The following is a 72,089-nucleotide window of genomic DNA, read 5'->3' on the forward strand; positions in this document are numbered from 1 at the left end:
ATTATCTTACTAATTATACATTGATCCTAATAATATAACTTATCTTATTTTTATATTCTTATTTATCCAGATTAACTCTTAATCATATAGAACCAGGAAATGCGAGTATGTTCTTACTTTGCAAGCTGTTTGCAATGCAGATACGGTATTTACAGATTGTTTTGTGGGATTTGCTGGTTCAGTGAATGATTGTAGAATATTTAGAAACTCAGATTTGTGGATGTCTGTGCAAGAAAATCGTGCAAAGTTCTTTCCAGGAAATGAGTATATTATTGGTGATAAAGCTTATCCAGTTCTCTCTTGGTGTATCCCACCCTATATAAATAAAGGAAATTTGACAGCTGTTAGTGATCCTTGTTGCTTTCTTAATTTCTTTCACATTTTCATAAACTACGTCTGATGTTTTCTTTTTTGTCTACAGACTCAAGTCAACTTCAACACAGAATTATCAAGAATGAGACAAGTAGTGGAAAGAGCATTTACTTTATTAAAGGGGAGATTCCGAAGACTGAAATATCTGCACATGAGTGTAGCAGATCTCATTCCTTCTGTGATATTGGTTTGTTGTGTGTTACACAATCTGTGTTTGGAAGGATGTGATGACATAATAGATGATTTTATTGAAGAGTAAATAATAATTGATGAAAGAATTAGTGCTGAACGATATCAGATTCGAGGACCAATTAATGAACCTGTGGAAGAAATTGTATATAATGATGTTCAGGGTCCAGCGAAACGTAATTATATAGCATCATTAATTACTTGAATTGTGAAACAAAAATACAGTCTAATAGCATATCTAAGAAATTATATTTTATTTTATTATTCTGTCCACCATTTAGTATAATCTATTAATTTGACCACTAAATTTATATTTATAAAACCACTAAATCTATATTAACATTATATTTATGGAAATTCTGAGTCATTTTATCTAATAATAAAGGAAATAATAACTTTTTATAGAAGATATATATTATAATAATTTGGCATATAATCTTATTTCACAAAATAACAACTAAAATAATAAAATGAAGACTCAAAACAATAACTGAACAATAAATAATGCACCTCATATAAAAAATAATAAATTTTCTTATCTATATATACTTATAGGGTATAATATTGATTAAATCACGTACAAATCTTTTTTTTCTCTTAAATGTAAAATAATTAAAACAAATAGGCATTCTTAACTTTTGACTTTAGAGATATCAAACTTTGCACTATAAAAATAAAACATAAAAACAAAAAAATGTTCATTAAAAACAGTCTTTAGTTGTACAAATAACAGAAAAATATGAAATCTGAAGATAGGATTCTATACATAACTTTTTCTCAATAATAACAATACTTAATATCCTATCAGCAGATTCAGAATGCAACTCTAGATAAAATATATGAAACTCTAGCTTAAAAAAATATGAAATATATATTCTATTATATGTATTTGTAATCACTTATTAGAGAATGTCATTATCACAGACTTTTAAAATACTTGCAATAGAATATTTCATGCCTATTCTAATTTTTATAATTTCTCAATGAGCTTTGCCATCATTTCTTTATATGCAGCAACTGCTCGATCAGATACTGCTATTAACTCCTTGTGACGGTGCTCTCTTGCCTCTTCTCTTTGCTTAGAATCTTCACGTAAACTAGCAGACCATTCGCCCAGTTCCTTCTGAACTCTAGTCTTCCTCACTTTTTTCTTTTTATCACATTCATTGCTGGATTCATTTTCTATGTCACTATGTTGAGAACTACTATCTTGAGAAGTGGATATTGCTCGCTTTCTCAAATTGGAGGCTAAAGCTACAGGTTAGATACATGGTTTATCTTCTAATACCTCTTCAAGCTCATCAAAGAATTTACAGGTCATTGAACCATTGCCTGATTGTTTGTTATGATCTTTTACTTTAACATATTTCTTGCGTAGTTCTTTAAATTTATTTTCACATTGTATGCCTGTGTATAACCACTGACTATTTTCATTTTGAAGAACAATGGCAATCTTTTTCCATACATCTGAGGACTTGCATTGTCCACTTTTAAAATCATTCTCATGTTTTTTCCATGCATAAATTAATCGCTTTGTAGCATTAGGATTTTTCCAAGATGCTAAAAATAAATGCTATATTAGAGTTATTGTCAACATTTAATAGTCATGTCAGTAAAAGGATATTATTTATAATTATATATATTAAAAATATTAAAGAAATATGATGTGATAAAAATTCATACCACATTGAGTTGACTGAGTACTCGTAAATGTACTGCTAGATTCAAATAAGTTCTCGGGTTTATTACTGTTTATAATTGTTGGGTCTAAATTAAAGAACGCCAAAGATTCTTTGGAAACGGGTATTGATGTTGAATTTTTATCTAAAAAGAAAAATACTTCTAAATATTTCTAACCTAAGATATGCGTGTCTTAAGAAGCGTAAATAAATAAAAAAATTTATCGCTTACTTATCATATCATATATTACTAAATATCCTTGAGGATCGTACAACGGTTGATTATGTTCATCAGTTATCAATTTATGTCTATCTTTTAATAAATTTATACACTCCATAGTTAGGCTGTGTTCGAAAAACATCACTCGTGTACATATTAACATATATCTGTCCTTGTTCCATTTTTAATAAATCACAAAGATAAAATGACACTCTGAACCACAGACTATATATATATAGAAGTCTTTGCTCTGAACGCACGAAAGTAGTGTTCTCGAACGCAGCCTTAGATTTAGAAATCCCGCCACATATAATAAATTACCCACATTCACCCTGAAATTTTAGGGTGGAAAATTTTCCTCCTAAAGTGCACCCAATAGTATTTCCGAACGACTCTACCTTGGTACACCTGGAATGTTTCCGAACGGCACAAGCTTTCACGGATGCACCCGGGTGAAGTTTCCGAACGCAGCCCTACCGAGTGTTCCCGGTGACCGACGACGGCGCGCGCCCGATCGCCGGCCAGCTAGTAAATACCCGCTCGCAACCCGCGTCGCCTAGCTTGTAGATAACCAGATGTACCGCTCGCAACCCACCTAGCTTGTAACAATCCATGCAACCCGCATGTAATACGCACCGCTATAACCCGCGCCGCTAACCGCTTGCACCCGTACCGCTTGCATACCACGCTTGCGCTCCCACTCACACCTCCACATACTCACATACATCATTACACATGTAAATAGCACACGATCACAACCACATGTAAATATTCCCGCTGAATAAACATTTGTCACTAAAAAACCCGTTCTCGTCAATTGGAGTCTTCCCCCTTCTCCCGAATCCTGGCACCGACGAGCTTGTTCGAGACGTCGGGAAAGGTGCACCGTTACAAACTTATTAACGTTAAGTTGGCTCTCTTAATCGTGATTATTTTACGAACATATGGAACAACGAAATTAGCATATAACATTCAATTTTATAACAGAAACTTTGTCAATAATAGGACAAATTTAATATGATAAAGTTAATATGATAAAATGGTATTTTGTTTACTATTAATAAAAAAAATTTAATATATTGAAATCAAACCTGTCTTTAAAATATTGATTATAATTTAAATAATGGAACAGATGATGCTTTCTCTTGTATAAATGTTCGAATATCTGTAATATCGTAACATGCAATCAAAAGACTTTGACATAAACTATCGAATGCACATGTATTCGTTACTTTTATTGATTTGCCCTCCAATGTTATTTTTTGTAGATTGAGGCAATTACCATTTCTTAAAAGGGGTATTTTTTTGTTTGATTTCGATTTTAAAATATCCGTTATTTCATCCATCCGTTGACGTAAATATTTACCTACTTTCCGTTTCTTGGATTGATCAGTGATTTTTCCTCTCCAATTTTCTATCTCTCGTAAAGCAGTAATTTCCGGATTTGTTAAACTATTTTCTAAGTCAGAAACGGAATGCTTTTTAATCTTTGTTTTCTTTGGTTGATTATTTCCTATTTCTGTCTTATCAATATTTTCTTTGTCAGACATATATAAATTTACACATTCGTCGATTTTACTGATTTCCATTGATTGCTTTTTAAATCGTGGTCACTTGTCGGTAATTCTGTATTATTAGAATCGAAAGTTGCTTCATTCAAAGTTTCGGTCAAAATTTGAGGCATATATAGTTTACAATCGACTAGATCCGAATTTGTTGATATATCAATTTGTGTATCAGGAAGTATATTAGTATCTGCTATAATGATGCGTCCAATCAAATATTTAATATGTTCTTCCACAAATTTGTCTACTCTTAAAGGATTATTAATAATTAAATTTTTTAATTTGTTGAATTCACTTTCAATTGCAGCACTCGATGCTGGTATACGTCCATAACCAAATTTGTCCGTGTATATATTACTCCATAAAGGAATTGTACCAATATCACGCAATAATTTCACAATATGAGGTGCATAATGTGCATTAGCCTGTGTGCCATTCTGAGAAATACTGTCTTGAATTTCACAATTTATTTCTTCTCCCCATTTTGACCACCAATTCGAAGTTATTTCTGTTTGTTGTTCGTCTTTTTCAGGTACTGTGTGTGGGTTGGATTTTTCATTAAACTTTTCCTGAACAATTATCATTTCTTTTCTGGTGATTGATGTTCCAAAAATTGTTTTTAAATCTCACAATCGGCTTTTTCGCATGTTCCTTGCAAATTGCCTTCTAATTCACATTGTGATACAATCAAAACCGCTCTCAAAATTTTTCTTGCTTTTTCTATTCGACGACACAATACAATTTGCCCAATAACCGCAAGAAAAAAAGTACGAACTGGCCTTAATGCAGATCTTAGGGCATTGGAATATGTTTTCATAAAATGAGCAACATCCATACGAATATAAGACTCTGGTATTGTATTTCGACAAGCATCCGCATATCGTTCAATGGTTGGATAACTGGTAAATTCTTTTATCACAGCAGTTAACAAAGCTCGTGAAGTGTCTGTTACGACTTTTTTGGGATGTGGAGCACCTATTCTGCACCATTCCATTAACCAAAATCTAATAAAAGTCGATGTATGTATTTCAGTCAAAAATTGTGAAACTGAAAATTGACCAGCAACAGAATTAATAACTGCATGATACAAAAAAATGTAATGAGATGACGTTCCATCTGGTCTATTCAATCTTGGAACTCTAACACCACTTGCATCAATATATAATGTTATATGTTCAACTTTTAATAGCTTTTTGTAAATCTGGATCTGATGTGAAGTAAAATAGATGACATAAAATGGATCTAGGCCTATATTATGTACAACATTCTTTCCAACAGCCGTAGTTTTTAAAATTTCAAAAGCTTTTATTGGATCTGCATCGAGATAATCGGAAGCAATTTTTTCATGCTTTGCTTTATGTAATACATTTGCTGTATAAAACAGGGGAGCTTCAGACCCTCCTGGAGACATTAATCGTTTCGCTTCTTCAGCTCTGAAAAGTTCTACACTTTTCTGGCATAATATTTCTCCAACTTTTTTTCGACGAGCACGCCTCAAATTTCGTTTTCCACATTGTCCAGTGCCAGGTGTTAATGTGCATTCTAGTTTTACACAGTTTCATAATTTTTTAATATTCCCCGGAATATTGCTTCACAGTGATATTTTCCTAAAAAAAATGTTTTCTATTATTTACTTGACCGGTTTTACATCTTTGTCAATTAAAAATAAGCATTTTACTCATTACTTTATGATTATGTTTTTATGTATCTAATAAGATACCTGTGCGCGCGTATACGTGTATAAATATGCGTGTGTTATGTATGCGCAAGATAATTTGAAAATTTAAGACATAATATGCATATGCAGAAAGAAAGAATCAAACTAAATAAGACAATTATGTATTATTTTGCAAACAGTCGCTTGAAACTTAAGACATTAATCAAAGAAAATTGATACGCACGTTATTTTGAAAATAAAAAAAAACAAAAAAAGATACTTTATATACTTACCATCAATATGACCGTAATCAGAATTCTATGTTAAATAGTGTCCTTTAAAATTGATTCCACATTGAATTTATGTTTCGTTCCAAATTTTTTGCGCTATTACATCTTCCCATTCTCCACTTTTAAATCGTACACAAATTCGTTTTCCATACACTTTTGTATCCAATAAAGATTGATATTCTTTTTGCGTTAATGTAATAGGAAATATTTCTTCATTACTTATATTAACAGCGTCGTTTAATGAAGTATTTATGGACTGAATACTTTCATTTTGATTTTTATTGCGCAAATCTATTTTAGAAAATTTGATACCAATAATTCACGCAAATTGTATCTATCACAAGTTACAAATGTATATAACGATATTGCTTTAATTTGTCCAGTATTTGACAACTCTTTTGAAATTTTTTGCCAAACTGAAGCACTTTTTGACTACTTTATTATTTATTATTATATCCTTTTTATATTTCAAAATTGTATTTACTATGAGGTCCTTAGAAACACTTCCTTTTCTTCCTCTATGCATTTTAAATTCTTATCATATAACTACTTTATATATCACAAAATATCACTCTATAGTATCACTACTAATACTAATGCCACTATCAATATCACAAGTAAATTATCTTTTGATTGTCTCATTGAGACTGATGAAATACCGTAAGAATACGTTCAGAACATGCGCGAAATATCAAATCTGTACAAATGTCCTGCTAGGTCGCTTAACTCGTACTGAGATATTCGTTCTCTAATCACTTTTCTTATATAACCTCGATGTTTTCTTTTTCTCAGTCGCTGTATTTTCTTTTAAGAAAAGTAATCATAAGCCGCACTGTTTCATGCGCGGCACTGTTTCATGCGCCGCACTCTTTTTGAACGGACGCCGCGATTTCTATCAGACGCCACTATTTCAATCAAACGTCGTTATTTTCATCGGACGCCGCGATTTCTTTTGAACGCCGCTACCTCATCATATAACCGATTTTTCTGGTAAATGCCGCCTTTTTTCTTACACACACACACGCTCTCTCTCTCTCTCCCTCTCCCTCTCCCTCTCTCTCTCTCTCTCTCTCTCTCTCTCTCTCTCTCTCTCTCTCTCTCTCTCTCTCGTTTAGCTATCCTACATACACCATTACATTATTATGTATTTGTTGTGATAGATATAATTTGCATGAATTATACGTTATTAAATATTCTCTGAAATAAATTTGTATAATAAAGATAAAAATTAATCCAGAAGTATTCAGTTTATCGATACTTCATTAAACGACGCTGTTAATATAAGCGTAATAAAAAACGTATTATTTAACGTATTTAAAAAAATATCAATTTTATGAGTTACAAAAGTATATGGAAAACGAATCTGTATACGATTTACAAACGGAGAATGTAAAAATATAATATAGCATAGAAAATATAAAACATGAATTCAATGTAAAGTCAATTTTAGAAGATATTATTTGATACAGAATGCTAATTACGGTTGTACTAATAGTAAGTACCTTATTATAAAATATCTTTTCTTTAAAATAACGCGCGTGTTATTGTGAAGAAAAGATACTCTATATAATAATTTTGCCAATTTGTCATTTTTTCTTATATTAATATCTTGAATTTTAAAAGGTATTTGTAAAATGGTACATAATTTCCATATTTAGTTTGATTCTTTCTCTCTGCACATGCGTATTATATTATATCTTAAATTTTAAAATTATCTTGTGTATAAACACACACATATTTATACACGTGTATGCACACGCAGGTATCTTATTAGACATATAAAAACGAGATCATAAAAAGTTATGAAAAAATGCTTATCTTTAATTCATTTACAGAGATTTAAAACTGGTCAAGTAAGTTTGGAAATGACTTTTTTAGACAAATGCTATTAAACAATTTTTCGGGAATTTTAAAAATTATGATAATTATGTAAAAATAGAGTGTACATTAATATCTAAAACTGAAAAATGTGGAAAACAAAATTTAACAGCTCCTCAGAAGAAAGTTGGAAAAATCTTATGTCAAAAAGTATCGATTTTTTCGAAGTTAAAGAAATGAAGCAATTAATATCGGAAAAGTTTGAACCTTTTCTAGTTTATACAGAGAATGTTTTGCATAAAGTAAAGCATAAAAAATCTAAGATTGAATAGATCATCGCATTATATTATTTCATCATCAATTGTATCATAAATTATTATTAATTTTATTTAGTCAGTTTTTCAATTTCCGTTTTCGACTGTATACATATTTCAACTTTTATTAGATTTTGATTAATGAAATAGTGCAAAATAGGTACTCTAAAGGAATCATAATAGACGCTTCCTGACTTATTAATTGTTATTAGGAAAAATTTACAATTTATTTAATTATCGAGTAATATGCAGCTGCTTGTCGAAATACAGTAATTATTATATACTTTTGGAATATCAAATTACTGGAAAAAATATAGTAATTAATGAGACAGATTTGATAAATCATAAAATTCAATAAAATATACATTCTAATACCTTTTTATTTTATACACATAATATTTTTTGTTTTACTCTATAAAAATATCATTAATCTTTAGTAACTTTGCACATTGAGCAAGTTTCTATCATTGCTTTTTTAAACTTATTTTGTAAACAATTCAGACAATATCTCAGCATCAGATTTAAGTGAGCAACAAATTTTGTTCTTGCAGTTTACTCTTATAACTTTGCACGCTGAGCGGTTTTCAATCATTCTTTACACTTATTTTGCAAATAAAAAATTCCAAAGTTGAATATTTTGTTACGTCCAGGCCCGTGGAAAGGATGGTCAGAGGAAGGGCGTAACAGGAACTGTTCCGATGTCAAAAGTCTTATCGACGAGTGACTCAGTCGAGCGAGCTGCAGGTTAGCAAACAGATAAACGACAGGTGTCGTTATTACTCTGTTATGCGAACGCTCTCTCGGTGGTCCCTTTTTGGTAAGAGAATCGAATCTCTTTTACGCGGGACGGGACCAAGTGTGATCTTTCGCATGGAGAGAGTGAGGGAGTTAAATAAGTTTACCGATCATTTAATTTTTAGATTAACATTTATTCAATTAATTCCTAACGTTATACATATGATCTTATTAATATCGGTCTTAAAATTATTTGTATGAATGTGTGCGTGCGTGCGTGCGTGCGTGCGTGTGTGTGTGTGTGGATCGCGGATGTTACATAAGTGCGGAGGTCATCAACCAGAAAAGAAGGGGAACGAGTGCGATTTTAAAGATTTTATTCTGGTTGGTGTTTGTCACAATAGTTTATATAAAAAAAAATAATAAAGATTTACGAAAGTGCAGTATGTGTTACGACGCGATTTCGACGTCCTCGAAAACGCTATCTATCAGGTTGAGGAGAGCGGAATGGGACATAGATGCAAGCTTCGATTCTAAAGAGGGGAGCGCGAAGGTGTCAGGATCTGCTGGAAAGTACTCTAAAGAGGAGTCGGGTAATTCTATCGTGTGGTTCGACGAATTATCCGAGAGGATCACGGACGAAGAATCAGAAAAGGTTAGGGGAGACGACGGCGGTGAGTCATCGGATATATCGATAACCGAAGGTAAAAGAGGTACGGGGGAATATGATGGGGAAGGAAAATCTATTTCAGAGTAAGAATGGGTAGATGGGAAAAGCGTCTTCAATGGGCTGGAACAGCGCGGGTACTGCGGGGAAGAAGGGGGAGAATCAAAACTGTTGGTTTCGCTCACGGTCGTGTCGTCCGATCTATGGTCTCGGTTAGCTCGCGAGAATCGGCGGGTCGACACGATTTTAGGCACTTTAAATAAAGAACAAGGTTGAATAAAGGGAAAAGAAACGACAGTAAAAGAGAGAAGGAAAATACACTTACTACTTAGGCAGGTTTCGCTGTTTTTCAGCTGCTGGTCAGGTTGTGGCCCAGTTGTGGCTCTTGCTCGGCGGGTGGTCGTTGTTGGGCACTGACTTTAATAGTTTTCAAGACTTAATCAGAACTCTCGATATGTGAAACGAATTTCTTGGGTCAGCGAACGACCGAAATAAGTATGAGCGAGAGTAACTGTGCCGAATGAATCTAACGCTGTACTATCGACTGATTTGAATCTTGTGTGTCTGTAATGCGCGAGTCTTCCCTTATTTGTATGAATGTGTGCGTGCGTGCGTGCGTGCGTGCGTTGAATATTTCAAGAGCAACAAATTCAAATAATATTCAGGCACCAAATTTAACTTAGCAATAAATTGTTTTCTTATAGTTCATTCTTATAATTTTATTCTGCTAAGAGGTTTTCCGTTGTTTTTAACTCTATTTTGCAAGCAATAAATTAGCAACAAATTTTCACATTATTTTTAAATACAGTTTTTTAGTTAATATATATTGTTCCGCTAACTTAATCTTCTTTTAGCGGAACATCGTTTTTTAAAAAAAATTACAGAGCAACAAATTTTTTTCTTTGGCAACTTTTTAGCAACAAATAAGCAACAAATAAAAATATTAATTAAAATTTGTTCTGCTCATTTTGTTCCGCTAACTTATAAGATGTGGAGCTCCCCATCCTTCGTCCAGATACTTTTTGTCTGTGTCTAGAAATTTTTCTATACATCCCCTGCATTCGATTGCAGGTTTTATCCGTACTATGAGTTTTTTACAGGTAGTACAGTTCCTTTGATTTTCTGCTGAATTTTTGTGAACCAGATTATGCGGTGATACGAGTGCATATTCGAGGTTTTGTTCCTCGGAAAGATTATTGTAGCAGGTTCGGCAGATTTTAAGACACTCTGTCATATGTTGATAAAAGAGTCCTTCGTATGTTGTAACACATCGTAACTCTACCATGTATCTGTACGTTTCAGGATGATTTTTCGGATTCACTCTGTCGATTAAATCGTAGTTTTCGTCTTGCATTCCAGGATATGAGTACTGAGGTATTAGCATTTTCTTCCTTATTTCTTCTCTTCTATCCTCTTATCTTACTCTTCTCTCTTTATTTTTACTGGAATTGATGAGTACTTAATTAAAAGGAAAATGATGCTACTTATATATATATATATATATATATATATGTAGATATATTGTTTATACTTGATTATATATACAGGGTGGACCATTTTAATCCATCCAGTCGAATATCTCGAAAATCAAGGCCGAGAGAGAAAAATGTTTCAGACAAAAGTTGTATGGTTTCGAGGGGGCCATAAGATGGTACCATTGGTTTGACCTTGAAAAGTCATTTGAAGGTCACGTGAAGGTCACTTCAAGTTTTTTAAATAAAACACTCTGTATATTTTTACATATTCTTGTAACTCATCTCGAGAGCTTTCCAAAACACTTATGACAAAGTATTTTTCATTAAGTATTTTTTGAGTTATAAGACTTCAAAGTTGCAGTATTTTGACATAAAATACAAGATATCTCATAAAATATTCATTTTTTGATTATCTTACTCTAATACTTTTATGCACAGAATAACGAGACGAACAATTGGCATAATTAAAACACATAACATAAATATATATATATATATATATATATATTTATGTGTAATTTTAATATTATTGTTTAAGTTGCAAGGTATACATAGTTGTTTCCTCTGTTGGAACCGATGGATATATGCCATCTGAATCTTGTTTGATTTCAGTATAGATAGGTTGATTTTGACAACTAACCACCGGAGGAGGTTGTCTAGTGGTTAGTAAAGTTCTTGTTTTTATGTGTAATAATAGTTGAGTAAGAGAGTCCCATAAGGCTCCCAGGAAGTATACGGACCAACTATATACCGTATGTAAGGCATAACCATGTATTATCGTATTTAATATTAATTTGAAAATTCTTATACTCAGGTATATCCTCATTATTCCAGCGCTAATGTTTCCAAAAATTAAAAAATTATTCCAGAATTTTTGCCACGTTGAGATTGCTATTTTCTCTATCGCATCTTTGTCTAGTAAATTAGAAATTGAGCCGCCTTGTAAGGTCATCGTTCTTCCCATTATTCCCCTTGCCACCGTGTTAAGCAAAGCAGGCCGCTCAGCAGGGAACATTATATGATCTCTTAGGTCCTCCAGATCGTCCTCTGAGTATATCCCGCTGACGAGTGACCCTGGGCTTACATATTTCCATGTGGGTCTAGTCAATGGTTTCATTATAGTAGGCGGCATTGTATCTATTGGTTTAGGTGTAAGTTTGTACCATGAATCGCCTAACAGATACATGGAAGGAGCGAAGGCGTTACACGCAGTTTTAACTCCTTGTCGCAATAATATGTGAGTTTGTGTTAAAAAGAATGTTTTGTTTCCTCTGATAACTGATAGTTGATCGTAGCATTCTTCTACTTAATCTGGCCAATCTTACTTCGACCGGGACACATTTTACTATGTGAATTACTTCTCCCGCCAGTAATGCTATATATCCGGGCCCTTTGATCAAATGATATGCGAAAATGTCAGGAGATTGTGTAGCGATAGCTAGTGTATTTTGTAACATCTGCTGCTCTGGTTACATTGTTGTAGTAATATATTTCTATATAATTGTAGTAATATATTTCTATATAATTGGTTTATCTGAGTACGAATATGTTTTTCCACATACACGAATTTAGAATTCATGTAAGTAAAAATATCAAGATTCATTACGCGTGATTGTTTTTGAAAGATTGCAACACCAGGTGAAGTCTCAAAAATTACCAATTTTGGGTGTTCTGTACGCGTAAATGTGTATCCACAGGTTATAAATTTTCCTTTGCTAGTTAAAGCGAATATTGTATTTTGTGTAGTTAAAGAATAAACTACTTGAGCCTGTTGATTTAAATTGTCAAGTATGTTGTCGGCGTATCCTTCATAAAGTATGCCGTAATTTGAGAATTTACATGTGTCTGCCGGCACGGGATCCTAGAAGGTATCCCCTCCTTCGATATCTGAGAAGTGAGTATTACTGAATTCGCAGCTTCCGCCATCTTACGAGATCTTAGCTATACTCTATTTGTGTTGATTCGTACGTCGGCTATGTAATCTTGTAATGTAAATTTTATGCTACCTAATACGACGGCATCCGCCCATGTTCCGTAAGAATCGGAGTATGTACTTCCGGAACATGATCCGTCGGTTTCTACATGGCCAGCTAATATTGGGGTGGGTGGCGGTTTGATTGGATTTAAATCCAGTTATAAATGTTTCGGATATTTGAAAGGTTCCGTAGGCATGCATGCGTTGACATGCTTCGCGAGATACTTCTTGTACATATGCATACTTTCCATTAAATATATCCATGCTATGCGAAAACATCCCGTATTTACGGATTAATCTATCAACCTCGACTTTACATTATATTACTTTTACGAATTAAAATTCGTTGATTTGAAGGAATTGTACATAAATTCTACTAGAATTCACATTTTGTTGAGGTATATCACATTCTTCTATATTCAATAACGAGAGAGTAGTGAGATTAGCTGACGCTGAGCCACAGTCGTATCCAATTATTCCGTATGCCGTACGTAAACCCATTATTAAGATATTATGGTAATTATTCTTCCGGTTGGGAGTCCATCTGAAATTTATTTATTGTAACATGTGTATATATATAATTTATATATTAATTGTTGGGTTCGATATGAGAAATTTGTAAACGGTTAGGATGTACGATTCTACTGTTTTTCTTTATCTTGATTTTTACATTATTCCTTTTTAATATTTCTGAAACTTTATGAGGTCCTGTATAATGGTCTCCGAATTTTTCCGGCTGAGGCCCTTTTAATAGAAATACTTGATCTCTTGATTCAGGTTTGAAGTTTTGAGGATTGATTTTTCTGTCGTAATAATCTTTTGATCTATTTTTCGCTTTAATCGCGTTCCTCTACATTGTATGTAACTGTGTTACTAAATTTATTAAGTATTCGTCGTAATTTGCCAATTTATCCTCGGAGGCCAAAATTTCATTCGAAGGTATTCTTGCTATCTTTCCGAAGACCAATTCATAGGGTGTATGTTTAGTAGCTTCATATATGCTAGTATTATAATTAAACATTGATAAACCGATCCATCTATCTCACTGCTTTTGCTCATTCGTATATTGTTTTAAATATTCGCCTAAGGCGTGATGCGATCTTTGCAAGGATCCGTTAGATTGCGGATGAAAAGCGGTTGTGCGGAATTTTAAATAATTTAGCAATTTTTCTCATCAGATCACTAATAAAATTTCTTCCTTGATCTGTTAGAATGACTTTCGGCGCTCCTAGTATGCAAATAAATCTACGAAAGCTTCTGCGATTGTTTTGGAGGTTTGATCTGGTAACGGTATACCCATGCAAAATTTTGTTAATTGATATTGTAATGTTAAGATGTACTCGTTGTCTCTTTTTGTTTTTGGTAGCAGACCTACTATGTCCATAGCTGCTTTATCGAACGAAGATCCTGGTGTGTCTGTAATTACCATAGGTTGTTTTGTTTTTACTCTAACAAGTTTTTTTAACTGACATTGCAAGCACTGTTGTATGTATTTTTGTACGTCTAATTTTAAATTTTCCCAATAATAATTATGCTTTATTCTGTTATACGTTTTTGTAACTCCTCGGCAGTGATGCCAGAAGTCCGACGAGAACAACGCACAACCACAAGCGAAAACAGCGTACGTGTGAGCTCGGCGCTTCGGCTAGCTTCGGATCGTAGAAGAAGACAGATATATCGTTTTCTATCTCCTTCTTACCAAGCCGACACGAAAGCGACGGGCGACGCGCGACGCTTTCGCTTCTCAATATCTCGATTAAATATATTACTGTTTTATTACATATACTATATTATTTATTTTTTAAATATAAAGTTTTCTTGTTATTAATAATAGTTTTTACAGTCTTTATTAATTATTTCTTTTTATTATATTAAATAATTTTTACATCCTTGTGTTATACATTTAGAGTTGTAAGAAAACGCATTGTTAAAAAGTATTTAACGCGTAACGCGTAACTGCGTTAAATGCTTTTTAACAATGCGTTTTCTTACAACTCTAAATGTATAACACAAGGATGTAAAAATTATTTAATACAATACAAGGAAATAATTAATAAAAAAAGAATTAATAAAGACTATAAAAATATTATTAATAGCAAGAAACTTTATATTTAAAAAGTAAATAATATAGTATATGCAATGTAATAACGGTAATATACTTAATTTAACTTTATCATATACATGTATTGGCAATATATAATAAAACGTATACTAACGTATACACACAAATGTGTATTGACCACATACGTTTATGTCAGTAACTTAAAATAATGAATGGTGATTTTCCTCACGACTCATGGGGTATCACCAATGACGCGTTAGGTTTTTTTACAGTGGACTTTCGCCTGGAGCAATATTGACACACGTACACTCAGTACACACGTACACTGTTTTCGCTTGTGGTTGTGCGTTGTTCTCGTCGGACTTCTGGCATCACTGCTCCTCGGTGTCCGCCTATGGGTAAACAATGCATTTCACTTATTATGGTAGATCTCAAATCCTTCGGTGGATATTTAATCTGCCCATGACAAATAATTAATTTAGTAAAGACGTCAATAAATTTTAATTGTAGTTGTGCTTTAATATTGCTCCATGGAACATTGTTAACACAAAGTCAATTTTAGCGATGCTAATTGTTTCCAATTTCAGGTCGTCGACTATGTCTCGTAAATTATTTATAGTTTCGGTAATTTGTTTGAGAGTAACCGTAGGGTTTTCTTGTAGTCCTTCACTAATGGGCATAGTCACATGGTAATGATGTTTATATTTTATGGCCTTAGTTTTACCTAAGTCGAGAATGCCCAGGCTCGGGATCTCGTTGCGCTCGAAAAGTTTTAAAAATCCGGAATCCAGAGGCCTTCCTTGAATATCGACAAAATACGCTAAATTATCTTTTCATAGGAAGAATAATTCTCGAGAGTCTATGATATTAATTTTTACTATTTTGTTTTCTATAATTTTTTATTTAAATTTTCTTTCTTTAAGATTTCCTTCCTCTTCTTTATCTTCCGTTTCGGTTTCAAGGTCTTTATTTAATAGATCGATCTTTTCTCCAACCTTTTCGATTTCTTTTTGATTGTTATGAATTTCATGTATTGCTTTAGTCTTATCAATATTCTGTTTAGTAGTTTGGCTCCTGATTTGAATTTTATTTTATTGAGGAAGATCATATAATGTAATTTATGAATTTAATTTTTCCGATGGGAAAATATCGATATCATTATTGATTGAATTATCATCCTGTAATTTTTCTTCATTTTCAGAGTCAGACAGATATAATTTAAAGTCATCGTCTTCCTCTTCGTCGTCGCTTTCCTCCAACATTTGAGAGATTATTTGTGCGTCTTCAGAATTATTCGGGTTTAAAAATTTTTTATTGCATATAATTTTACAGTCTGCTTCATCGATATCTATAGGATTCCTTGATAGCGCATCCGCGTTTACGTTAATTTTTCCTGCTTTATATACAACTTTATAGTCATATTCTGCTAATTTTAATCTCCAACGAAGAATTCTCATATTTGCATCTTGTGCATTTTTAAACCACATTAAAGGTTTGTGATCAGTAATCATAGTAAATTTTCTTCCATATAAATACGGTCGAAATTTGACACAATAGATAATAGCTAGTGCTTCTTTTTGTCATACTTTGTCATATGTGTTATACTTTAATTCGTTATCTGTCAGTGTCCTTGAGGCATATGCTATAGGTCGATCTTTATTTATTTCCCCTTGCGACAATATGCCTCCTACTGCTATTCCAGAAGCATCTGTAGTTAAAATGAATGGTTTGGAGAAATCCGGATATTGTAAAACAGGTTTTTCACACAATTTTCGTTTTAGGGCATGGATTCTTCTTGTTCTAAAGTTCATTCGAAACGAGTGTCGTTTTTTAACAAGGTTGTCAGTGGTTTAGCTAATTTAAAGAAATTTGGTCTAAACCGTCTGTAATAACCCGCAAATCTTAAAAATTGTTTAATGCTCTTTGGTGTTTTTGGTCTCGGAAATTTTTCTACTGCTTCTAATTTCTTCGGGTCCGGTTTTACCATCTTTGCTGATTACATGTCCGAAGTATGTCACTTCTGTTTTTAAAAATTCGCATTTGTCTGGTTGCAATTTTAGATTAGCTTCGCGGAGTCGTTCTGTTAAAACGTTATATTTCTTCTCATGTTCTTCTAAAGAAGTGACATAAATGACAATATCGTCCATATAAACGAATAATTCTTCACCTTGCAATCCGACTAATACTAGATCCATTAATCTTTGAAAAGTAGCAGGAGCATTTTTTAAGCCGAAAGGCATTCGGTCAAATTCATAATGTCCAAATGGAGTGGTGAAAGCTGTTTTATGACTGTCCATGGGATCCATCTTAATTTGATGGAATCCAGATGCTAAATCACACACTGAAAAATATCGGGCTTCTCCCAGTTGATCTAATATATCAATGATGTTAGGCAAAGGATATGCATCTCTGATAGTCTTATCGTTTAGTGCTCGAAAATCGAGAACCATCCTCCATCGTTTGTTTCCTTTGGAATCTTCCTTTTTTGGCACGATCCATATGGGAGTATTATATGGTGATTGTGATTGTTTTACTATTTTTCCTTCCAGAAGTTCTTCTACCTGCTTATTTATTTTCTCTTTGTGTATTTGAGGAAATTGATACTGGCGAGTGTTTATAGGTTGGTCGTCTATCGTAGATATTCGATGTTGTAAAACGTGTGTGGCAGTTAATTTTTCTCCAGGAATATGAAATCGGTCCAAACTATTTGTTATTAATTTTACTACGCTTGTACGTTCGGTTTCATTTAAGTGGTCTAAGCGTAATAATTTGAAAATCGCTGTAGGGCGATCCGTCTCTTCTTCCGCAGACATTATGAAACATTGGCGATATTTTGAATTTACTTTTTCAAGTTGTTGTTTTTTCTTTATTTTTTGATTTGCCCTCTCACGTAAATCCATCAAAAATTTCTTGAGACCTTTCTAATGATAATTTAAAAATTTTTGACGAAGGTTTACTTTTATGTTTAGAGCTTTGAAATTTTCCAATCAAATTTTCAATATTTATGTTGTATTTTTGTGCCTCTGTCAAGAGGGTTTTTAATGAAATATGAGAGATTTCTGATTCGTTATCATTTTTTCTCTCAGGTAATCCAATCTTTGGAAATTTAATATAGGAAGAGTAAAAGACTTTTCCCTTTTTTGGAAATAAGAGTCGAATCACGTAGTGAGGTTTGGCAATTTCCCTCCTCGTAATCGACGGAATTAGGATTTTCTATTGAGGTTTGGAAACTTCCTTCAGAAATCCCAGAATTTTTCTTTTCTTGAGGGCTTTGACAGTTTTTCCTTTAAGGATTTTTAAATCTTCAGGAGAGGTTAGGTTAGGTTAGGTAATTTTCCTCTCCAAGAATGATTGGATTATTTAAATTTTCAGGAGAGGATGGAAAATTTACCTCTTCAAGGACAATTTGATTGTTTAAATTTTTAGGAGAGGATGGAAAATTTACCTCTCCAAGAATGATTGGATTATCCACAAATCTGTCATTTAAATTATCTTGGGTCCCCTTTTTGTCTTGGTTCGTTTTTATTTTATTTTCATTTTCTTTCCCATTCCCTAGGGTCAATATTTCCTCTTCGTCTTCACTATCAATTTCTTCGATAATGACATTAATCTACTCTTCATTATCGGTTTTATTTTCCGTGTTAATTTTGCTTTTATAGTCGTCGAATATTTTTCTCCCATTTGTTGGTTCTTCTCGGTTTAAGATCTCGTATTTTGGTTCGTAATCACTAAATAGATTGTATAATGGATTTAAATGTAAAGTTGGAACATGGACTTCCGTTTCTTCATCTAATGTATTTATTACATTCAAATACGCTTTTCCAGATATGTTTTCTACGATAGTACCTCCCAGATAAATTCCATGTGTTATTTTTATACGTGGTATGTATCCTACGTTAACTTCCGGATTTTCTATTCTTACATAAAATAACGATTCGAAGCGCGAAGGTACTATAATCGCTTCTGATGATAAGAACGGTATTTTGATTCCGGATACATCCAGATGTCCTCGTGCGCAATCTATTTTGATGAGGTTTGTTTGAAAAAATCATTTCCCAAAATTCTGGATTGCGAGATCGGAAAGTCATTCGATACGATGTGAAAAGTAACTGGTATTCCGAAGAGAATTAATATAATTTCCCCTAGTGTATAAACGGGGTATTTGTTAATACCATTTAATTTTAAAATGTTAGAATAATTAATATCTGTTCTTTCAAGTACTAAATTTTCTTTGATTATATTTTGTCCGGATCCTGTATCTAACATAAAGGTTATACGAATAATTATATTTTCGATGTTGATTTGAATAGTAGGCACGCGACTGTGTTTGTCTAAATTTACCGTGACGGGCCGCACTTTTCTTTCAGGGCTGTCTAAATTAGCGCTTATGGTTTGGACGGGTGCGTTCCCTTTTCGGTCCCCTGTGGTGCACCCGACGTTGAGGGACCGTTGTAGTTTCCCGAATTATTTTTTCGATTATTAGTAAGGTGTTTTTGACAATCTTCGAGGAGATGCCCTTGTTCCTTACAATAACGGCAGAAAGAAGAATCTTTTGATCCCGCTTGTTGATTCATTTTAGATCGGCAATCTTTGGCGATGTGTCCAAAATTATTGCAAATTTGGCAGACAGTTTTGTTTTTATTTTCCGCTCTACGTTCTTCGTTTTGTTTTTTCCAACAATTATTAGTCGTATGACCTGGCTTGTCGCACCACTGACAGGTTATAGTAGTCTTATTGCCTTGGTTTTCGATTTTACTTTGTTGACACGATTTTGCGTCGTGACCAGATTTTAAGCATAATTGGCAAATAATTGACTGTTCTTGAATTGCATTTACAGGTTGGCAAGATTGAGGATCCAACACTGAATCTCGAACTCCGATGGGATAGGCGCCCTCATCTAAGAGGAACTAAAATTGTCGATAATACTACAATTTTCGTATTATGTCATCTTGCTATAGAAAATAAAATTTTTTATTGCGCAATTTATTTGAAAGTGATTAATGAGATTTTTATAATTAAAATGATACCAAACACGACATAAATCGGATAATATTTAATTAGAAAGATAATCGTAATTATGATTATTAATTAATTAAAAATTATCTGATTTATGTCGTGTTTGGTGTCATTTTAATCGCACAAATTTCATTAATCCATTAAAATTATTTTCGGATCAATAAAATGCGAAATGTAAAAATTTTATTTTCTGCGGAAAGATGAAATATGATACGAAAGACTGGAGATAAAGGAAAGCTCGCGAACGAGACTTCGCAACTCTTTGATGTCGTTCATCTCGCTTACTCCTTATTCGTTCTCTCTCTCTCTTTAGACGACTCACCAGTCTCGCGGAGATCTTATCTTATCTGTAATATAAACATCCTATAAAATAAAAATTGAAATTTTTTTTTATTTCGCATTTTATCGGTTTGAAGATAATTTTAGTGGATTAATGAGATTTTTGTGATTAAAATGACATCAAACACGACATAAATCGGATGATTTTTAATTAATCAATAATCATAATTATGATTATCTTTCTAACTAAAAATAATCCAATTTATGTCGTGTTTGGTGTCATTTTAATTACAAAAATCTCATTAATACATTAAAATTATTTTCTAACCGATATAATGCGAAATAAAAGTTTCAATTTTTATTTTATAAAATGTTTATATTATGATAAGATAAAATCTCCGCGAATTGTCTAAACTGAGAGAGAGAACGAGTAAGAAGTAAGCGAGATAAACGACATCAAAGCGTTTCGAAGACCCGTTTGCGAGGATTCCTTCATCCATTGTTTTCATATCATATATCATCTCACTATAGAAAATAAAACTTTTTTATTTCGCATTTTATCGATTTGAAAATAATTTTAATAGATTAATGAGATTTTTGCGTTTAAAATGACACCAAACACAACATAAATTAGATAATATTTAATTAAAAAGATAATCATAATTATGACTATTGATTAATTAAAAATCATCCGATTTATGTCATATTTGATGTCATTTTAATCATAAGAATCTCATTAATCTATTAAAATTATTTTTAAACTGATAAAATGCGAAATAAAAAAGTTTTATTTTCTATAGTGAGATAATATATGATATAAAAAATAATAGATAAAGAAATCCTCGCGACCAGCCTTCGGACTCTTTCATGTTAGCTATCTCGCTTGCTCCTTATACGTTTTCTGTTTGTTCGGCGACTGTCCTTGTTACACAAACAGATTGCAGCTCCATCTATCTCGAGATCGGTCAACTAAAAATTGCTCTGTACTACCTCGTGTCTCGATTTCATACATCGTATATGTATGAAAGCAGTTTCTAAAAAGTTCGACTAAAAAACTTTTTTACTAGGCTTTTAAAATCATTTTCAAAAATTTACTTATATTCTATCACGTTATTCCAAGCATGGGACACATCTTTCGTTCGAATAAATTAAAGAAATTTTATATTAAATAAATATTAATTCAATGAGTCGATAACAAAAGTGAAATTTTTTACATAAATTATAGCGTCCAGAACTTATTATTAAAACTTTAACTGTGTAAAAGGATTTATTGATCTGTGCAGCCAAAAAAAAGATTCTTGGTAGAACTGATTTTGTCGGTAAAATGAGCTTTGTTGGATCCCACGCACGCGCGCGCGCACACACACACATACATAATAATAGAATATATTTATTAGGGTTCTAAGTTTATTAATTAATAATACTTCATAAAATATAAAATAATAAAATAATTGTATATTTGATATTTTCAGCTTCTTCTTGGTGATACGATGACTGTTTCACAACCAATTATATCCAGAATAATTTTTCGTGTAAACTTATTAATAGCTAGTGTATTTAAAAAATATATAAAAATGTCATGAGATCAAGATGCTCGAAATTAAAATCGGCGGTTATTTAACGATCTTGGAAAAGGGAATGGAGCTATTGGTCTTCCTGGTATGGACGGAGCTATTGATTGTACCCAGATTACTCGATACAAGATTTCAAAATATAAGTGAAATCTATAGAAATAGAAAAGGATATTTTTCACTTAATGCAAGTATGTACTATGTTTGTTTAATGAATTTATTTGTTTGATAGATTAAAATGGCCTACCTTGTATATATATATATATTATTCATTTATTTGTTTATATGTAGACTGTCGTTGGCCCTCGGATGGAATTTTTGGATATTATAGTGGCCTGGTAGCGCACATGATAGTCGAATATTTCAAAACTCTTTATTATATATACGATATATAGAAAATAAATTAGACGGCATACTTGTTGGTGATAAAGGATATCCATGTGTACCATTTTTGATGACACTAATATCAAATCCTAGAACTGATGAAGAAGAAAGGTAAAAATTTTCTGTTCTAGTATTAAAAAAGAATTTGCATAAAAATTTTTATGTAATAAGCATAATTAAGTAATTATGTATTATTATAGATACAACAATATACAGTGCAGAACAAGACAAATAGTGGAAAGGACTTACGGCGTTTGAAAAAGACGATTTCCTTGCTTGTCACGAGGATTAAGGTATGAAGCGGACTTGATCGCGGTTATGATAATGACGGTTCGTGTATCGTGTCGATTTATGACAGTGATAAAGGTTAAATGTTGTGATGATCGCGGTATTAATATTTCTTATAAGCTTATTATTATTGTGTCGTGTCACAGAAGATGTAATAAAAAATATTTATAAGAGAAGGCAAATTTATCAATAGGATGAAGCAGTGATGATGAATGAAAAGAAGTAAGTATATATATATACAATATATATTATATTATGTGTAAAAATAATTATAATATTTAATAATTGTTGTATGTTTCGTGTGTTCAGTTATTGTTAAATAGTGTAAAAGAAAAATATTTATTTTTTTAGGTGATGATATATAATAATATTTATTTTACACGAACCGTTAAAAGAAAAGATAAGAAAAGGAGAGAGAGAGAGAAAGAGAGAGAGAGAGAGAGAGAAAGAGAGAGAGGGAGGGAGAGAGAGGGGGAGGGAGAGGGAGGGAGAGAGAGAGAGAGGAAGGGAGGGAGAGAGGGGGAGGGAGGGAAAAGGGGGGAGGGAGGGAGGGGAGGGAGGGAGGGAGGGAAAGTATTAGATACAAATAATATAATATTAGATAATAATATTGATATATATTTATATATATGTATATATATTAAATATTTAAATATTATTAAATTAAATTCTTTGAAGTTAAAGAAGAGAAGAAGAATAAGCAATAGAAATAAATAAGGAGAAGAAGAGAGAATATATAGAAAGAAGAAAGTTTTAAAATTAGAAAATACGAAGAAGTTGGAACATAACCGGTTAGAGACTTATATAGGAAGAGAGTAGCAAACTCGATTATGTAATTCCTCATTTCTTCTGATTGGATAGAAGCGTTAAAGCTTTTACTGAGCATTTTATAATGTGCACGAAACACGAAAAACTGAAAATAATATTAATATTTGCAGCTTTATATTTATTTTAAAAAATCAAATAGAGAGGTTACGTTATTGCGTGAGAGTTTGCCACTCTCTTCCTAAGAGGCTCTATACGCCCGAAAGATTCGTAAGTTTCGTCGCACGGTGCGCTGGTGTGCGATTTGTCAGAAATGGATGAATGATGAATTTTGCGTTCGTTTCCGTTTTCCGTCCTTGGACGAGTGCAGACGTGTTTCTTTTGCGCTTTTACTCGTTATTTTTTTGGATTAATTGTAAGTAACTCTTATATTTTTTAAATTATTATAATTCTTCCATTACTATTTCACGTACTTATACATATATTTACTTTCATTATTTTAATTCTCTTATCATTTCAATCTAACCACAAAGTAGGTAGACTGACTAAGAGCTATATGCTATAAATCAGTAGAAGAAGAAGAAAATGGCGTATATAGGCCTCGCCTGTGTTTGCCGCTGTCTTCTTCTATTGATTTTGGCCCTGACGAATATATGTACGTCTTATAGCTATTAACGGGTGAAAGAAAATTTATATTATATTCTAAATTTTTTTATTTTATATCATCTATATACTAAAAAATATAATGCGTAACAGCGCAAGAAGACACGTCTAAACTCGTCCAAGGACGGCAACGAACTTCGCCGCTGTCTCGTCTACTCGCGCATCGTGTCTCGTTCTGAGAGTTTCCACGAAGAGATTCCTGCGTGCGACACTCAAGCCAGGGCAGACGAGCCTCGACGGAGCCGCGTCTCAGAAATTGCGTCGTCGCATGGTAGGTGTTACAATTCTTTACACTCTTCGAGTCCACCTCGACTCAGGAGAGGTATGTTATTGTTAATATACAGCAATAACTTAAAGTTTATTGTTGTAACAATATTATTAAATAAATTAAGTAGCTTCAAATTTTTGTTAAGGATAATCTTTTGATGTTTTGTATTATTTTTTATATGAAATTAAAGATTATAACATTATTATAGTCACGTCATACATTTGCAGGCATGCAAGTAATCCATCCGTCCTTGAAGGCCAGGAGATACCTTCAAATATTAATCAAAGTTTCATAACTTTTAACAAACCACGTAACTACAATGATAAGTTGAGACAGAATTCTGCGAGTGTTGGCAGTTGAGTAAGTTCCAGCATACAGAACATAATTCCAAACTTTTAAAATCATAATTCTAATATGCAGTCATGGCCAAATTTAACTCATTCCGGATCAAATATACTAAATTTATCATTAAATTAAATTAATTTAGGCAAAATAGAATATACAACCTAAACGCATATTTCAAAACTTAAAATGTAAATTGTAATTAGTTTTTTTCTTTAAAAAAAAAATAAGATATATGTTTAACAGATATATAATACATTTATTACATTACATAAATTATAATTAATCTAATGATAATATTTAATTTATAAAATTCAGTTGTGGAAGTATCGAGAAAACATCAAATAAACTAAAATGTGTTATTATACAAATTCATAGCTTTGCCAAGACTGTTGACCCAATTAAGTTGACATAACATTAATAAATATCCTTAGGCATATAATATGTCTGAAAATTCATCAATCTCCAGTCATATCTAAAAAAAAACAATGGAAACTTCTAAATCAATGCATATATAATTTATTTAATATTATTGTACTATTGTTATTATAATATTTAATTTTAGCGAATGTGTACAATTTAAAAAGCATTTATAATTTTTTTCCATAAATTAATTAAGACATACAATTTAAACAAATATTTTAAAAATTTTGATGGGAACTGTAACATTAGCTTTCTTCTATTTTAAGAATAGTAGGACATATGTTTAACAAAATATATGACACATTTATTACATTATATACATTATAATTAATGTAATGACAATATTTAATTTATAGGGTTCAGTTGTAGAGGCATCGAGAAAACATCAAGTGAACCAAAATATGTTATTACACAAGTTCACAGTTTCACAAAGACATATGACACATGGCAAGTAAAACTGTCAGATTTCGGTTTCTGTGCTAAAGTCTCAAGAATTATCAAAACGAAAATTTTTTATAGGAACCTTATATTGGATGAGTCTTGAAGTAATTTCAAGGTAATTTATACATTTATATTACTTTTAAGATTGAATGATATAAATTTTATTTTTTTACTCTTTCATTTTTAAATCATTATTAATTAGTAATATATTAGAATTAGTATAAAAAGATTAAATTTTAATGGAATACAGATTATAAAATATAAAAGAATAATTTTATCATGTTCTATAAAAGTTGACATTTTCTTAAAAACGTGAACTAAAGGATAGTTTCTATCGACTAGCGTTTTAAGTATTATGGTTAATTATATATGTTTAATAAATATATAACACATTTATTTTATTACATAATTAATGTATTGATAATATTTAATTTATAGGGTTCAGTTGTAATGGCATCGAGAAAACATCAAGTGAACTAAAATATGTTCTTGCATAAGTTCATAGTCTCGCAAAGACTTATGGCAGAGTAAAGCTGTCGGATTTTGGTTTTTGTGTTCAAGTCTTAAGAACGACTGAAGTGATAATTTCTTATGAGAACCTTATATCGAATGAATCCTTAAGTAATTTCAAGGTAATTTATATAACTTACTTTCAAGATTGAATGATGTAAACTTTATTTTTTTACTCTTTTTCATTTTTAAATCATTATTAATTAATAATATACTAGAATCACTAGAAAGATTAAATTTTAATGCAACATAGATTATAAATACAAAATGTCGTATAAGATATTCAGTTTGATATATATATATATATATAATTCTTAGTTTTATTATAAGATAAGGAAGATAAAAAAGAATTAATAGAAATTTTTTTATATGAAAAGTGCATTGTAGTGCATGAAGTTCGTCTGTATAGTAATTAATGAAAAATTCGTCATTCTTTTTTTACAGAAGTCTCATAGCAATAAAGTTTCCATAACAACAAAATAAATAATTAATTTTAATATTTATAGTTATTTATCATTTCTTGTGCACAAGTTGGATTACATAAGATTCTTTTTGAACAAACATCTGGTATTTTAAGTCGTATAATGATGTCGAAAAATAATTCAAAGCAAATTCAAGGTAATTTGTATTGCTGATCCTAGTCCTGGTGTGCTGAGCTAAATAAGAACTTACTAGAGTAAAGGTTAGATAAGGCATTTATGTTACGTAGTGGAGCAGGTATGGCTCTTGGGCCGATATCGGTTACGGTGCTGGTGAAGGGAGGAAAAAGCGCTTTGACGTTCTGCAAGCGGGGCAGGTTCTTGGAGTGATATCGGATACGGTGACGGTGGTGGGACGGAAAAGCGCTTTGGCGTTCTGCACGTGGGGCAGGTATGGCCCGTCAAAACAAATGACGTCACATGGTAGGTGACCGTGTATAACGTCATGCCTGTGAAAATGAAAAAAGGATAATACAAATAAAACACAGGAACGTGCAGGTTCTGTCAAACGCGACGGTATGACGCAACGAAAGAAATAGTATTATCGGTGGCTTATATTACGATGCGCGCCTATTGTTGAAAGAGGTTGCGGAACATCCTCTTTCAACAATAAAAGTAACGGAACTACTTATATATAAAATGGGAAAGAGGAGTGGGTGAAAGAAATCGACAATAGATTTAAATGTACAAATATGTAACGTTTATATTTAAAATTTTTTACAAAATCAAAGTTATTCAAGAAGTTTTTACAAAATGAATAATTGAAGAAAATATTCCTGGGATAATGATTTTCGTTTTGTTACTATCATATGTACAATTTTATTGAGGTAAAGCGAGATTATTTCTAAAAATGTTATTTCAAAGTATATATCGAGAAATGATAAATCTTTTAGCTGAATGCGAACGTTACGTTCTATTTCCTTGCTATTACTCTTGATCAGAAGTTTTATAATACTGTTATTAATGTTACTATTGATAGGAAGATTTATCTCTATTTCGTTCATTAGATATCGCTCACATTCGTTGACACTGTGGGAAATTAAATTTAGTTGATTCAAACGAGCGTTTACACAACTATATTTTCCAGTCCCAGAAAGGTTGCTATCTGCATTACTATCGCAACGCTGTAAGTTTTCTTCCGTTTCTTCCGTGTAGGTCCCTTTGCATTCGTATCCTTGATGTTTTCGGAAGGAAGATCTTCTTGCACGTTTTCGCGATACGCTACTAGCACAGCTCTAACACCATATGCGGTAGTAAAATTTATAATTATTTTGTCGATAATAATCGTACTCTGTTTAATTTTATCGCCGTTTAAGTACAAAGACATCTGTTCCATGTTTTCTTGAAATTTCTGCCACGATTCCATATCAAAGCAAATTCCTTCAGCGCTATGAGATGATAATTTAACAATCGGTAGAAAATCCAGTTCCTCTTCATCCGACGCCATAAGGCCCACATGAATTTTCTTCGTATAGGATGAATTCAGGCCATATGTTGTAGATAACAACATACGTTGCAGTTCGATTTTTCCCACGAAATTGCATTCTGACTTAGAAGCGCTGACTGAATACAAGGATTTCTTGAAATTTGAAATTTCTTTACGATTGTCCATGATAGCTGCTTCTGCGTAGAAAATCGAAGTTCGAATAATCACGCTCAGAATACAAACGAAAACATCAAACTTTTACAGTTGAACTTGCTAGTTCGGATGGCAGGAAACGACTGAACTTAATTTTCCCGAATACTTAAATTAGAAAGATGAAATAGAAAAGTGGTGGGGAAAATGCGCGCGCAGAATAATAAAAAATTATATGTGCATGAAATTTTAAATCAATTTAAAAAATAGATTATAAAAATGTACGTTACTCTCCATAGCTTGTCTGTGTCGCGTCTAAAGTTCAGAGAATAATATTTTTATAACGTAGTTTTACAAAAATCATGAAAAATATAATAAAAGAAAATTTTTCATATATATATATATATATAAATAAAATTGTATTCAATATAAATTTAGAGAAAGAATTTCTAAAGCGCGCCAAGAAAAAAAAACAAAACCTTGCGTCACATATAAAAGTTATAAAAAAAAAGATATTTATTTATTGCTTGTTGGTTTTTCCAAAATTTTTTTACGACATATTTCTTATAGCAAGCCGCCGGGAAAATAAAGAAAATAATAAAGATTACTAAAATTTTTTCACGACATATTTCTTATAACGAGCCGCGGAAATAAAGAAAATAATAAAGATTACTTCGCGTAACAAAAAAGGAATAATCGTTTATTGCTTGCTGGTTTTTCCGAAATTTTTTCACGACATATTTCTTATAACGTGCCGCCGGGAAAATAAAAAAAATAATAAAGATTACTTCGCATAACAAAAAAAAAAAAGGAATAAGTGTTTATTGCTTGTTGGTTTTTCCGAAATTTTTTTTACGATATATTTCTTATAAATAGTTAGCGAGAAAATAAAGAAAATAAGAAAGATTACTGAAATTTTTCACAACATATTTCTTATAACGAGCCACCGCGGAAATAAAGAAAATAATAAAGATTACTTCGCGTAACAAAAAAGGAATAATCGTTTATTACTGTACGTAACAAAAAGAGAAATGTAAACGTGGGAAATAGATTATTTCCAAAACTTTCTTTGAACTTACCGTTAATCCGTCATAAAAGAAGAAAATATAATAATAAAACATTCTTTCGAAGGTTTTGCATTGTAATGTCCTATCACATTTTGTTTAATAACCCGACCAATGCAAAATCAAAGAATTTTCTCCTCTTCCTAAAGAGGCTTTTTCTTTAAAATGTATAAATATGGTTCTCCGTATTGGAAAAAATGCATTTCAAGTTCCGAATTTGAATTTTATCCATCACGTGAGTTACAGTGCAAATAATTAATTATCATGACGAATCTTAAAAACGTTGTAGAAATTTGTCTTTTGCTGGCACAGAGTTTGTGTGGCAAGAAATTTGACAAATTGTTATCAGGATTAACAAGCGACGACGAAAAAAAATATCGCGTCTTCGGAAAGTTCGCTGGCGAGTGTCCTAGCGTGGTGCTCGCGGTATTATTCCGCCTCGGACATTTTGCAATTTTCGCGAACTTTTGAACATCGCCGGAGAAGTTATCGAATCGCGGATCTGTTTTGGTGAGGAAGAGAGCGATGCTGATGAGCACATAGAATTTCTTCGGTTGCATTTTCATCGATTTCTCCAGAATTCGAATGGTAAGTTTTTATTTTTACTTTTATCGGGTTTAAAATTATAAAATATATTATTTAAATCAAACAATTTTTAGACTCAACGCGCCCGATCGCGATCGCAACAGTCGAAGGAAATCGTCACCCTCGAATAAATGAAGATCGAACTGCTAGATTAAGTTTACGCAAGAGACGTCAAACAGACACGTCGCCAGAGGCGGGACTTTCACGTAAGTTTTAATACATATTTTATAGTGATGATGAAAAACAGATAATTATTTTTCAAATTTTAAAATACCGTACATTTCAGGACGGGCTCGCATAGTGAGGATATTATAAAAAATGTATATGTATTTATTATTAATAGTCTAATTATTTATTGCAAATATACATCATGGATAAACATAGTGGGGAGGGGGAATATTTTACCTATAACAATTGACATTCCTCTCTCTCACCATCAGACCTCTACAATCAGTCGGAGAGGACACTCCCTCCACCACCCTCCACCTGCAGAACCATCTGTATCCCCCCTTCCCCTCAATCCGGGGGACATTTGGTACCTCTCCTCCACCCACGGACATATCAGTACCAGGGGGTGAGGTAAGCGGGGGAACCCCCTCAGATCCCTGAGTTCGATCTCTCTTTATTTCCCTACTTAGTTGTGTTACATTTTCATAATTTTACAAAATACACTCACTATTGTTGGCCACAACTGGGATAATACTGTGGGATATGGGGGACAGAAAGATGTTATAAAATAAGAAAAGGATTTATTGAGGATATAGAGTATAATATAATGGTGTACGCACAGAATGACGGCTAAATACAGACTGCCCTGAGAGACTGCACTGATTCATTGTGCTCTCCCAATATCTTAATCTGTTATAAACAATGCTAGATACTCGCACCGTATGATCTAGCCGCTAATGACGCAACGGTGAACCGATACTTTTCTGTTATAAACAATGCTAGATACTCGTGTCGTATGATCTAGCCGCTATCGCCTGCAACGTCGCACGCGCGCACATAAAACTTATCTTCTAATAACAGTGCTCTGAGGAATGCAGTATGTTAAATAATGCGTTTTTAATCCTACAATACAATAACCAGTTCTAGCCATCCCATGGCTAAAAATAGAGAATTAGATCAATATGTGATCTACTTTTCGACACCCATTATTTTTCTTTTGTAGATTCAAATGCATAATTACGCATATTGAGGTTAACTTTTAGACTTTCCGCGCACCAATTATACAGAGGTTACTCACAATCGTGTCTTTATACAATTATTTTAATGTTTAACTTATCTCGTATCCTTAACTATTTGTACAAGAAAATACAGAAGAATACAATAATAATTTCGTTGGAAAGATCTATTAGTTTTGTCGGAAAAGAAAAAACTTTACAGCTGTTAGCGGACAACGTAACCAGTGGAGATGTAAGGAACTAAGTTTCCCCACTTATGTAGCGCGCACTTGAATCATAGACTAAATAATTTAAAAAATTCGTTGAAGTGGCCAGAAATGGAACAGTGGCCACAAATGGTGCACCGACACTATGTGTATGAAGTTAGCACCGCCATTTTGAAAAAAAATAAAAATAAAAATTGTGCAGTGTTGTGCTAGGTTTGTACTATATTGTGCCGCAAGAAATAATAAAATATCTCAAAAAACAAAGCGTTAAATAAAAAAAAGCGATTTTTTTGCCAGCACCGCCATTTTGTTTTATCATAAAAAAATTGTGCTGAATACAACTTAATGTACTGTATATTGTGCCGCAAAAATTAAAACCGTCCTGCTTCTCGTTTCAGAAAAAAAAAATAAAAATGTTAATTTTTCAAAAGCAACAGTTTATAGCTTATAACTTTCGAACCGTGACTGATAACGCGATTTCTCCACTTGTGCTGAATTGTGCTAATCGAGACAAATAAAATAACCCAAGAAAAGTCTCAGTATATCCCCGAATGTTAGCCGAAGAGCGATGGAAAAGGGTGGGGGTGGAAAGAAATTTAAATTTTTGGAAATTTCTCCAGTTGTGCCAGATTGTGCAAGTCGAGCGCAACAACTTTTCCTAATGGCAGAATGACGTCAGACAATTAGAATTAACAGTACAGCCAATTTTTCAAAAGCAAAAGTTTATAAGTTTATAACTTTCAAACGGCGACTGATAACGCGATTTCTCCACTTGTGCTGAATTGTGCTAATCGAGACGAATAAAATAACCCAAGAAAAGTCTCAGTGTATACCCGAGAATTAGCCGAAGAGCGATGGGAAAGGGTGGGGGCAGAAAAAAATTAAATTTTTGGAAATTTCTCCAGTTGTGCCGGATTTTCTCGCGCGCGCGTGAAACATTTCTTTTATTTTACTTTCAAGATATATATTCATAATAAGATAATTTTTATTAATTTTTATATTTAATTTTTTCTATTTTCTAAACTTCTATCTTTTTTGTTCGATAGAACGAATCAATGTGCGATATTTATATACACTAAAAATAAAAAGTGTTTAAATGTGTAGTGTATATTAGAAAAATAAAGTCTTGTTTAAAATAGTATTATTATATGTATTTAAGTAATGTAAATATGCAGTTTTTAAAATAAGAAAGTAATAAGTGTAATTTTTCTTATGTTATAATTTGTAAGATATATATATATATATATATAGAGAGAGAGAGAGAGAGAGAGAAAATTTAAAAAATTTTTAAGTACAAATTTTAATTTTAAAAAATTTTTTATTTTAAGGTTTTTTTTATTTCTTTGTTTTTTTATGTTTTTAAGTTTAAGAAAATTTATTTTTTTAACTTTTTTCGACACGGCAAGTCAATGTGGAATATTTATATACACTAAAAATAAAAAGTGTTTAAATGTGTAGTGTATATTAGAAAAATAAAGTCTTTTTTAAAATAGTATTATTATATGTATTTAAGTAGTGTAAATATGCAGTTTTTAAAATAAGAAAGTAATAAGTGTAATCTTTCTTATGTTATAATTTGTAAGGTATATATACAGGGTGGACCATTTTAATCCATCCAGTCGAATATCTCGAAAACCAAGTTCGGGAGAGAAAAATGTTTCAGACAAAAGTTGTATGGTTTCGAGGAGGCCATAAAATGATACCATTGGTTTGACCTTGAAAAGTCATTTGAAGGGCACATGAAGGTCACTTCAAGTTTTTTAAATGGAACACCCTATATATTTTTACATATTCTTGTAGCTCATCTCAAGAGCTTTCCAAAACACTTATAACAAAGTATTTTTCATTAGGTATTTTTTGAGTTATAAGGCACAAAGTTGCAGTATTTTGACATAAAATACAAGATATCTCATAAAATATTCATTTTTTGATTATCTTACTCTAATACTTTTATGCACAGAATAATGAGACGAATCAGTTGGTGTAAAAAAAACACATAATTATGTTAAAGTAAAAATGTGTAACTTATTTGCAAATTCAGATTTTTACTTTAACATAATTATGTGTTTTAATTATGCCAATTGATTCGTCTCGTTAGTCTGTGCATAAAAGTATTAGAATAAGATAATCAAAAAATGAATATTTTATGAGATATCTTGTATTATATGTCAAAATACTGCAACTTTGAAGCCTTATAACTCAAAAAATACTTAATGAAAAATACTTTGTTATAAGTGTTTTGGAAAGCTCTTGAGATGAGCTACAAGAATATGTAAAAATATATAGGGTGTTCCATTTAAAAAACTTGAAGTGACCTTCACGTGCTCTTCAAATGACTTTTCAAGGTCAAACCAATGGTACCATCTTATGGCCTCCTCGAAACCATACAACTTTTGTCTGAAACATTTTTCTCTCCCGAACTTGGTTTTCGAGATATTCGACTGGATGGATTAAAATGGTCCACCCTGTATATATATATATATATATATATATATATATATATATATATATATAGAGAGAGAGAGAGAGAGAGAGAGAGAAAATTTAAAACATTTTTAAGTACATATTTTAATTTTAAAAAATTTTTTATTTTAAGTTTTTTTTATCTTTTTTATGTTTTTTTATGTTTTTAAGTTTAAGAAAATTAATTTTTTTAACTTTTTTCGACACAGCGAGTCAATGTGCGATAACATATATACCGTTCAAATGTTTTTTAATCATTTTATGATAGGATGTAAATGCATATGTGACCTTTGACCAATGTTTGTTCCTCAATGACACCTGACTTACCTTTACGCGCATTGTCATCATAGTAAAGCCATTTTTTGCCTATTTTAATATTTATAAGCGATATAATGACCTACAGAGGCTACATCATTACTGCCTTCATATGCAATCACCCCTGATAAGATGTATCTGTTGTCACAAGTTACACTTAATTCTACGGGATATTCGGATAGCATTATCGGTCTTTGATTATCATATTCTGTTTCTATAATTAAATGCGGACCATATATGATGTTTGATTGCTGAGACTTTCCGCAACATATTGGATGAATATCAAACTGTTCATTTAACGCTTCCTGTAAAAATCGTATTCCTTTTTCATGTATTATCGTGTTATTAATAAATAGAATATTTCTACGTATTTTTACACGATTGCATGTGTTACACGTATTTATTTTTGTAAAACTTGGAATATTCTCGAGCAACCAAGTTATTAGATTACCTATATTAGAAATGACGTTCACTTTTATTATAGCATTTTCTTTAATATCCGGTTTTAATTGATTGAGATTGCATAGTAATTTAGCACGTTCTCTAAAGAAATGTGCACTTAGTCCCTCTTTTATCAATACTTTATGCGCATGTTATTAATTTTGACGATGTTTCTAATAATGCATTATTGTATGTGTCGTTATTTACTAAACTTGTAGATAATATTTGACATAAGCTATCAAAACCACAAGTATTTGTTACTATTAGTGTAACTTTTCCATTTTTGACATTTTTGCAATAATTCCCATTCGGTATTGCAGGCAAGGTTACATATTTATCTCTATTTGCATCAAAATTAGGATATGCATCTGCATAGCGACATACAACTTGTTTCCTTGTATTTTTGTTGCGCCAATTTTGCTCGGCTTGTAATTCCGTTAATTCTTCCATTGAATCGTTATCTATACAAGCGGAAATATCAGTAGATGTAAATAAATTGTTATTTTTATTAATTTCGCTTACACCATTAATGTCTGTAAAATTATCTTTTGACTTTTCCACCATTGCCAATTTTATCTTACCCGAGAAACAAGAAATATATTTGTTGACAAATTTATCAGCTCTCATTGGTAAAGACACATCTTTTAATGTGCGATTTTTTAAATCATTAAATTCTGATTCTACCGCTGCAGATGTCGTATTTTTACAACCATAACCAAATATTACAGGCATAACTTCACTAAATAGCGGGAAGTATTTTAATAATGCTTTAAATTTCTCTGAGAAATCTATGCAATAGAACCCATTAATATCATAGGTTTCCTGTAACTTATTTACTTGAGAGACACAATTATTATATATTATATCAACCCAATGATGTATATTTATTTCGGCTGCATCCACATCATTTAAAATATCTTCATTGCTTTTATACTCGTGACATATCGATAAATCTTTATCATTTATTGATAATACATCTGCATTGCCTTGAAATAATGATGTTAAATTGTTTTGTGCTCTCATCGTTAAATTGTTATCTTGATAAGGACTTACCGCGAGAATTAAAATATTACGCGTAATTTCTTCAAATTCGTGGAATGTGTTTTGCTTTCTTAAGATTGCCATTGCACGCATAAAAAATGATTTTACTATAGGCGGTTTGCCAGAAAAACAGTTCCACCTAGTAATCATATTCATAAAATGGCACACATCTAATCGTAAAAAACAAGGTGGTAGAGGCATCTCTACGCCAGTTAGTAAAGCAAAACACGTAGATAAATAATCGTTCAAAGTAATAGATCTTGCAAATGCTCTTGCAACGGCTCCGAGTAGAACTTTGTCAAAATCGGTAATTACTTCTTTAGGAGAGGAAAATGTAGAGTTTTACATTGCTCCGGTCCGTAAAAATTCTTGCAACCAAAATACTATTTGTATTTTGTGATGCAGAAATCATTTGAAAAATAGGAGCTGTCTTTTCAGCAATTTGTGCAACTGCTTGATACAAATATATATGCGAACACAATTCGCCATTTGATAATTTAATTTTTTTTATTAAGGATCCAGTAGCGTCAATATATAGGGTCATATAATATTTTTCATATAAGGCGAACTGTTCTCGAGTCCAATAACGACGACTAATGAATCCAACCCAATAAATCTAATCGCACCTTCGTATCGTGAACTGTATTTCATTAACAAAAAGGCTGTCAAATATATTAGTAGATGTTATACCCAATAATCTGTCTTGCCGTTCTTGTTTGGTTTTACGAAGAACATCAGACGAATATAAATGTGCAGGCTCGTCATCTCCAACATCCATTAAAAAATCAGCACGTTTTCTTTTCCATATACAAGGAAGGGTCTTACCCTTTACTAATTCATAAGCAACTTGCTTGCGATCTAGACCTTTTAGTTGTCGTTTTTTATTATGTTTAATACTTGAATCGTAATCATGGATTGTGCATTCCATTATGACATCTTTTTTCTGGTTCATTTGCAATTTGTCCAATGAAACTGCACTTACATTCTCCACATTTGCCAATAACGATCAAGAAAATCCCAGTTTGTGATATTTTCGCACATTTGAAACTAAGTGCACACGGCAATTTTATCTCATTATATACTCGCTCATAGAGTATACTCGTTCATGCGTGGCGCCGCAATACACGTGTATTACGTTTACCACGATTTTTAAAATTATATTTTACTTTTTCATCAAAAATTTGCGGCCATATATCTGAGATGTTAATCGAAAATGACATCATATGGCTATTATTTAATGTGTCGATCGTTGATTCCGTGATGTTTGAATCATTCTTTTCTACTTTAATATTACGAAATAAAAGTAAATCTTTATAAACATTATAACGATTTAACTTTAAAATAATATACACATATTTCGGTTTTATTGCATGATCTAATGCAGCAGAAAGTTGTGTATACAAGTTGGAACTCGGTGGTGTAATGGTACCATCGTTTCCTATTATATCTTTAAAATCTGCCGATTTTAACAATGACATCAGGTTCGAGATTAAGCCCATTGCAAAAAATTCCTGGCGTTTGCTTTGTTCGCTTGCGATACTCTATTCTACGAGACTTATGAAATGCTCTTAATACTTCGCGCTAGAGACGCTAAGACAATGATGCGACAACAGGACTCGCCAACTCTGAGTGGAGGGGATGACGCACGCGAGATGCTAGGAAGAGGACGCGACAACAGAGCTCGCCAACTCTGAGTGGAGGGGATGACGCACGCGAGATGCTAAGAGGACACGCAACTCCTCTTCCTAGCATAGCATATATATACAACAGGATGTTCCAGAACAACCTTCCGTCCATAAAATGACGTATTTCTGACACAATTCTAAGACAATTTTTCCTTTACCAAAATTTGATTTGAAGCGTAGTTTTTGTGTTATAAACAAAAATAGCAAATCACGCGTCGAGTATAGAAGGCAGGCAGGAGCGGCGCGGCGCACCGCGAGCGCGGGCGCAGTTGACTGTCCGACGGGTGATTACCGCCGCATGAGTCGCTAACTATTTTATCTTATAGCATAAAATTATGCTTTAAATAAAATTTTGGTAAGGAAGAAAATGTCTTATAATTACGTCATAAGTGTTCCTTAAAATAATGTTTCTTTAATGACTAAAAGTTGTTCCGGATCGCCGGCCGTTGGACGCTGCGATCAGCTGATTGCTACACGCGATGTGTGTATGTCTGAGTGCGTGCGTAAAAGAAAGGACAGAGTGAGTGAGAGAAAAAGAGAGAGAAATAACCGTCTCCGCGACGGCGACGCTCCTTCGATTGTCATCGACATTGTCGTCGATGATATCAGACCGATCGATATATTGATTTTCCGGCTCAGCTGAGAGACACATCGCGTGTAGCAATCAGCTGATTGCAGCGTCCGACATTATTTTAAGGAACATTTATTCCTGACGTAATTATAAGACATTTTCTTCTTTACCAAAATTTTATTTAAAGCATAATTTTATGTTGTAAGATAAAATAATTAGCGACTCATGCGGCGGTAATCACTTGTCGGACGGTCAGCTGCGCCCGCGCTCGCGGTGCGCCGCGCCGCTTCTGCCTGCCTTCTATACTCGATGTGTGATGTGCTAACTATTTTTAATGATTATAACTCAAAAACTACGCTTCAAATCAAATTTTGGTAAAGGAAAAATTGTCTTAGAATTGTGTCAGGAATGTGTCATTTTACGGACGGAAGGTTGTTCTGGGACACCCTGTATATATATATCTTACAAATTATAACATAAGAAAGATTACACTTATTACTTTCTTATTTTAAAAATTGCATATTTACATTACTTAAATACATATAATAATACTATTTTAAAAAAGACTTTATTTTTCTAATATACACTACACATTTAAACACTTTTTATTTTTAGTGTATATAAATATCGCACATTGATTCGTTCTATCGAACAAAAAAGATAGAAGTTTAGAAAATAGAAAAAATTAAATATAAAAATTAATAAAAGTTATCTTATTATGAATATATATCTTGAAAGTAAAATAAAAGAAATGTTTCACGCGCGCGCGAGAAAATCCGGCACAACTGGAGAAATTTCTAAAAATTTAAATTTCCACCCCCACCTTTTTCCATCGCTCTTCGGCTAACATTCGGGGATATACTGAGACTTTTCTTGGGTTATTTTATTCGTCTCGATTAGCACAATTCAGCACAAGTGGAGAAATCGCGTTATCAGTTACGGTTCGAAAGTTATAAGCTATAAACTGTTGCTTTTGAAAAATTAACATTTTTATTTTTTTTTTCTGAAACGAAAAGCAGGACGGTTTTAATTTTTGCGGCACAATATACAGTACATTAAGTTGTATTCAGCACAATTTTTTTTTTATGATAAAACAAAATGGCGGTGCAGGCAAAAAAATCGTTTTTTTTTTATTTAACGCTTTGTTTTTGGAGATATTTTATTATTTCTTGCGGCACAATATAGCACAAACCTAGCACAACACAGCACAATTTTTATTTTTATTTTTTTCAAAATGGCGGTGCTAACTTCATACACATACCGACCCTACTGATTGTATTTCGATCAATTTTGCGCTGAAGATAGCCTAAAAAGAAGGCCAACGTACGTTTCATTTTTATGTCAAACCAATTTATATGTATTTTAATTTGTTGTTTGATTTTAATACGGATTAAAAAAATTGTGCCTTACCAACTGCGACTGACTCGTATTGTCACCTTTTTCCCAGATTTATAATTTTAAGATATTAAGATATAAAAATTATTATTATTTAAAAACCTATAATTAAAATTGAAAAAAATTTCTCTGTTTGCGTTCTCGCGTGCGCTCTCCGCCGCGTCATCTTGTCGCCGCGCTCTCTTTCTCTTCTTCGCCTTTCTCTTTCTCTCACAATCCCTAAAGATGCCAATTCTGCAACGAAAAATTCGCTGCGAATAGAGGTCACGTAGTCATTCGCAGTTCGCTAAAGAATAAACACTGTTCGCTAAATTTTTTTAGCTTTTAGCGAACATTCGCTGCGAGTATAGTGAACACTGTAAACAGTATTGTATTTTGAAAATGGAGTCAAATATAAGTCATTAATTGAATTATAAGTTAACATTAAAGTTTTATGCATGTTTATCTATATTTTATAAACGCGTTTGCTAATTTCGCTACTAACAATTCTAACCTTAATTATGCGCAAATCCATACATCTTAATATAATGAACTAAAAATATAAAAAATTGAATATATCAAAGCAAAAAATATTTGTATTTTAATGTTTTCAGGATTACGATACGTCTTTATGTGGATTGTGTAAAAAAAACTGTAGTGTTGAAAATATACAAACACATCTTTGTATGCAAGGTTACGCAGAAATTGTTTTGGCTGATAATAATCAATTTCATCCTAAAACATGTAAAAAATAGTAATTATTATTAATTTAAATTTTTTACTGTAAATTTTAGTATAATTATTGGGTTATCATTGTTTATTTGTTTCAGTTGATGGGCAGATTATTACGAATATCAATGAAAGTGCTGGTGATATTGATCAAATCGATAAGGAAAATATTAACAGAAGTAATGACACTGCAATAATTGCATCGATGGAAGAAATATTAATTTCTGCAGTACAGGATCGACCACCCTTATGGAATTTTAAAGATACATTACCATCACAGTGGACTAAAGCAGCAAAAGATAAACTTTGGCAAGATATAACGAATCTAATGAATACAAACAAAGAAAACAGTATAAGATAAATTACATTATTTACTGAGAAAATTAGTAATTTTATACGAAATTAATTATAACCATAAACTTTTTTTCAGAACAATACACTGCTACAGCATTAAAATTAAAATGGAAAAATTTATATGATACATATACATAGAGTAAACATTATAAAAGAAAAAGGAAGAAGTGGTCAAGCAGGAAAAAAAAAGGCAAACCATGGCGGTATGAAGCAAATGAGCTTCTTAAAAGATTCATTTGATCTTGGAATTAAGAGGTAAATTTAATTATAGAAGTAAAAATAATAGATAGTAATGAATTAATTTCATTGAATCAGTTTTATTGAAATGCTATTTTTCAATATAGTAGTCAGCAATTTGACGATACCTAAGGAAAAGGATGCTAATCTTCCAAATGATATAGAAGAATTAGATGATTCGAATCGTTCTTCAGATGATTTCGAACTTAATAAGGGTTTGTATATTTTTTATTATCTTATAAAAGTATTAATAAATACTAAGTTATTATAAGCATAATTATATTAATAAATTAATTTGATTTTTTTCAGGCAAAAAGAAGAAACGTGAGGATCAAATTGAAATTATTGCCAATGCATTAAGTCAGCCTATTCCGCCACCTCAAATTGTGCAGCCATTATTACCTATACCGGAAATAAAAGAAGGAGATGAAATTTCATATTTTTGTTCTACAGTAGACAAAAAATTAAGAAATTTTAATAAAAAACAGGATAATAGAGCAATGTTTAAAATTTACGAATTATTGTTTAAGTTAGAAAATGAACTAAATGTGGAAAATGAAATTACTTAAATTTACTTTAAATTTATATAAATTAATAATCATAACAATTATTTAAAAATATAGAGATAGTAAAAAGGCAATAGAAGCGAGGTACTTTGATTAGCAATGTGGGTTAAATTCTCCAATTCCATTAATGTGTCAGAAAATTATATTGATAATTAGTACATTAGTAAATTATTTAATTGATATTGAAATAAAATACGCGAACGTTTCGATCTGTATTCGGATCCTTTTCAGCGCAACACATGAAATAAACGTAATTACTATGTAATAAAATCTTGAATTATTCATAATCGCAAAGTCAAATCGCAAAACAATAATAACATGCCGTCGGTTTATAATTAAATCATAAGATAAAAATTAGACCGGTTGCTATTTTGTCGGAATGAAAAGTTAACGCTCATTACACGAATACATGATGTCACTAATCTAAATTGTTCGATCATATTCTAATAGTGATGTTTTTATATAAACGAATGACTTTTTCAAATGTTCCCATTTTTTCCGTCAAGCATTTCTCGAAGGTTTCCAGGCCACGAGGTGTGCAATTTAGAGGTGAAAGATAAATGATTCTATTATAATAAATCAAAGTAAATAAATAACTGACGACAAATTAATGCTTTGTTGGCAATTTAGTAAATTATTAAATGATAATAAATTAAATTAAAAGTAGTGTTATAGTGGGGATTCTAAGCCATGGGGCGTTGAGGGGGGTGTGGGGACGGGGGTATCTGGGAGGCGCGAGGGGTCTGATATTAGGGAAAGGGGGGGTGGGGGGGGGGAGGGTCCTACACACGTTCGAAAGTAGATCTGTTTATCTTTGCGGTTGATTTATAGCCGGGGGTATTTTAGAAGTCGTAAAACCTTTTTTTTTTCTAGTTTTATGTTCATTTTATGACCATTAGAATATTATGGAAAAAAGAGATTTTAAGCGCCGGCGTTCGGCAGCTTTGTACCCTCGCGGAAAATCTCCCATGAAACTGGAGCGAAACATGTTCCGAAATTTTTAGGGAAAGACCTGCAACTGCAAGGTGTTTATTTTTGTAGTTGATTTATAGCCGGGGGACATTTTAGAAACCATAAAAGTGTTTTTTTCTTTTTTTTCTAATTTTTATGTTCATTTTATGACCATTAGAATATTATGGAAAAAAGAGATTTTAAGCGCCGGCGTTCGGCAGCTTTGTACCCTCGCGGAAACTCTCCCATAAAACTGGAGCGAAACATGTTCCGAAATTTTTAGGGAAAGAACTGCAACTGCAAGGTGTTTATTTTTGTGGTTGATTTATAGCCGGGGGACATTTTAGAAACCATAAAAGTGTTTTTTTCTTTTTTTCTAATTTTTATGTTCATTTTATGACCATTAGAATATTATGGAAAGAAGAGATTTTAAGCGCCGGCGTTCGGCAGCTTTGCACCCTCGCGGAAAATCTCCCATGAAACTGGAGCGAAACATCTTCCGAAATTTTTAAGGAAAGAACTGCAACTGCAAGGTGTTTATCTTTGTGGTTGATTTATAGCCGGGGGACATTTTAGAAGCCATAAAAGTCGTGGGAAAGCAATAGAAATTTTTGGCCAACGCTGCGACGAACATGTCGGAACGTTTTTATAGATGCAAAAGCGTTGACGTTCGGTAGGATGTGTTAAGACAGCATTAGGCGAAATATAAGAAGAATGAGAGCCCCGTCAAACCATAGTACGATTTGAAAGGGCATAGAGGAAGCTGTGGAAAAAAAAAAATTGAGTGGTTACTATCAGGCATTAGAATTGTTAGTGACAGTGAATAGTGAATAGTGAATAAATGGAAAATATTAATTTCGAAGCGATAATAGACGAGTCGTCAGACGAAGAGCATGCGTTGTCGGACGATAGTAATTATATTAGTGATTGCAGTAATACCGATTTTGACGATAACGTAGTAGAAAATGAACAACTCCGTGCGCAAAATCAACGTAAGATTTGCGCCATACACTTTTATTATTCAACGGGTGGTGCTCTAGCTCTCTGTGCTTCGTGTATGGACACCTTTCGAGATGACATCGGATTAATATACGAAATACGGAGACATAAAGTTACATCGCTCGATGAGGTGGATATGCGATGGTGCAGTAGCTGTCAAATTTTATTACATATAATAATGTCGCGTAATATGTGTTATGTTTGCACACCAAAATAGAGAGAGAAAAAATGGAAAACGTGCAGCAGAAAGAACGCGACTTGTTGGAGCGTTCCCACCAAGTCACCACATTGGGTGAATATTTTGGATGGCTGCAGCATTGCGAGGAGTTTATCGAAGAGCTTGAAGAACGCAGCCGTGTCAAGCGTCCGCGACTCTCGATCGGAAATAGACAATCTTTGGTGACAAGAATTGCGCGACTCGAGGGTGCAAAAACTCGATTGCAGAGACAGTTTATACCCAGTGGTGGTGATTATAGTAGTGAAAATAACTCGGAGAGACTCATATGGCGAGAGATTGATACGGCGTTTGAGAGCCGCATCTTGACTGGTGCGGTTATAAATTATAATCACATCGAACCTCGTCAATTTTTGGAAGATGCGAGTGACATTGTGCTCGAGCACGTGCGAGACGTTATGCAAAAACATAACAGTGTGAAAGTGAATACAGTGTTTAACGGCGAGTTTGTGGCGGGCGATAAGCATGCCAATAAATCAATCAATACGAGAAACTGTGAACTCTTACATACATCCGATTTACGCGAGTGGTATGAGCGGCGAGTCGTCGAGCCAATCCTTGCATCGCTCGAAGAATTTCAGGAACGCGATAGCGGATGGGCATTATCGCGTATACTAAATTTGACTGTAAATATAAATAAATATAATCCTATGCGCGCCGGATGTTACGTGCAATTATCGCGAAAGATAATAATGAAACGCGCAGTGGTTAACGTGCAATCTAAAGACAATGCATGTTTTGCGTGGGCGGTAGTGGCTGCTCTGTATCCAGCTGAAAGATGCGCACACCGACAATCATCGTACCCGCATTATACAACAGTACTAAATCTCCAAGATATTGAGTTTCCAGTCACTCTTAATCAAATTAAAAAATTTGAAATTTATAATGACATTTCAATCAACGTGTACAGTTTTGAAAATGAAAACATTGTCCCTATTCACCTTACGGAGCAAAAGAGAGACAAGCACGTCAACTTGCTCTACGTGCAAGATGCGCAAGATATCGGACATTTTGCATGGATCAAGAATCTATCTAGACTTGTTAGTATGCAACTCAGCAAACACAAGACTAAAAAATATATCTGCGATCGGTATGTATATTTAATAAAACTGTCTAAAAATATTTAAAACAAGGATATAAAAATTTTAACTTTTATTTTACAGATGCATGCACTATTTTCACTCGGTCGAGAAATTGCAATCACATACAGTAGACTGTGGAAAGATGAACGACTGCGCTATCCGATTACCGAGCGATAAGGATAAGTGGCTCGCATTTACCAACTACAACAGGAAGGAGCGACTACCTTTCGTCGTGTACGCCGACCTGGAGTGCGTTTTGGTGAAAAAAGAAGAAGAAAATTTTTATCAACATCACCAAGTATTTAGTATAGCTTATTATGTACATTGCTCGTACGATAATTCGTTATCCGCGTATCATTCTCGTCGCGAAGCCAATTGCGTTGCATGGTTCACCGACGAACTTAAAAATTTGGCGCAACATGTAGAAAATATTTTAACAACCAATGTCCCCATGGTAAATTTAACGCAAAATGAATGGAAAGAATTTCGAAGTGCGACTCAGTGTCATATATGTGAGAAACCATTCGTAGAAGATGATACGCGCGTACGCGATCATTGTCATTTGACCGGGCGGTACAGAGGTCCCGCGCATTCAAATTGCAATCTAAATTACAAAGAATCTTTTTGCATTCCAATAGTATTTCACAATTTATCTGGTTATGATTCTCACTTTATAATCGAGGAAATAGCCACAGCGTTCGAAGGGGGAATCGATTTACTTCCGATAACAAAAGAAAAATATATTTCATTTACAAAACATGTTAAAGGTACGAAAAACAAACCGGGAAATCACATTAAATTACGTTTCATAGATTCATATAAATTTCTCACAACAAGTCTCGACAAATTGGCGTCTTTTCTGAGCAAGGATAAACTCAAAATTTTACAATCGGAATATAAAAATTTATCCGCCGAAGATTTCAATTTATTAACAAGAAAAGGTGTCTTCCCGTACGAGTACATTGACTGCGTAGATAAATTGCAAGATGCGTGTTTACCATCACGAGAATCATTTTACAGTTCCTTGACAGGTAACACAGTATCTGAGAGCGATTACGCGCACGCTGAGATTGTGTGGAAGCGATTCTCCATTCGAACGCTAGGCGAATATAGCGATCTGTATTTAAAAATCGATGTTTTGTTATTAGCAGACATTTTTGAAAATTTCCGAGAGAGTTGTATCAAGAGTTATGGACTCGACCCCGCGTATTACTATACTCTTCCCGGTTACACGTGGGACGCCATGTTAAAGTATACGAAAATTATATTTGAATTACTCACAGACATTGACATGGTTATGTTTATCGAACGAGGTATACGCGGTGGTCTGAGTCAATGTTCCAACAGGTACGCGCGTGCTAATAACAAGTACATGCAGTCGTATGACTTATCAAAACCATCAACGTACTTGATGTATTTCGATGTTAATAATTTATACGGATGGGCAATGTGTCAACCATTGCCCTACGCCGATTTTCAGTGGGTCGATAATGTTTCCAATTTTGATGTATCATCGATCGCGCTCGATTCGTCTACAGGCTACATCCTCGAAGTCGATCTCGAGTATCCGCAGCATCTTCACGATTCGCACACTGACCTACCGTTTTGTCCGACACACGACAAACCACCCGGCAAGCGCGAGGGCAAGCTTCTCGCAACCGTATACGATAAGAAGCGTTACGTGATACACTACCGCAACCTGCAGCAATGTTCACGTCACGGTCTTCGTGTTACAAAAATTCATCGTATATTACAATTCACTCAATCTCCGTGGCTCCGTACTTATATAGAACTCAACACAAAATTTAGAACACTGGCAAAAAATGATTTTGAAAAAAATTTGTACAAACTAATGAATAATGCAGTGTTTGGCAAAACGATGGAAAATGTGCGCAATCGCGTAGATGTTAAACTTTTAACAAAATGGGACGGAAGGTACGGCGCAGAGACATTGATTGCAAAACCAAATTTTCATAGCAGAAGCATTTTTTCGGAAAATCTAATCGCTGTAGAATTACGTAAACTCGAGGTGAAATTCTACAAACCAATTTACGTAGGTATGTGTATTCTCGATATATCCAAGATATGTTTGTACGAATTTCACCACGATTATATGGTACCAATGTATCGGGAGAGATGCAAAGTCATGTACACTGATACGGATAGTCTTATATATCACATTGAGTGCGACGATGTGTACGAGAATATGAAACGCGACATCAGCAGATTTGATACGAGCGACTATGCGATAGACAATGCGTACGGTATACCGCTCGTGAATAAAAAGGTACCGGGTCTAATGAAGGATGAAAACAACGGTACCATAATGACTGAATTTGTCGGGCTTAGAGCAAAAATGTATGCGTTGCGCGTGGATGGTAAAAAGGATACGAAAAAGGTAAAAGGTGTCAAGAGTAACGTTGTTGCGAGAACGATAACGTTTAACGATTACACGCGGTGTTTGAACGAAGAGATTGAAATAACGCGTAGTCAATCGTGTATAAGATCAAAATTACACAAGGTATACACCATTCGCGAAACAAAAATTGCTCTAAGTCCGTACGACGACAAGCGGTATATCGTACCTACAACTATTGATACGTTACCGTGGGGACATTATAAGATATCTTTATAAAATATAATGTGTGTGTGTGTGTGTGTGTGTGTGTGTGTGTGTGTGATTTTTTTTTCTTGTATGTATATTTCATATTTTTTTTATATATTGTAATGACTATTGGAAAGGATCTATTAATAAAGATTTTGTATATTTCAAATATTTCATATATTTTTTATATTGAATACATTGTATTTCTTATAAAATTAAATTACATGATCCTTATGTACCCAAGAATTGTGCGAGCTATCAAATCCCAACCATTTCACGTAAACCTCGTCACCCCTCCTGCGCAGTACTTTCTCCACGAGATACACATCTGGATAATTCGCGCGATGCAACTCGTGCTCGTAAAATGCTCCAGCGATAGATTTTTTGCGATAATCCTCGAGTAGATATGTTACGGGATTAGTATGTTGCACTTTAACAATCTTAAACACCTCGGTTGTCCAATTTGGCGTGTAACCCTTTTCGAAAAGTTTTTTGTATTTGCTAACGCGTACTAGGTCACCTACTTTAAACTTTGCAGGAGCAGCAATTTTTATACTGTTGTATACAGTATTTAAAAGTCTATCAGCGATCGTGGGAGTAACATCGATAGGTCTCATATTGATAGTGCGATGTTTTCGCGCGTTATATTCTGCAACGAGTCGGGATAGCGCGTCAATCCACTTGTAAGTTCCGTTCAGCGTAAACATCTTCCACATGTCGTTCTTCAGCGTGCGATTGAATCGCTCGACGACAGACGCCTTCAATACCGAATATGTGGAATAGTGATTAATGTTATGTTTCCGTATAAGCCGTTGCACATCGGTATTGTAAAATTCCTTCCCGTTATCAGTTTGTATGTTTTTCGGGCATCTCTTGCTATCTCGAATTATTTTGGCGATTGCATCAGCCGTCTCCCTTCCACCTTTACTCTTGAGTGGTGCAGCCCATGCATACTTGCTCAACACATCGATGACGGTGAGTATGTAGTGGTAACCTTTGTTGAAACGAGAATACGGACGCATCTCGACGATGTCGGCTTGCCACAGATCATCGTATCCCCGCACTATGACGTGTCTTCGGGGAAAATTTTTTCTCGCTGGCGCATGCAGTTCGTTCACCAACTGTCGTCTCTCCAAACTATGTTGATTCTTTGCTTTGTCAGTTTTTCTCGATGTCCGTTTGTTGTTGTTAACATTTTTTTCACTCATTTTCGTTTATCGCCTTTAATAGCCGTTCTTGACCTGTTCTTGACCTGTTCTTGACCTGTTCTTGACCTGTTCTAACCTGTTCTTGGCCTGTTCTGACCTGTTCTTGACCTGTTCTGACCTGTTTTTGACCTGTTCTTGACCTGTTCTGACCTGTTCTTGACCTGTTCTTGACCTGTTCTTGGCCTGTTCTGACCTGTTCTTGACCTGTTCTTGACCTGTTCTTGACCTGTTCTGACCTGTTCTTGGCCTGTTCTTGGCCTGTTCTGACCTGTTCTTGACCTGTTCTTGACCTGTTCTTGACCTGTTCTGGCCTGTTCTTGGCCTGTTCTGACCTGTTCTTGACCTGTTCTTGACCTGTTCTTGACCTGTTCTGGCCTGTTCTTGACCTGTTCTTGACCTGTTCTGACCTGTTCTTGACCTGTTCTTGACCTGTTCTTGGCCTGTTCTTGATCTGTTCATCGCCGTCCTTCACCCATTCGAAAATCGTTCTTGACCCGTTCGCAGCCTTTTTCACAGTCGTTTTTGACTCGTTCGTAGCCGCTTCTGACCCGTTCGTAGCCTCGTTCACAGACGTCTTTTGACCGATCGTAGGAGTTCTTGAGTTGTTTGTAACCTTGAGTGTAGCCGTTAAGAACGTGTTCGTAGCCTCGTTCGCAGCCCTGCTTGAGATGCTGATAGCCTCGTTCGAAGCTGTTGCAGCTGCTGCTAGGTCGTTCACTGCCACTGCCACTGCCACTCATTGTAGTTTAGATAGCAGTTCGATAATTCTTCGTAGCTGTTCGATAATTGTTCGCAGCCGTTCTATAATCCTTCGTAGCTGTTCGATAACCGTTTGATAGCTGCTCCTAACCCGTTCACTGATGCTCATTTAGGTTTGATAGCTGTTTCTGAGTTAGCGTTAGCCGGGCGTTGAAGTTCGTTTAGCACAATCTGTATTGCTCGCACGTCCTTCTCAAGCGAAATCAGCTTCTCGTCTGATTCTTTCTGTTGATTCATTAATCTTTTAACGCAGGACTCCACGTACAGTTTGTTGACGGCATCGGTGTCAGCCTCTGGTTGCGCTACACGGCGAATCTTACGTGACCTTGCATCGAAGTCTGTAACGACGCGACACAAAGCGTTTTCGTGCACATAACTTTTTACCAATCTATCCCAAGAACCGTTTGTGCCGGTTGCATCATTTCTTGGATCGAATAATCCAAATTTGTTGATAGGCATTTTTTCTGATGCTTCGTAAAGTGTCACGCAACGCTGATCGACTGATTAGTTTTATCGAGACACCATTTAATTTATAATAATTCCTGCTTCACGAAGTTCCTCGATGATCGACTGGATCTCGTTGTCGTGAGCGTTGTGACCAGCTTGGCGCGAAGCGTTGAGCAATCGTAGCCGATCCACTAGTTCGTTGGGATCGTCCCAGTGCACGTAATCAATCATATTGTTGGTTAGCGTCATAGCGCGAGGCATAGATATCTCCCCTCCAAATTTTGTATTTTTCGATTCGAGCGACATCAACGGTGCAATTATATGTTTGTACTTGTACCCCCTGTTACCCTTCAAATGGCCCTGCGCATCATAATCGCGTCTATGCGCGTTCGTCACCAATAATATGCTCTTGTATTTTTCCAAATCGTCCCCCCTCGTGTAAAGTTCGTCATCGGGAATTCTCTTGAAGATCAGCTCGTACAATCCTGGCGTTCCAATGTACCGCACGTCGTCTATGATAATAGAGTCATCTTTGTTGATGTTGAATTGTTTGTTGCCGAGTCGCAGTTCATTCATTCTGTCAAAATAGACTCCATACACATGATCAATCTCGTGATTTTTGTCGCCACTAAACAAAGCGCCTAAGTACTTTTGCCCAAGTGGCCCAAAGTACTCCCGCAACGTTTCTTGAACTTCCGGCGTTTGTAACTTGTTTCGAAAAAACGATGATTCGAGCATGTTGCCCGAGGTTTCGAAAACATCTTCGTTTCCGCTTGTTGGTGCGGTTAACGGCGTAGAGGCTATCGACGGTTCATACAGTAAAACGTCCGATCGTTTCCTTTTTTTCGGTGTCGCATCTTCCTCTTCCTCTTCCTCTTTCTCTACCTCCTCATCTTTAGCCTCTTCCTTCTCATCCTCCTTGTATCGCTTGATTTTAATCTTTGCGCTACTCTCCGACTTATTTTTCACCGCGAACGAGTTGTCGACAATCTTTTGCAGCGGCTCGATAATAGGTTTAAAATGGGTCTTGACCGCGATATCGTCATCGATGTTACCGGTCTTCAAAGCGCGATGTTTCTTGCGGATCGATTCGCTCGTTTTCGCAATCTCCTTCGCCATCTTTTCACGCTCGCGAATATTATCGCTCCCAGCCATATCGATAGAGAGTATTGAACGCTCGCGTTTCACCCTTCACGACAGAATGTAGGCAACGACTAATCATTTTGTGGTATCGCAAACACGTTAAATCCGTTTCTGTATCGCCCGTTTGTAAGCAAGCTATCCTTGTCTATCACGAGAAATCCATACTTTTGCTGCCAACAAGTACGACATAACTCACTGAAATCCTCGTATGACATGTCGGTATTCACGTGATCGTTGTACACGTGTTTCAAGTTGGTGCCATCCTGTTTAAACAAGATTAGCAGGTTCGCATTGTCGCGTAAAAGATGTTTCGGTATTCTCGCGTATGTCTGGCAGAGATAGAAGCAGTCGACGTTCGAGTGGCGTCCCATTGAGAAATATTTTCTTATCGTATTTTGTTTGTCGCACGCCACGTCATCGAAAACGAAAATCGAGTTTGGACGTGCTTCGCTCGGTGGAATGACGTCACTGTTATTGGAGAATGTAAAATAGCCGATTTCATCGATCGACGTTAACAAATTCTCCAAATATTGATATTTTGGCTGTTGCAGTGACTTTGAATACACGTACACATTTTCAAAGCGGACGCCGTGCGGGCTTTCTATCAAACTAATCAACACGTTAGTTTTACCGCAATTCGAGGGGCCGCAAACGATTGCGCGTATAGTATTCGGCAGCATCGTACCGTGTCTACGCATCTCCGCATTGTCACCCATCGAGCGTAATCTGACGTCGTAATTTGTCACGCGTATCGCGAAAGGTTGTCGCACGAATTTCATTTTCCCACTTCCGATTCGGATCGCACGCCTGTCTATTTATAGCTGCGCGGAACTACAAAGTGTTCAGTAACGAAAAAATGTTTGTCCTGCTATCAAGTCCTTACGATATTCTCGATTTGAGTGCCGAACAGCTACAGTTTGTATCTAAAGCAGTTTTATTGCAAATGTGTGGCAATCACGTCCACTACGTGTGGGACAAACTTCCGGAATACATAAAGGCGGATTCGGAGGTTCAGACCTATCGTCGCTGTTTCGAACATTACAATCAACCGTGGCAACAAACGCACATTGACGGTCCAGCGCCAATGATAAAAGATTGTCGTGAATGTCAACGCAAATAAGCAGAGGTCTATTAAATCGTGCAATAAACGCGCTTCCTATCGAATTACATATTCCTGGATACCAGTTTTGCGGTCCGGGCACGCGGCTAGAAGAACGATTGGCTAGAGGTGATCGAGGTATCAACCCATTGGACGCAGCGTGTCGTGAACACGATATAGCGTACTTTCGGAGTAACGATCTTGCCGAAAGACACGCGGCGGATAGGATACTCGCCAAAAAGGCGCAAACTCGCATCACTGCGAAAGATTCGTCTCTCGGTGAGAGAGCCGCAGCCACAGCTGTCTGGATAGCGATGAAAACCAAAACGAAGTTCGGTATGGGTCTAAAGACGAAAACGAAGAAAAAGATGGTGAAAAAACGAATACTTCCGGTAGCGAAACGCGGGGGTGTATTACCGATTCTACCAGTGTTGGGCGCTCTCGGATCTCTGATTGGTGGAGCGGCTGGTGTAGCAAAGATGGTGAACGATGGAAAAGCTACACAACGTCAGTTTCAAGAAATGCTACGTCACAATCGTGCCATGGAAGGTCGCGGATTGTATCTCGCACCATACAAATACGGACGAGGAGTCTCAATGAAAAAGAAGAAAAAAAAAAACATCAAAGAGACGCTAAAAATGCCAGAGGGCGTAACTACCAACGTACAATTGCTGCAACTAGCAAAACGTATGCACATTCCATATTTTAGAGGTGTTTTTATGCGTAACTCATTACCGATCGGTGGTATATATCGAAACGAGAGCGGGATCATAAATTTGGATAACGCTAAAGGCTCGGGTACTCACTGGGTAGCGTATGCAAAGAGGGGGAATTGTGCTATATATTTTGATAGTTTTGGCAATCTTCGACCGCCGAATGAATTGGTGCGATATTTAAATGTGACAAAAATAGAATATAATCACACATCCTATCAAACTTATAATCAAAGCATCTGTGGACAATTGTGCTTGCAGTTTCTCCGAACGGTCGATGCACGCGAATTTAAAGACATACATTGTGCTATTTAACTTAGTATTCGTTAAACAGTTTGGCCAACATGTCTATGACATTCACGCTGACTGGAAAGAGCAGCGTTCTCGCGGCAAACTACTTTCCCAACGTAGATTTAAGCGACGGTGAATACGAGCTTGGTCTAGCGGATTTTGAAAGTTATCACACGATATCGAACGTGAATTCCTCGAATAATAAATTTTATTTTGGCAAAGACGATGCGGAAATTACGATTCCCGAGGGATCGTACGAGCTGCAAGCGATAAATGAATTTTTGAAACATACAATTTTACGAAAACGTTCGCAACACACAGTTCGTGATGGTGATAAAAAACACACTGACGACGACGATAACTTTGAGCCTGGAGAATGGCCTATAGTGCTCCGCGCTAATTACAATACGATGAGGAGCGAGATCAAATGCGCCTACAGATTAAATTTTAGCAAGCCTAACAATATTGGATCGCTGCTAGGATTCTCGAACCGTATACTGCAGCCGCGAAAATGGTACGAGTCGGACGTGCCGATTAACATTATCAACGTGAACATTATCCGCGTCGAATGTAATGTGACCGCGGGTGCGTACAACAACGGCAAACTCGTTCATACGATACACGAATTTTCACCGAGGGTACCACCAGGATATAAGATATCGGAAACACCGGCGAACATCATTTACCTACCGATCATCGTGCGGTGCATTACGGATTTAACGTTACGCGTTGTCGACCAGGAAGGACGATTACTCGATTTTCGAGGAGAAGAGATCACCATTAGATTGCATGTACGGCGGCGGCGGTAAAATTAGCGTGTGATGCTCGTGTTGAACGGATCGAAAGACGTGAGAGACAATACAATCTTTACGACGTCAGCGACAACAACATCGACATTTGCTAATATCCAATCATCCAGCACTAAGAAAAAGAAATTGAACGCATCAAACGTTGCGTTTTTACAATCTTTGGGATTCGTGGTGCGAAACATTTAAACGATGACTGACATTCTCGACATCGCGGATGAGCCAATCTTTGACGATCGCATCGTCAAGATTGAGACTCACTCCTATAACCCATTCGCCAACACAACGTTCGGACACAGTGATGAGATAAGAATACCCATACAACAACAGGATCTGTATACATTGCCGTACGAGAGTTTCTTATACATCGAGGGAGAATTAAAGATAAAGAAGCCAGCTGGAGGATTCAATGTAGTACTGCAAAATAATTGCGTTGCATTCATGTTTGACGAGATTCGATATGAACTCGATGGTGTGGAGATTGATCGAAATAGAAACGTGGGAATAACAAGTATGCTCAAAAACTATGTAACAATATCATCCGATAGAAGCGTGATTATGAGAAATGCTGGCTGGAGTGAGCCAACTATTGTGGATGGACACTTTAATTTTTGCGTACCGCTCTACATGTTATTGGGATTTTGCGAGGATTACAGACGCATAGTAATTAACGCTCGTCACGAATTGATCTTAATACGATCGCGCAATGACAACAATTGTCTGCTTGGAGCTTCGACGCTGGAGCCTGTGATCAACATATTCAAGATACAATGGCGAATGCCACATGTGTTGTTGAGTGAAATTAAAAAGCTGTCTATGCTGCGCGCTCTGGAAAGCGGACGCTACCTCAGCATGGGTTTTCGCTCGTGGGATCTGTACGAGTTTCCGCTGTTGCAGCGTACAACCAAACATTCGTGGGCCATTAAGACCGCGACTCAGCTGGAGAAACCATGATACGTTATCTTTGCTCTGCAGACAGGCCGGAAGAATGTTATGTCCGAAGATGCGAGTAAATTCGACGACTGTAAATTAACAAACGTGAAACTCTATCTGAACTCGGAATGTTATCCGTACGATGACATGAATCTGGATTTCGATAAAAACAGATGGTCGATTCTGTACGACACGTACGCGCGTTTCTGCAAAAACTATTACGGATACGAGTACCTCGAACCGAGTCTCACTGTCTCACTGTTTCTACAGTACGGTCCGTTTGTGATCATCGATTGTTCTCGACAAAACGAATCGGTCAAGAGTGCAACCGTGGATGTGCGATTGGAATTTGAGTTTAAGGAGAATGTGGCTAATAATACGACTGCGTACTGTCTCATCATACACGATCGCGTAATCCAGTACAACCCGTTGACCAACGTTGTGCGCAAAATTACCTAAGTGTTTGCAACAATAATTTAGAGAGAGGGAAAGCTGGATATAAATCCGAGTGTTACGAGATGGTTGTCATTCTTCTTAACTGACGAAAAGAGATCTCATCATGTCTGTACCAACGTTTGTCGATCTGCAAGGATTTGTCGTTTCGAATAAATTCATCGCAAAGGAGGTGGCGGTGCTGAGAAGAGGAACTGTTCTCGCACACTACATTTTTCGGAGTCCTATACCATGGCATCTCCTTACAAAATCCGAAAAGTGTCAAGCTTCATGGTTGATGGCGAATCATCATGGACTACAATGGGAGGATGGAATCGTTGCGTACAGCATGGCGAAACGATTGATTACAACAGCTGTAGTTGAAGAAGAAGATGTTAAAATGCAGTGTATCGTATACGTTAAAGGATGCCAGAAACGAGAATGGCTTGCTAATATGCTCGGCGACGATGCGAGAGAAAATTTAATCATTGAGACCTTGGATGCTGATTACGACGATATCGAATCTCTAAATAATCTAGATGTTAAAAATACTATACGATGTGAAAAACATGTTAAGAATTGCGCATTACAAAATGTATTCAAAATATTTAACTGGTGGTCGCAACGCCAGAAAGAATTGCAAGATTTGGAAAAATAAAATATTTAAACACTAATATGTTTTATTTCTTATTCCCCCTCCTCATTCCCTCCCTCCCTCACGAGTCATTTAAGAATTCTTTTTATCCGAGTATCGTCTCTCTCTCCCTTCTAAAAATTTCAGAGCACTAAAGTATTCTAGAATCTCCCACCACATTTACCACTAATCTCCCACTAATCTCCCACTACTTTGAAAAACGGGATGTCACGTATATTTGATTCTTCATACGGTCAGTGTTGCGTTAACCGTTCGTGAAAGTGTTCCACTTTTGAAATCTGGAAATATGTACTACGTCGAAAGAAGCAGTGGCGGCCCCAGCAGAAGCGTGAATAATTACGTACCGAATCGTTATGAAACTCCATTGTTTGAGAACAAATGTGACAAGTAAGTTTTTGTTTAACTTCTTTCTATTTTTTTCACAAATTGTTTTTAAACTAATTTTTTTTATTTTATTTTTCTACAGCATTTCGTTGAAGCGTCGTGCGATTCGTATACTAAGTAGACGATACGCATTGACAACCACGGAATTCAAATTCCTTGAAATTGGTATCAACGTGGGTACACCGAGTTACGTGGAAATTGTCATAGGAGATCATCAAGGAAAGGAACTGGTATTATCTCTCGAAACGTGGAAGGGACTCTACGAGCAACGTCGCAATATTCACGATTTACTGCGAAAGGACTCTAAAGATACCTATAATTTTATAAGCGTTGGACCGCTAACAGTGCGAGTTCATACGATTAACGATACTAAACTTATAAGTCTCGAATCTTTAAACGTACGCATGATGATGATTGAACCGACGTTACACCGTATGTTTAATCTCGATCAATGCATCGATGTAACCTTTGATCGATTGGTTAGAATCACCGAGACAGTCGATACTAAGTTTACACAATTCTCCAATATCGCGTCCACTATAACGGATAATAAAAAAGTGTCAAATGTAATATGCGCCAGCGACGCCTTCAATAAACATCAACTCGTCGATTGCGAACTGGTAGCTTTAGTTTTTAGTCACAATATGTAATAAAAAAAAAAATATATAAAAAAGAGAAGAATAAAGTTTTTTTAAATTTAAATCATGATATAATTTACTCGCACGCATTTCCCATCCGTGCTTCCTCCCACCCGTAAACAGTCCCAGTTCTCATATGTAGCTTGTTGCGGGGAATGACGTCATGCTAGGAAGGGAGATGCGAAGCTAGGGACCGCGAGAGAGTAAGCGCTAGGAAAGAAAGAGATAGCGCGAGGCAAAGGAGAGCGAGAGAGTAAACGCTAGGAAAGAAAGAGATAGCGCGAGGCGAAGGAGAGCGAGAGAGTAAACGCTAGGAAAGAAAGAGATAGCGCGAGGCGAAGGAGAGCGAGAGAGTAAACGCTAGGAAAGAAAGAGATAGCGCGAGGCGAAGGAGAGCGAGAGAGTAAACGCTAGGAAAGAAAGAGATAGCGCGAGGCGAAGGAGAGCGAGAGAGTAAACGCTAGGAAAGAAAGAGATAGCGCGAGGCGAAGGAGAGCGAGAGAGTAAACGCTAGGAAAGAAAGAGATAGCGCGAGGTGAAGGAAAGCGAGAACGCAAACAGTAATTATTTTTCTTTTTTCTTTTTATAATTTTTTTCTTTTTTTCTTTTTATTATTTTTTTTCCTTTTTATTATTTTTTTTCTTCCTTTTTATTATTTTTTTTCCTTTTTATTATTTTTTCTTCCTTTTTATTATTTTTTTTCTTTTTTTTCTTTTTATTTTTTTTTTTTATATTAAATATTAAGTTATTATATCTAATTATATCTAGTATATGAAGGAAGAAGGATGGGATAGATGAAGGAAGCGCAAGCAAGCAATTATATGTGTTTTAACATAATTTTTTTTTATTTAAAAAGTGTGTGTTTATTTACAAAAATGTGTGTGTGTGTGTGTGTGTGTGTGTGTGTGTGTGTGTGTGTGTGTGTGAATTTAAAAATAAAAAGAAAAAGATAAAAAAAAAAAAAAAAAAAAAAATATAAGAGATTGCACGCCGATGGTCGAGCGGTACGGCACGACGGCGACTGCTGCTGCTGCGAGGCGCTGGAGGGGATGACCGGGCGGTCGTGGTGGCGTCCAGGTAGGGCTCCTGCATAACAGAAAAAAAAAATTTATTAATATTTTCATAATTTGAAAAAGAATACTTACACATCAAGGATTACTTACAATTACTGATCAGAATCAGTATCAGAATCTGAATCATTGTCGATAACATGTTGTAGATACAACATGTTATCGATATGTTGACGGATTTCCCGATGGATTTCTTGTAACTGCTCAGGACATGCTTGCCGATTTCCGCCTGGTAAACAGCAATTCTCGCAAGGCTTTCCCCTTAGTCTGTTGTTTTCATTCGTCCATATATAACTTTGTAGTTTAAAGATCACTGTTGAGGAATTTTTTATGCCAAGTTCGCGATTTCGTTGAAACTCCACCACCGCATTCAATAGTTTTTTGGTCACCATTTTTCACAGCACTTAATCCTAGCAAATGTCTACAAAAGTTTATTGCTGCGCACAAAAACGGCACACACTACATGCTATTACTTGGCACAGTGAGTGTCCACAATTATTACACGAGTTCCAACAGTGATAAATATATTGTCCTGTGTTATGTTTATACACAATTTTACCTTGTGTATATAAATCTTGAACTTCGATGAAACATCCCGAACAAAATTTTTCACTATTTTCCTCGTCGTTGTCATACTTTTTTACTTCGTAATAAAATATTATGTTACACATTTCCTGCCGTTCAGTTATAATTCGTAAATCTTTACGCACTAACGGCACTACTTGTTCATTCAAATAGTCTTCCGGATCACTCTCATAATCAGAGTCATTTACTATTTCCACTTCTTCATCGCTGTCGTCGATAATAACCACATCTTCATTGTCTTCATTGTCTTCATTGTCTTCGATGACAATCACATCTTCTATATCCATTTTAGCACTAAATCGAAAGACACTCGACGACTGTTGAATACGTTTTAACGCGGAGACAGATTCTCAAATTCGAGCAGCCGAATGTTGGCGCTGGTGCGTTGCATTCTTTCCTTAAAAATTTCGGAAGATGTTTCGCTCCAGTTTCATGGGAGATTTTCCGCGAGGGTGCAAAGCTGCCGAACGCCGGCGCTTAAAATCTCTTCTTTCCATAATATTCTAATGGTCATAAAATGAACATAAAAATTAGAAAAAAAGAAAAAAACACTTTTATGGTTTCTAAAATGTCCCCCGGCTATAAATCAACCACAAAAATAAACACCTTGCAGTTGCAGTTCTTTCCCTAAAAATTTCGGAACATGTTTCGCTCCAGTTTTATGGGAGAGTTTCCGTGAGGGTACAAAGCTGCCGAACGCCGGCGCTTAAAATCTCTTTTTTCCATAATATTCTAATGGTCATAAAATGAACATAAAAATTAGAAAAAAAAGAAAAAAACACTTTTATGGTTTCTAAAATGTCCCCCGGCTATAAATCAACTACAAAAATAAACACCTTGCAGTTGCAGGTCTTTCCCTAAAAATTTCGGAACATGTTTCGCTCCAGTTTCATGGGAGATTTTCCGCGAGGGTACAAAACTGCCGAACGCCGGCGCTTAAAATCTCTTTTTTCCATAATATTCTAATGGTCATAAAATGAACATAAAACTAGAAAAAAAAAAGGTTTTACGACTTCTAAAATACCCCCGGCTATAAATCAACCGCAAAGATAAACAGATCTACTTTCGAACGTGTGTAGGACCCTCCCCCCCCCACCCCCCCTTTCCCTAATATCAGACCCCTCGCGCCTCCCAGATACCCCCGTCCCCACACCCCCCTCAACGCCCCATGGCTTAGAATCCCCACTATAACACTACTATTAAATTAAATAAAAAATAAATAATAAAAATGCTTACGGGAAGTAGATTCACCGAATGCATGTCCACTAATTTATTCTTTATGTTGCACTGCTATTAAACGTGTAACTGTGACGATGGATCAAGCGTAATGCGACTAAGGGCGAAAAATACATTTGAGGAGAGGTCGTTTTAGGTGACATCAAATCTTCGGTAGTTTATTTATAATGTTTTCATAAGTAGCTGGCAAACATTCTGTCTCTGTTTGTAGATTAATGCTGTTCGTTTGTCGTTTAATATGTAACATTTCCGATATCAGTCTTTTAGCGTAATAGGGCTCATTGTCAAGAATTTGTACTTTGTCCCAGTCAAATTCATGATTGTGTGTCAAGCGGTGATCAGTAATAACAGATTTGTTAGTATTAATTTTCTTTATGTTGGTCTTATGTTCGTTTATTCTGGTTTTTAGTTTTCTGCCCGTTTGACCAACATATGACGCATTGCAGTCTGAGCAATTAATTTTATACACTACGTTTATTTTTGTGGGATTTGGGATCGGATCTTTATGAGCTTTAATAAATTTATTATTTTTGTTTATGCTGTAACAGGCTGGCTTAATATCAACATCTTTTAGAACATTTTTCATTTGTTCAGTTAACGAAGGTAAATACGGAATAGTAAAAAATGAGATATTTTTTGAGGCCGGAGATTCTCTATAATTGGATCTTTTTCTAATTAAATATTTTATACATTCGTTCATTGTTGTAAAAATCATGTCAATTGGGTAAGAGTTATCAGTTAAAATCTTTATTACATGTTTAAAATTCTTTTCATGAAATGTCGGGTTTGATAATAAAAATCTCTCTGTTGATTAAGCCTATTATTGTGCCACGCTTTTGATTAAACGGATGCTAAGAAATGGAAATTCAGGTATCTGCCAGAGAAAGTATTTTTATGGTACCAGTCAAATATTAAATAGTTATTTTTTTAAATAAGTGTGAGGTTTAAAAAGTTTAATTTATTATGGTCACTGGTTTCCACTGTGAATTGTATTCTGTTGTAGAAGGAGTTAAAAATGGTCACTGTCTGGTCAATAAAATTGGAAGGTACCGATATTAATATGTCATCAACATATCTAACATATATGGGGGAGGGGGGGGTAAAATTCAATGATGCTAATGCTTGTTCTTCTAAGTCTTGAAGAACTATATCGGCGATAATTGGAGAGAGCGGAGAGCCCATTGGAGTACCATATGTTTGTCGGTAAAATTTGTTGTTAAATACAAAAAAAGTCGAATTTAAGATTAAGTTTATTCTCAACATAAATTCTGGTTCGGGGATATCACAATTCTGTGTAATTAAATGCCATCTTTTAGAAATGCTCTCTATTGCTAAATTAATAGGAATGTTGGTAAAAAAAGAAATCACATCGAATGAAACCAACTCAAATTCATTATCAATACAAATGTCTGAAAGATTGTTCACGAGGTCGAAACTGTTAGTGACGTGGCTCTTAGCTTTCGGAAAGCTGTCGTACATGATTTTGAGTAACCAACTCGCTAAAAAATATAAAGGACTATTAATAGACGAGACGATCAGTCTAAACGGGATGTTGTCCTTGTGAATTTTGGGCCGTATGCTCTCGGTATTTTTTTTTTATTTAATTTAATTTAATTTATTATCATTTAATAATTTACTAAATTGCCAACAAAGCATTAATTTGTCGTCAGTTATTTATTTAGTTTGATTTATTATAATAGAATCATTTATCCTTCACCTCTAAATTGCATACCTCGTGGCTTGGAAACCTCCGAGAAATGCTTGACGGAAAAAATGGGAACATTTGAAAAAGTCATTCGTTTATATAAAAACATCACTATTAGAATATGATCGAACAATTTAGATTAGTGACATCATGTATTCGTGTAATGAGCGTTAACTTTTCATTCCGACAAAATAGCAACCGGTCTAATTTTTATCTTATGTTTTAATTATAAACCGACGGCATGTTATTATTGTTTTGCGATTTGACTTTGCGATTATGAATAATTCAAGATTTTATTACATAGTAATTACGTTTATTTCATGCGTTGCGCTGAAAAGGATCCGAATACGGATCGAAACGTTCGCGTATTTTATTTCAATATCAATTAAATAATTTACTAATGTACTAATTATCAATATAATTTTCTGACACATTAATGGAATTGGAGAATTTAACCCACATTGCTAATCAAAGCTCCTCGCTCCTATTGCCTTTTTACTATTTCTTTATTTATTATTAAGGAGCTCATACTCAATTTTATTTAAAAATATGTTCAAAAAAGTGTTTATTAATATTATATTACGTATTTATTTAATCTGTATAAGGTATAATTTTATATAATAAAGAAAGTCATAATTTTATACAATAATTTATTTACAATTTTTATTTATAATTTTTAAATGTATTTACATATAAAGACATTGCCAATCGACAGCTCCATCATTGTTAAAATAATGAAGAAATTGTTCCCGAACTCCAGCACTCCAGCTACAGCTTGACGAGTGCTGGAGTTATTTCCTAAGCGAGTTATGTCTGTTATAGCCTGCATATCTGCTCTCCAGCTTTCTGCTATAAAAGCATTTTCGTCTTCTCTGTCAACTGAATCTGGTATAATATATTGAATTTTTTCGTTTCCGTTAAGATCTGCTATACGTAACCAATTATGTAGACACACAGTCGCTCGTACAATTTTCATGGTTTTCTCTACTTTTAAAATAATAGGCTTTCGAAAAATTCTCCACCTATTAGCTAGAATTCCAAAACTGTTCTCTATTGTTCTTCTGGCTCTTGATAGTCTATAATTGAATATACGCTTCTCATTTCCAACATTTTGTTTACCCGGATAAGGTCTTAAAAAATAAGTTTTCAACGGAAAAGCTTCATCTCCTACGATAACGTAAGGAAAATCTTCTCCATTATTAGAAATTGGTGCAGGTTTAGTTTCCTTCATTTCATTATTTTCAAATTTTTGACCAAATACACTCTCTTTAAAAATTCCTCGCTCCTTCGACCATATGCTCCAATATCAACAAATTTAAAAATATAATTGCTATCACATATAGCCAGAAGAACTATACTGTGTCCTTTATAATTAAAATACGATGATCCTGAATTGGGTTGACCCTTAAAATAAATTATTTTACAAATTTAGTAAATACATAAATCTATTTTACATAATATTCTATAATAAATAAATAAATCATTTTACTTCAATAATTATGTGCTTTCCGTCTATGGCACTAAACAATGTGGAAAATTCAATTGATCTTCGAAACCTCTTGCTATTGTTAACCATTCAATTTCATTTATTTCTGCAGATAATACAATGGGTGATAAATTGTTTCATATAGCTTGACACGTTTCAGTTATAACATTTGCAGCAGTAGTTAAACCAATCAGATATTGATAAGATATTGAAGATATGGAATCATTAGAGGCCAAATATCTGAAATTAAATTTATATTTTTAAGTGCACAATACTCTATAATAATACATTTTTAAGTAATAATTTTCTTACCTCAATGTGATAAATACACGCTCAGCAACATCTATAGGTTCTCTAATGTAATATTGTTTAAATATTTCTGAACCAACTAAAAGAACCAAGTCTTCTAATTGAGTTACGGACATACGTAAATAATTACGGAATCTTAAATTTTCTAAACCCAATTTGTGTAATACAGCATAAAAAAAACCATGTTCTTTTCTTGCTTGAAAAATGGGTGCTATCCAATACTTCTTCTTAGAATATTTTCTTCTTTTTACATTTAACAGTATAGTAATGGCAGCAGCTTTCCTTTTTCGTATATTTTCTTGGTAATAATAATAGTTATTAACTTGCACACACATGTAATTAAATAATTGTATTTGTTGGTTATACCAACGCGTCCAACTTGTAACTGAATCTTTTTCCATTCTAAAAGATTAAACAGATTATATATATTATATATAATTTATATTTTATATTTTAGATACTATAAATATAAATTATTATATTATATAATTTATATATATATATACATATATTATATATTTTTTATTCCGCAATATAAAAAACACGATATACATACGAAAGGTAAACAGTTTTTTCACTATTCGCTATTCGCGGCAAATTATTCGCAGCGAAAAATTCTCTGCATGAAAAGATATCCTAAGCCTCATGCAATTTCTAATGTAGCGCTATCTCTTTCATTCCTAGCGCTTACTCTCTCGCTCTTCTTCGCCTCGCTCTCTCACGATCCCTAAACCTTACGCTACTTCTGTCGCGCTATCTCTTTCTTTCCTAGCGCTTACTCTCTCGCTCTCCTTCGCCTCGCGCTATCTATCTTTTAGGTGTTGGCTCTCTCTCGCGGTTTCTAGCTTCGCCCTTCCCCGCAACGAGCTACGTATGAGAACTGGGACTGTTTACGGGTGGGAGAAAGCACGAATGGGAAATGCGTGCGAATAAATTATGTCATGATTTAGATTTAAAAAACTTTATTCTTCTCTTTTACATTTTTTTTTTATTATTACATATTGTGACTTTTACATTTTTTTTAATTCTTACATATTGTGACTAAAAACTAAAGCTGCCAGTTCATAATCAACGAGTTGATGTTTATTGAAAGCGTCGCTGACACGAATTACATTTGATACTTCTTTATTATCCGTTACAGTGGACGCGATATTGGAGAATTGTGTAACTTAATATCGACTGTCTCGGTAATTCTAACCAATCGATCAAAGGTTGTATCGATGCATTGATCGAGATCAAACATATGGTATAACGTCGGTTCAATCATCATCATGCGTACGTTTAAAGATTCGAGACTTATAAGTTTGATGTCGTTAATCGTATGAACTCGCACTGTTAGCGGTCCAACGCTATAAGCGTTAAAAAATTATAGGTATTTTTAGAGTCCTTTCGCAGTAAATTGTGAATATTGTGACGTTGCTCGTAGAGTCCCTTCCACGTTTCGAGAGATAATATCAGTTCCTTTCCTCGATGATCTCCTACAATTTCCAAGTAACTCGGTGGACCCACGTTGATACCAATTTCAAGAAATTTGAATTCTGTGGCTGTCAATGCATATCGTCTACCTAGTATACGAATCGCACGACGCTCCAACGAAATGCTGTAGAAAAATAAAAATAAAATTAGTTTAAAAAAACAATTTGTGAAAAATAGAAAGAAGTTAATCAAAAACTTACTTGTCACATTTGTTCTCAAACAATGGAGTTTCATAACGACTCGGTACGTAATTATTCATGTTTCTGCTGGGACCGCCGCTGCTTCTTTCGACGTAGTGCATATTTCCAGATTTTAAAAGTGAACCACTTTCACGAATGGTTAACGCAACACTGACCGTATGAAGAATCGAGTATACGTGACATCCGTTTTTTCAAAGTAGTGGGGGGAGATTAGTGGTAAATGTGGTGGGAGATTCTAGAATACTTTAGCGCTTTGAAATTTTAGAAAAAGGGAGAGACGATATTAGGATAAAAAAGAATTCTTAAAGACTCGCGAGGGAGGGAATGAGGAGAGGAAATAAGAAATAAAACATATTAATGTTTAAGTATTTTATTTTTCCAAATCTTGCAATTCTTTCTGGCGTTGCGACCATCAGTTAAATATTTTGAAATACATTTTGTAATGCGCAATTCTTAACATGTTTTCTACATCGTATAGTATTTTTAACATCTAGATTATTTAGAGATTCGATATTGTCGTAATCAGTATCCAAGGTCTCAATGATTAAATTTTCTCTCGCATCGTCACCGAGCATATTAGCCAGCCATTCTCGTTTCTAGTATCCTTTAACGTATACGACTCTGCATTTTATTATCTTCTTCTTTCAACCACAGCTGTAGTAATCAATCGTTTCGTCATACTGTACGCAATGATTTCATCCTCCCATTGTAGTCCACGATAATTCGCCATGAAGCTTGACACTTTTCGGATTTTGTAAAAAGAGATGCCATGGTATAGGACTCCGAAAAATGTGTGCGAGAACAGTTCCTCTTCTCAGCACCGCCACCTCCTTTGCGATGAATTTATTCGAAATGTTAAATCTTTGCAGATCGACAAACGTTGGTACAGACATGACGAGATTTCTCTTCGTCAGTTAAGAAGAAGAATGACAACCATCTCGTAACACTTAGATTTATATCCTGCTTTCCCTCTCTCTAAATTATTGTCGCAAACACTTAGATGATTTTGCGCACAACGTTGGTCAACAGGTTGTACTGGACCACGCGATCGTGTATGATGAGACAGTACGCAGTCGTATTATTAGGCACATTCTCCTTACACTCAAATTCCAATCGCACATCCACGGTTGCGCTCTTGACCGATTCGTTTTGTCGAAAACAATCGATGATCACAAACGGACCGTAACGTAGAAACAGTGAGACGGTGAGACTCGGTTCGAGGTACTCGTATCCGTAATAGTTTTTGCAGAAACGCGCGTACGTGTCGTATAGAATAGACCATCTGTTTTTATCGAAATCCAGATTCATGTAGTCATACGGATAACATTCCGAGTTCAGATAGAGTTTCACGTTTGTTAATTTGCAGTCGTTAAATTTACTCGTATCCTCGGACATAACATTCATCCGGCCTGTCTGCAGAGCAAAGATAACGTATCGTGGTTTCTCCAGCTGAGTCGCGGTCTTAATGTCCCACGAATGCTTGGTTGTACGTTGCAACAGCGGAAACTCGTACAGATCCCATGAGTGAAAACCCATACTGAGGTAGCGTCCGCTTTCCAGAGCGCGCAGCATAGACAGCTTCTTAATTTCACTCAACAACACATGTGGCATTTGCTATTGTATCTTGAATATGTTAAAGACAGGCTTAACCGTCGAAGCTCCAACCAGACAATTGTTGTCATTGCGCGATCGTATTAAGATCAACTCGTGACGAGCGTTAATTACTATGCGTCTGTAATCTTCGCAAAATCCCAATAACATGTAGAGCGGTACGCAAAAATTAAAGTCCATTCACAGTAGTTGGATCACTCTAGCCAGCATTTCTCATAATCACGCTTCTATCGGATGATATTGTTATTGAGCATAGTTTTTGAGCATATTTGTTATTCCCATGTTTCTGTTGCTATCAATCTCCACGCCATCGAGTTCGTATCGAATCTCATCAAACATGAATGCGACGCAATTATTTTGCAGTATCACATTGGATCCGTCAGTTGGATTGTTTATCTTCAATTTTCCCTCGATGTATAAGAAACTCTCGTACGGCAATGTATACAGATCCTGTTGTTGTATGGGTATTCTTATCTCGTCACTGTGTCCGAACGTTGTGTTGGCGAATGGGTTGTAGGCGTGAGTCTCAATCTTGACGATGCGATCGTCAAAGATTGGCTCGTCCGCGATGTTGAGAATGTCAGTCATCGTTCAAATGTTTCGCACTGCAAATCCCAAAGATTGTAAAAACGCAAAGTTTGATGCATTCAATTTCTTTTTCTTAGTGCCGGATGATTGGATATTAGCAAATCTCGATGTTGTTGTCGCTGGCGTCGTAAATTGTGTTGTCTCTCACGTCTTTCGATCCGTTCAACACGAGCATCACACACTAATTTTGCCGCCGTCGTACATGCACTCTAATGGTGATCTCTTCTCCTCGAAAATCGAATAATCGTCCTTCCTGGTCGACAATGTGTAACGTTAAATCCGTCATGCTTCGCACGATGATCGGTAGGTAAATGATGTGCACCGGTGTTTCCGATATCTTATATCTTGGTGATACCCTCGGTGAAAATTCGTGTATCGTATGAACGAGTTTGCCGTTGTGGTACTCACCCGCGTTCACATTCCATTCGGATAATGTTCACGTTGATAATGTTAATCGGCACGTCCGACTCGTACTATTTTCGCGGCTGCAGAATGCGGTTCGAGAATCCTAGCAGCGATCCAATGTTGTTAGGCTTGCTAAAATTTATTCTGTAGGCGCATTTGATCTCGCTCCTCATCGTATTATAATTAGCGCGGAGCACTATCGGCCATTCTCCATCTTCAAAGTCATCGTCGTCAGTGTTTTTTTTATCACCATCACGAACTGCGTGTCGCGGACGTTTTCGTGAAATTGTATGTTTCATAAATTCATGTATCGCTTGCAGCTCGTACGATCCTTCGGGAATCGTAATTTCCGCATCGTCTTTGCCAAAGTAAAATTTATTACTCGAGGAATTCACGTTCGATATCGTGTGATAACTCAAAATCCGCTAGACCGAACTCGTATTCACCGTCGCTTAAATCTACGGTGGGAAAGTAGTTTGCTACGAGAACGCTGCTTTTTCCTGTCAGCATGAATATCATAGACATGTTGACTAAACTGTTTAACAAATACTAAGTTAAATAGCGCAATGTATGTTTTTAAATTCGCATGTATCGACTGCTCGGAGAAGCTGCAAGCACAATTGTCCGCAGATGCTTTGATTATAAGTTTGATAGGATGTGTGATTATAATCTATTTTTGTCACATTTAGATATCGCACCAATTCATTCGGCGGTCGAAGATTGCCAAAACTGTCAAAATATATAGCGCGATTCCTTCTCTTTGCATACGCTACCCAGTAAGTACCCGAGCCTTTAGCGTTATTCAAATTTATGATGCCGCTCTCGTTTCGATATATACCACCGATCGATAATGAGTCACGCATAAAAACACCCCTAAATTACGGAATGTGCATACGTTTTGCTAGTTGCAGCAATTGTATGTTGATAGTTACGCCCTCTGGCATTTTTAGCGTCTCTTTGACGTTTTTTTTTTCTTCTTTCTCATTGAGACTCCTCGTCCGTATTTGTATGGCGCGAGATACAATCCGTGACTTTCCATGGCGCGATTGTGACGTAGCATCACTTAAAACTGACGTTGTGTAGCTTTTCCATCTTTCACCATTTTTGCTACACCAGCCGCTCCACCAATCAGAGATCCGAGAGCGCCCAACACTGGTAGAATTGGTAATACGCCCCCGCGTTTCGCTACCGGAAGTATTCGTTTTTTCACTGTCTTTTTCTTCATTTTCGTCTTTAGACTCATACTAGACTCGAACTTCGTCTTGGTTTTCATCGTTGTCCAGACAGCTGTGGCGGCGGCTCTCTCACCGAGAGACGAATCTTTTGCAATGATGCGAGTTTGCGGTTTCTTGGCTATCCTATCCACCGCGTGTCTTTCGGCAAGATCGTTACTCCGAGAGTATGCTGTATCATGTTCATGGCACGCCGCGTCCAATGGGTTGATACTTAGATCGCCTCTAGCCAATCGTTTTTCTAGCTGCATGTCCGGACCGCAATACTGATATCCAGGAATATGCAATTCGATAGGAAGTGCGTTTATTGCACGATTTAATAGACCTTTACCTATTTGCATTGATATTCACGACAATTTTTTATCATTGACGCTGGACCGTCAATGTGCGTTTGTTGCCTCAGTCGATTGTAATGTTCGAAACAGCGACGAAAAGGCCTGAATCTCCGAATCCGCCTTTATGTATTCCGGAAGTTTGTCCCACACGTAGTGAACGTGATTGCCACATTTTCACAATAAAACTGCTTTAGACACAAACTGTAGCTGTTCGGCACTCAAATCAAGAATATCGTAAGGACTTGATAGCAAGACAAATATTTTTTTGTTACTGAGCATTTTGTAGTTTCGCGCAGCTATAAGTAGACAGGCGTGCGATCCGAATCGGAAGTGAGAAAATGAAATTCATGCGACAACCTTTCGCGATACGCGTGACAAATTACGACGCCAGATTACGCTGGATGGGGGACAACGCGGAGATGCATAGACACGGTACGATGCTGCCGAATATTATATGCGCAATCGTTTGCGGCCCCTTGAATTGCGGTAAAACTAACGTATTGATTAGTTTGATAGAAAGTCCGCACAGTGTCCGCTTTGAAAATGTGTACGTGTATTCAAAGTCACTGCAACAGCCAAAATATCGATATCTGGAGAATTTGTTAACGTCGATCGATGAAATCGGCTATTTTACATTCTTCAATAACAGTGACGTCATTCCATCGAGCGAAGTACGTCCAAACTCGATTTTCGTTTTCGATGACGTGGCATGCGACAAACAAAATAAGATTAGAGAATATTTTTCAATGGGACGCCACTCGAACGTCGACTGCTTCTATCTCTATCAGACATACGCGAGAATACCGAAACTTCTTTTACGCAACAACGCGAACCTGCTAATCTTGTTTAAACAGGATGGTACCAACTTGAAACACATGTACAACGATCACGTGAATACCGACATGTCATACGAGGATTTCAGTGAGTTATGTCGTACTTGTTGGCAGCAAAAGTATGGATTTCTAGTGATAGACAAGGATAGCTTGTTTACAAACGGGCGATACAGAAACGGATTTAACATGTTTGCGATACCGCATAACGATTAGTCATTGCCTACATTCTGTCGTGAGGGGTGAAACGCGAGCGTTCGATACTACCAATATGGCTGAGAGCGATAATATTCGCGAGCGTGAAAAGATGACGAAGGAGATTGCGAAAATGAGCGAATCGATCCGCAAGAAACATTGCGCTTTGAAGACCGGTAAGATCGATGACGATATCGCGGTCAAGACCTATTTTAAACCCATTATCGAGCCACTACAAAAGATTGTCGACAACTCAATCGCGGTGAAAAATAAGTCGGAGAGTAACGCAAAGATTAAAATCTTACCCATCAAGTGGTACAAGAAAGATGAGAAAGAAGAGGATAAAGATGAGGAGGAAGAGGAAGAAGAGGAAGATGCTACATCGAAAAAAAGGAAACGATCGGACGTTTTACTGTATGAACCGTCGATAACCTCTACACCGTTAGCCACACCAACAAGCGTACATCTTATGATATCCAAAACACTCGTAAACAAAGATGTTTTCGAAATCTCGAACAAAATGCTCGAAACATCGTTTGTTCGAAACAAGTTACAAACGCCGGAAGGTCAAGAAGCGTTGCGGAAGCACTTTGGGCCACTTGGACAAAAGTACATGGGCGCTTTCCTCGATGGCAACAGAAATCACGAGATTGATCATGTATATGAAGTCTATTTTGACAGAAAGAATGAAATGCGACTCAGCAAAAGCGATTCGACATCAACAAAGATGACTCTATTACCATAGATAACGTGCGGTACATTGGAACGCCAGGAGTGTACGAGTTGATCTTCAAGAGAATTCCCGATAACGAACTTTATATGAAGGGAAAAATTTGGAAAAATACAAGAGCATATTATTGGTGACGAACGCATAGACGCAATTATGATGTTTAAGGCCATTTGAAGAGTAACAGAGGGTACAAGTACAAACAAATAATTGCACCGTTGATGTCGCTCGAATCGAAAAAGACAAAATCTGGAGGGGGGGTATCCATCCCTCGCTAACCAACAATAAGATTGATTACGTGCACTGAGACGACCCTAACGAGCTAGTGGATCGGCTACGATTGCTCGACGCTTCGCGCCAAGCTGATCACAATGCTCACGACAACGAGATCCAGTGGATCATCGAGGAACTTCGCGAAGTAGGAATTATTATAAATTGAATGGTGTCTCAACAAAACTAATCGATCAGCGTCGCATGATACTTTACGAAGCATCGAAAAAAAATGCCTATCAACAAATTTGGATTGTTCGATCCAAGAAATGATGCAACCGGCACAAACGGTTCTTGGGATAGATTGGTAAAAAGTTATGTGCACGAAAACGCTCTGTGTCGCGTCGTTATAGACTTTGACGCAAGATTCGCCGTGTAGCGCAACCTGAGGCGACACCGATACGGTCAACAAACTCTAATGTGGAGTTCTGCGTTAAAAGATTAATGAATCGACAAAAAGAATCAAACGAGAAGCTAGCATCGTTTGAGAAAGACGTGCGAGCAATACAGATTGTGTTAAACGAACTTCAACGCGCGGCTAACGCGAACTCAGAAACAGCTATCAACCTGAATGGGCAACATTGAACGGGTTAGGAGCGGCTATCAAAAAGTTATCGAAAAGCTACGAAGGATTATCGAACGGCTACGAAGGATTACCGAACTGTTATCTAACTACAATGAGTGGCAGTGGTAGTGGCAGTGGCAGTGGTAGTGGTAGTAGCAGTGGCAGTGAACGACCTAGCAGCAGCAACAGCTTCGAACGAGACTATCAGCCTCTCAAGTAAGGCTGCGAACGAGGCTACAAACACGTCCTTAACGGCTACATACAAGGTTACAAACAAGTCAAGAACCGCTACGATCGGTCAAAAGACGTCTGTGAACGAGGCTATGAACGGGTCAGAAGCGGCTACGAACGAGTCAAAGACGACTGCGAAAAAGCCTGCGAACGGGTCAGGAACCATTTTCGAATGGGTGAAGGACGGCGGTGAACAACACAAGAACGGGTCAGAAATGGCTTCGAACGAGTCAAGAACGGATCAAGAACGAGTCAAGAACGGATTAAGAACGGGTCAAAAACGAATAAAAAACGCGAATAAAACATAGAGAACGCGTCAAAAACGGGTCAGAAACGCGAACGGAACTTAAAGAACGGCTATTAAAGGACGAAAAATGAAAATGAGTGATAAAAAAGCGAACAACAAATGGCCGTCGAGAAAAACTGACAATACAGAGAATCAACATAGTTTGGAGAAACGGCAGTTGGTGAACGAACTGCATGCGCCGGCGAGAAAAAATTTTCCCCGAAGATACGTCATAGTGCGGGGATACGATGATCTGTGGCAAGCCAACATCGTCGAGATGCGTCCCTATTCTTGTTTCAACAAAGGTTACCACTACATACTCACCGTCATCGATGTGTTGAGCAAGTATGCGTGGGCTGTACCACTCAAGAGTAAAGGTGGAAGCGAGGCGACTGATGCAATCGCCGAAATAATTCGAGATAGCAAGAGATGCCCGAAAAACATGCAAACCGATAACGGGAAGGAATTTTACAATACCGATGTGCAACGGCTTATACGGAAACATAACATTAATTACTATTCCACATAT

At 35.4% G+C, this 72,089-nt stretch overlaps 5 protein-coding genes, 4 long non-coding RNA genes and 3 pseudogenes across 9 annotated transcripts in view; 6 read left to right on the forward strand and 6 right to left on the reverse strand.

Annotated features, from left to right (window-relative positions):
* Nucleotides 1-1,402: 1,402 nt before the first annotated feature.
* On the reverse strand, nucleotides 1,403-3,070 carry LOC140675738 (uncharacterized; annotated as a pseudogene).
* Nucleotides 3,071-11,507: 8,437 nt separating this feature from the next.
* Nucleotides 11,508-14,736, reverse strand: LOC140675786 (uncharacterized; annotated as a pseudogene).
* A 7,052-nt stretch (nucleotides 14,737-21,788) lies between these two features.
* Nucleotides 21,789-22,756, forward strand: LOC140675755 (uncharacterized). The gene is made up of 3 exons (XR_012048452.1): nucleotides 21,789-22,075; nucleotides 22,176-22,379; nucleotides 22,469-22,756. It is a non-coding gene; the product is annotated as an uncharacterized lncRNA (long non-coding RNA).
* Nucleotides 22,757-23,685: 929 nt separating this feature from the next.
* On the forward strand, nucleotides 23,686-25,526 carry LOC140675752 (uncharacterized). The gene is made up of 4 exons (XR_012048451.1): nucleotides 23,686-23,736; nucleotides 24,078-24,255; nucleotides 24,480-24,612; nucleotides 25,374-25,526. It is a non-coding gene; the product is annotated as an uncharacterized lncRNA (long non-coding RNA).
* Nucleotides 25,527-26,247: 721 nt separating this feature from the next.
* On the reverse strand, nucleotides 26,248-32,157 carry LOC140675749 (uncharacterized; annotated as a pseudogene).
* Nucleotides 32,158-40,203: 8,046 nt separating this feature from the next.
* LOC140675748 (uncharacterized) lies at nucleotides 40,204-40,667 on the forward strand. The gene is made up of 3 exons (XR_012048450.1): nucleotides 40,204-40,290; nucleotides 40,383-40,487; nucleotides 40,582-40,667. It is a non-coding gene; the product is annotated as an uncharacterized lncRNA (long non-coding RNA).
* A 945-nt stretch (nucleotides 40,668-41,612) lies between these two features.
* LOC140675735 (uncharacterized) lies at nucleotides 41,613-44,150 on the forward strand. The gene has a single exon (XM_072910357.1). The coding sequence runs from the start codon at nucleotides 43,017-43,019 to the stop codon at nucleotides 44,148-44,150; it is 1,134 nt and encodes a 377-aa protein (XP_072766458.1). The 5' UTR covers nucleotides 41,613-43,016.
* Nucleotides 44,151-48,302: 4,152 nt separating this feature from the next.
* LOC140675739 (uncharacterized) lies at nucleotides 48,303-49,878 on the reverse strand. Its single transcript, XM_072910359.1, has one exon. It carries the CDS (start codon nucleotides 49,860-49,862, stop codon nucleotides 49,203-49,205), a length of 660 nt encoding a protein of 219 aa, XP_072766460.1. The 5' UTR covers nucleotides 49,863-49,878; the 3' UTR covers nucleotides 48,303-49,202.
* Nucleotides 49,879-54,475: 4,597 nt separating this feature from the next.
* On the forward strand, nucleotides 54,476-56,529 carry LOC140675753 (uncharacterized). Its single transcript, XM_072910369.1, has 2 exons — nucleotides 54,476-55,583; nucleotides 55,663-56,529. The coding sequence occupies exons 1-2, from the start codon at nucleotides 55,483-55,485 to the stop codon at nucleotides 56,228-56,230; spliced, it is 669 nt and encodes a 222-aa protein (XP_072766470.1). The 5' UTR covers nucleotides 54,476-55,482; the 3' UTR covers nucleotides 56,231-56,529.
* Nucleotides 56,530-59,077: 2,548 nt separating this feature from the next.
* On the reverse strand, nucleotides 59,078-63,928 carry LOC140675706 (uncharacterized). Its single transcript, XR_012048437.1, has 4 exons — nucleotides 63,166-63,928; nucleotides 62,613-63,011; nucleotides 62,304-62,540; nucleotides 59,078-62,218 (listed from the first exon to the last, which is right to left on the reverse strand). It is a non-coding gene; the product is annotated as an uncharacterized lncRNA (long non-coding RNA).
* Nucleotides 63,929-64,318: 390 nt separating this feature from the next.
* LOC140675705 (uncharacterized) overlaps nucleotides 64,319-72,089 on the reverse strand; it is an 18,283-nt gene continuing 10,512 nt past the window's right edge. The window contains exon 2 of the mRNA XM_072910329.1: nucleotides 64,319-72,089. This exon is cut by the window's right edge and continues 5,886 nt beyond it. The gene's annotated coding sequence lies outside the window, so the exon portion shown is untranslated.
* LOC140675787 (uncharacterized) overlaps nucleotides 71,655-72,089 on the forward strand; it is a 942-nt gene continuing 507 nt past the window's right edge. The window contains exon 1 of the mRNA XM_072910393.1: nucleotides 71,655-71,741. Within this exon, the coding sequence (XP_072766494.1) occupies nucleotides 71,655-71,741 (87 nt within the window). The remainder of the gene's footprint in view (nucleotides 71,742-72,089) is intronic.

This window comes from Anoplolepis gracilipes, unplaced genomic scaffold, assembly GCF_047496725.1.
Source record: "Anoplolepis gracilipes unplaced genomic scaffold, ASM4749672v1 Contig18, whole genome shotgun sequence".
Taxonomy (NCBI): Eukaryota; Metazoa; Arthropoda; class Insecta; order Hymenoptera; family Formicidae; genus Anoplolepis; species Anoplolepis gracilipes.

Excerpts from the sequence above, each read along its gene's own strand:
- LOC140675753 (XM_072910369.1), top strand. The coding sequence starts at position 55,483 with ATGTACTACGTCGAAAGAAGCAGTGGCGGCCCCAGCAGAAGCGTGAAT. Across the intron at positions 55,584-55,662 it reads TTTGAGAACAAATGTGACAA|CATTTCGTTGAAGCGTCGTG; the intron begins GTAAGTTTTTGT and ends ATTTTTCTACAG.
- LOC140675739 (XM_072910359.1), bottom strand. The coding sequence starts at position 49,862 with ATGCTCGAATCATCGTTTTTTCGAAACAAGTTACAAACGCCGGAAGTT.
- LOC140675735 (XM_072910357.1), top strand. The coding sequence starts at position 43,017 with ATGGAAAACGTGCAGCAGAAAGAACGCGACTTGTTGGAGCGTTCCCAC.